Raw genomic sequence first — 60948 nt, forward strand, 5'->3', positions numbered from 1 at the left:
CGGATATCTCTATACACAGTATTTGGGAAATGATAATATTTTGTGAATGTTTTAAAGTGATTGAATAATGAATATTTGACTAACAATATTTTATAAATATTTTCTTCTTATAATAACAACATATTGATTTCATATTTAAAATATTGACTTAATATTTTTATAAAGTTTCCGTAAAATTGTTTTTTAAAAATATATTATTAAAATAATTTCTTAATGCTTTTTATAAAATATTTTAAAAATATGAAATTCTTGGCCAAAGAATACAACTAAAATATTTCCTAATTTTTTACAACTATATTATTTTCTTGAAAATATTTTTACCATAGTTAGGAAATATTTTTATATAGTGTGTATTTATATAACATATTCCAAAGCCAAATACCACTCACTCACTCATAATATTACCTATATAAGAGAAAAATGCAATAGAGCTACCTATATTTTATTATCTATCGTTTGTACAATTATTATATTATATACAACCGATAGAACTGTAGCGATGACCACAATATTATCGTGTCGATGTCGCGGGTGTACTCACTTTGCTCAATGATCTTTTGGGCGTTTCCTGAATATCGTTGTTCCTACGACCGATCCTGGGCACCGACTTCGACGCCTTCAAGAAAAATTCCTCTCCCGCGAACCCACGGCGGGTAATCTTCGGGTACACACTTGCGTCCTTCATTAGGACGTCACTGGCCGTCTCAAACTGATCACTGCGTTCGATCCTGGACGCGATTTGCTTGTCGTCCATGTCCGCCAACCAAATATTTTGTACTTTCTTCTCCGGGAATTCGTTAATCGACATTACGCGCAGTATTTGCAAGGACACCAAAACTACAAAAGTGCAGGTAGTTTATGGGTTGTGTTAGGTTTATAAATATTATAATATGTATATAGTGCAATATTGTGACATTAAACAGTATTCGTTCGGTGGATTCGTGATGGAAAAATATTAAATCCGTAACACCTTTTGGTAACGATGTAGGTAGGTGGTACCTAATGAATTACGTTTCGAACATATTTTATTGAACGAGGTCACTGTAGAAATAATTTTATAAAATGCGATCGGAAAAATGTTCGGAAATCAGTTTTGTTTGGGACTTTTGATTAAATGAAACATCAGGAATGTATGTCGCAAAATACTAAAAGAATGTAGAATCGCGTTTCTTTTTTGGTTTGCGGGGCAATTATATTAAAACGGTTCAAGTCTAATCATTTTAATGTGACTTAAAAACCGTTTTACTAGAATTCTTGACCCGTAAACTAGCTAACCATTATAATAAATACCTGCATGTTAAGATTACCTATCAATAAATATAAAATTTAATTATTTATATAACTTTTTTATTCGTATTATTATGATTTATATGGACACGTCCTCATTAACTTTTAATAGTGTATAAATATAATCACACAAGCACACACGTGTGTGTTTATATTTATAAATTTATATGATATATTTATATTTTATTTTATTTTATTTATCTATATATCTGACTAGATCTTGTTTGATTACAGGTGATTTATTTTCTTTTAATGTGTGATGAAAAATAAAGTATGATTATTTTTATGTTATTAATTGACTTCAATTATTAGGTACCTACTTTAATATTTAAGCGGATTGCGTAATCTAATAATAATAAATGTGTATTTTCTTAGTTTGTTTATTAAAAAATAATTAGGATGAACACTTTTTCCAATAACTATATTATGAGGTTTAAAATTAGGCATATTAGTATAGGTAATGTTAAGAAAACATGTAACACAGCATTGTATGTAAATTACGAAAAGAATTTAGATGATATATTTTAGTTAATTGCCGATTTTCCCGGTAAACTATTATTATAAAAAGTTTTTGTTGTGTTTGCCTTTAAAACAACAGTTATAAATTTATCGATATCACTATACCTATAATGATGAACACGCGTATGATTTTTTTTATGCAACTCTTTATCGAGTTATTATTTAATATATTTTAATATATATTTTGTAATAACAACTTATTTCGTGTCTCATTATAATGTGCATCGCAACTTGTACTAGACTCTGGGTTATTATAAAATACATAAAAACTCAAAAAGTAACTTATGTGTGCATGCCTATGAATATTATAATCTACATTTTAAGAGCAATTATCAAATGTTTATTATTAAATATTAACGAACTACCGAATGCCCACTAAATTAAATTGAATATAAGTTTCAGGAATGAAAATAAACAAATCTTCTAATTTTTTCACAATATTTTACTAAAAAATATAATTTATAACCAATAATAAATTGACTTTATTAAATACTAAAAATCCTATTCTAAATCAAGTTAAATAAATCGCAAAAATAACAATAAAATCAATAAATCATAATATTACCTATACCAGACAATATTTTATGGAATTAATTTTAAGTCTATAATAATATTATGAGTACCTACAATAATAATAATAATATGATCGCGTTGAAAGCGAACTAAATGTGAAATAATAACATAATTTGTCGGTGAAAAACATATTCTATATTTATCTATAACCTAAGTATAAGATGTTCGTGATAATTTACTAGGCGATATTATGACGTACGGGTATTGGGTATTTGATATTTTATTTATTGCACTTGCGTAGTTAAATGTAAGTTTAGTAAAATTGCTTTATAGTTTATAATATTATGAATACTAGGTAAATATGTTAATAGTTAATTGTAATAGAATTGATGTATTTAAATTTTCGTAATTATATTATTGTCTGTGTGCACTGTGCCTATCTACTTAACGCGTTTTGTGTACATATTATAATTATGCGTAGCCTTAGGCCTTAAGTATAGTCCTCGCTCTACACCCAAACCCGATTATATCATGATCATAACACGATATATTTTAATTAAAATTAAAATTTAATGAAATAATATAATAAACTATGATTAAAATGTTAGTTTTAAGAATTAATATACAATTATTATAGTGTTTAAAGATCTGCCTAAAAATATTATTTTATCACTATTCTTCCCTTATTATTTTTTAAGTTGACATTTTAAATGATTTATTCTTTAAATAAACACGTAAAGAAACACCAAATGAAAAAAAAAACAGCTACAAAAAAAAATATATATTTAAGCAAATTCATATAATATAATATTTTGAATTATTTTTTGCCATATCAGGGTTTTTAGTTTACATTATACCCGTGTGAATATTCTTTATTTGTATTATATATAATCAAGATTATAATATAATAATCATCAAATCAATATTAAAAGATACTTTCAGCATTAATGAAATTTAAAATGCATGCTATTTAAAACGTAATTACTAATATTAAAAATTCTTTAGTCAACATAATAGTTGTTAAAAATAAATATGTTTATTACTCTCTTTACAAATCTGCGATTAGTAATAAAACGAATTTAATTATTGTAGTGTACAATAATGGGTACATTTTAATGTACATTTTTCATCGCTTCTGATACTTAACATTAGATGTTAAATTAAAATCATAAAATATTCAAAATTAACTTAATTATTTACTGATTAACATTAATAGGGTTTACTGTAGAAAATTAGGTTAAAATTAACCAAAAGTAATTCTAATACTGTATAATGGGCCTAACAATTAAAAGGCAATGTGTTTATAATATCATTTATTATTATTTATTATTTAGTTTTACACATATTTATTTTATCACATTTATTTAATCGTAGAAATTATCCAAGATAATAATTATATATTATAAAATTAACAATCGTACCAAATCATAAAGCTATGTAGGAAAAAAAATGTAAAGACAAAAATTAATTTTGCAAGTAATAGATATTATGTATTTTAACACTTTTACTTTAAAACTATATGTACCTACCATGCCAAAATATATCGGCTAGGTACATAGTAAGTTGAAACCATTTTATAACTATATAATATTTCATTATAATTTTATCGTTTATTAAATAACATAAAATATGTTAAGTACCTACTTGTGTTGTAACTAACATAAATATATATTGATTATATTGTACGTTAGGTATTTATTTAACATGTAGGTACATAAAATAGTTACCGATAATTGCCAAATATCCACTCATAATTATTCTGTATATCGACTTCCGGTTCCGGTTCAATGCAGAAATTCTCTGAAACAAAAACAATAATAATAATAATGTAACCGTTGCCTAATCAAGAGCGTACTATATAATATTATAATATATTTTACGTAATTTTCTCAAATGTTTTATTATGTGCATATATATATATGTAATGATAGTATACCTAACAGCATTATATTACAGTCAGAGTTTCGAGCTGATATTATTGCGGCTGACGAAATGATTAATTATTAAAATAAACTAATTTTGTCTATACCTATAATATACTTTTAATCGCGCGTTTATGTTTTACATAATATTGTACTGTATGACTTGTATAAGGTATAGTTCTACCCGAAATCGTCATAATTACTATGTTCTTTCCTTCTAGGTCGCGTCTATCCGCGGATATTGATTACTCGAAGAATATAACAATATTGTTATCAAGAAAAAAAAACGTGTCTACAGTAAAAGCCAATATAGTTTTTGATGAATCTTGTTTCCGGTATTCCGTTTTGTTAGGTGCATGTACAAAACACTATTATACTGCTGCAGTTGTGCTGACGTGCGCCAATAGTTTATGTTTTAATCAATGAAATATTGACCATGAACTATCGTGTGTTGACTATTTTGTTTTTACCCCCTCCCCCGAACGAGTCTTTAAAATATTTTGATATTATACATAATAAATATAAATATCAATATTGTAAAAAATTACCCTGTCAATAACAAGTGCTTTATAGCACCTATATAGTTTTGTTTAACTGCACACATAATATATTATTATTATAACTGCAGTCCGAGTGATTTATTCACAAAGAATTATTGTACATATTATTATTTGATATTTTGAACATTTTTTTTTTTTTTTTGGAACACGTTATGTTAGGTTCAACACACATTGATATTCATTAGCAGTTTGTTAATCGGAATCGTTCCAACAGGATTTCACGTCTCAAATATTTACATATAAAAACAAAATAATAATAATAAAAATAATAATCAGCTCCTTTTATTTAATAACGCTGGGCAAGCAATTTTTTTCTATTCAACGAAATACGTTTCAATTGTTAAGGTTTTTGACGTCTACCGTTGTAATACTATATAGTATATTATTTGCTTATATGTCGATGTTCTAAATGTTACGGTTTTTGCCCCCTTATTGTTATGATTTTTTGTTTTTTTTTTTCAAATACACAACACGTAATATCTATAACGACCGACCTACAATAGCGATTTCCTAATTATTAGTCGAGATAGCGTGTCGTATAAAATATTCCTGCGACGGAAATATAAAAAAACTATCCGAACTATATTATTATACATAATAATTGACACTATCGTGCAATTTTTTTAAGTATTAAAGTCGAATAACTCGTAACTCGAATCTCGTGGAAAATAAAAAAGTAAACTCGACTTGTGTATTTTTCGAGGCATATACCTCGAACACGTATTAAAAAAGGGCGAAAAAAAAATTTGACTTATTGAGGTTTCCGAGTTGTATCGCGAGGTCCGAGTTGTCGTTACTCGATTATTATAAGTATGTATAGGTAACTTACAGCGCCTGTCGCAAATACAACAATAATTATATTATGTTATATATTTACCGAAAAATGTCGACTCGTGATGATGCGTAGACTCCACAACTGTTGCCGTCCAACAACTTCCTGAGTAAACATCCTGACCTGCGTTCGTATTTAAAGAGCGAAATTTCAGCGGGCGGCGTGTACGCTTGTCGTGAATGAAAAAAAAATATGTATAAATGTGTGTATATAAGTTATACAATTTTCGAACAAAACAATATACCGTGTACATCATAGGGGTACCCCCGAGTGAATAACCTTGTCGGACCTCGATGTATCTTATTAAGTGGGTACACATATGATGGAAAACATCGATGTTCAAGTTGTAACTGCACTGCAGTCGCGTGGTATTATAGTGTACATTATTATTGTAATAGCAATACAACAATTATTTGGACAAAAAAAAAAAAAGAAATAGAACGACACAACACCGTTCGATATTTTTTCCATTTAATATTATTTTGTTGGTTTTTTTTATTCTGTTTTATTGTTATAGGAAGGTAGATGTACGTGTATCTATTACAGCTGGCGTATGGCAAACAGCGACGTATTATATCTGCGCAGGAGATGCGTTACCTACCTATAATATCCAACAGATGCATATTACATGTAGGCACACGCCCAATTTTGTACCTATTATTATTCGTCTGGATATAGATTTAATTTTTATAATTTGAAAATTCTCCTTATATACCCTCTCATAGGATCGCAAATATATAATAGGTACTTTTGCTTATTTATGGCCGTTTCATAAATCTAAAAATTTTAGTCGATAAATAATTTTGAATTTATTAGTTTTTGGATCACTTTCCCACATCATAACCGGTACAATAATTGTTACGTACAAATATTACTACTATATATCAATGTAAATTTCACATAGTCTGTTCCGTATTTGTACGAGAAAAGTTATGTGGGCATGTGGCGTATAAAGACCTGTCCTGACAGTAGACACGGAGTATCAAGACACAAAAAAGAATTATAAATTTAACTGTGATCAATATAAATAATGAGGAAGTCACTGTGATACTTATATTTTTTGGTTGTATCGAAAAACCGCACACTTCTATTTCTATTCAAAAAATATTAATACACAAAACCACACATCGACTCATTGACCATTGTATAGCAAAATACCATACACTATTTTTAATCTACAGACAAGATGTATCCTGAACAAAGTTTACAAAAATGTTTGGTAGAAGCACTGAATTTTGTTGTAAATGGTGATATTCTAACCACCCAAAAATAAAAAATGAATTATTTTTACAAATGGGATGAAACTCGTGTTGTTATAACTTATATTATGTAATAATATTCTTAATATTGTTCTAATGTAATTATTGTATAAACAATATATTATTCTGCTTTTAAAAATATATAGAATTTTATGTAATTGTAAGAATTTCGATTTTTGGATACAACGATATTTTTACTAATACTTAAGCTGCAACATCCTCATTATTATCTGTGATGATTGTTTATTACTCATTAGTTACAAAAGATAATGGTATAAGCTTCGGTAACGACAAAACGTTTTCATTGAATACTTTTAAACATTTAGTTATTTTATTAATATTGAAACTGATAAGATAGGCACTGCAATACTAGGGCCAATATCTTTCGTTATCATGAAAATGATTACCTATATTTGATTTTTTACACGTCATATCTACGATGATAGATTAAGTTTTCCACTGTCGAGTTGATTGATAGTAATCTTAATAATTATAATAATAATAACTCTAAATTTGATTTCAACCCATTTGTGATCGAATAGTGTAGAGACGGATACCTATAGGTGCTGTACACAGACGTTGGTTTATCGTCCTCTTATACGGTACATTACGATAACCATATTTGAGGAGGCTAAACTATAATATAATATGTTACATTGCTTATATTATGTTTACGTTTAAGTACTACGCGATTATATATAATTTGTAGTTTTTTTTATTAAATAGCGTTTACTGAAGTATAACATTATAACCCATTTGTTTACACGTGCACATAGATGATTAAATTTCAAACTTAAACTATAATCATATCAGAAATTCATTTGAGATTTGTACAATTTGTATTATTATTTCTGACTTTAATAAGTACCAGCTGATCCCGTGAATTTCGTTGCCCGTTAAAAATATCGACTCTATATGATTCAAAATTGTTGTGCAATTCGTCATTTAATACCCGGGGTAGTGATGTTTAAAACTTCCTACAAAAAATATTGATGGTTTCGAGCAAATATAAACTACAAGTCTAAAATTATATTCAATCATAAAAACTTTTTTTTTTTAACCGATATATCAAGTATCAGCCCTATAATAAACAAAAATATATTATTATTATTATTATGTTAATACCTGTTTATAACTTTATTGAACCTATAGTGATCCCGTAGAAATATTACAATTTACAATACTATACCTATGCTAGACAGTGTCTAGTAACGTATGAATAATAGGTATATTTCATTTTGTAAAGGTCGATGTTTTTCATAACATTTCTATTATTTTGCAAATATCTACAAGTATAGTTTTGTACTTAGAAACCCAGAGACAATTAAATCCATGTTGCGTTTACAGAAAATGTATAATACAATAATATAATAATGACGAACAAATAAAAAAAAAACAATTTCATATAATAATATATTTATTACTATTTATAATGTATGTAATACAAATTATTACTTAATGCTTAAGCTAATAAAACAATAGTTCTAACTAGATCACTTCTATAATATATCAAAAAAAAAACAGTAAACCAATACAGAACATATTTTAGTATTTATATTGTATTATTATTATTTTTTAATATTTTATCTTATTTATTATCTTGTAATAAGGATTTGAAATACTTAAATTTAAAAACAAAATAATTTTGATCTTGCGTATTTAAAATCATACTCTCTGCAACCGTAACATTTAAAAACTTATTAGTATAAGAAATACGCGATACGTTACTTTTTTGATTTTTTGATAAGAATTAAAAATATTTTTAATTTTATTATTCTTAACTCTAAAGGTCTTGGTTTGGTAGACACTACTAATTTCTTGAAGTCTAATATGATTTTAATATTATGTATTATTTATTATGTCATAACAATAATACTTGACATTTTTTAAGAAATTAACTCTTCTATCGTTCCAAATTTTACGAACAAAAAGTAACTATATAATTTAAGTTTTAATATTTGTAAAAATAGTGTTTAACTTCATATTTGTGATATAAGTTTTTAATTACTAACAATTATAAAATGTCATAATAATAACTAAAATCTTGAATTTATTATTTGTTACAAAATTCATGGAAGTCTATCAACAAAGTCAATCAAAATTAAAAATCAAACGTATTTTTGCATTTAAAATTTTAATATGCAAAATATATTATGATTAGGTTAGTGTTAATATTTCAATGTAATTACTTATTTTTTTTTTTTTTTTTTTTATTAGGGTTAAGGCTTTGACTGCTCAGGTCATTAGCCTGTGGTACTGTAGGGGGGGGGGGGGGGGGGGGGTACTGTAGATTTTTACACAATTACTTATTATTGGAAACATTATGGCTTAAATTGAAACGTAGAATAAAGCAAACTTATCATGGTATATTATTGTTTTAAGAGCAAAATTAATTATGTACATGTATAATGTATATATCTAAATTAATATTTAACTTAAATATACATGACATAATATATTGACTTTTGAGTAACTTAAAATGAGTAGATACATTCATTACTGCGAATCGATTTATCTAAAATAAATATTATCTTGAATATCATCTTATGCGTACTATCTTATATCGACCTGTTCTAAACTACATTATTCAGGTGCGCAGTAAATAAACTTGTAAGTTTAATAATATCAACACCTTAATAATTACATTATTAACTACAATCGTTAAAACTTAAGATACCTTACGATACAATATAATAAGTATATTATAATTGAACATGTTTTTATTGGCTGGCTGCAATGATCTGTAAAGATTTAAATCAAATGTGTTTTTGGTTTTTTTCAATCGTTCAAATTTGTATATATATTATCTCTAAATATTGCCATATTTTTTTAATTATATACGATAAATAATTGGGACTTTTAATTTCACATTCTGAAGCAGACTATTTTTTTGTAATGGAGTAGTTTCCTAAGACCTAACATATTTACAAATTTACAATTGTTAGTAGTCTACTAATCCAAAGGTAAAGCTTATAAATAGGTAAACATCATCGTTTAGAAATAATAATTTTCCGTTAAACATTCTGTTTCCTAATGAAAACATTTTAAAAGTGCACGTAATATAATAAACTAAAGGTATCATAACAATTACTGGCTAATTTTTAAATGATAATTTTGTTGATGGGTAAAATTCAGGGCTTGCAAAAGTTATAATAACGTTATTTTTGACAAAAAAACCATTGGAATTTGTAAACGTAATTATAACGAAAAGCGATAATCAAAAATAATTAAATACCGCAAAACAAAACATAACGCGATTAACAAATTATATTATAATATATCATTAAACAAAACATAACGCAAAACGTAATTTATAGAATATCATTGAACAAAACGCAAAACGAAATAATTTAAAAATCCATTTATTTATAAGTTATATTGGTTTCGTAGAAATATTTATTTCGTGCACGGACATTAGAATTGATTATATTATATTCCGTAGCCGGGCCATAACCTCCCGGAATCAGTTTAAAGCAAGTCCTGATAAATGTTGATTAACAAATTAATACGATATTGGATATTATGTTGTATTGTAAGTAAATATACAGATTATAATATTAAGTATTATGCTGTCATCGAAAACAAATACTAATATAGGTATAATTCTATTAATATTTATAGTCATATTTATTTTTTGAATTACTAATATTCGTTCTTTTTCCAAATAATGAATGGCCACAATTTATAATTTAAAAATAAACACATTTGAACTAATTTGAATGGTTTCTTTTAGTCCACGTAACAATATTATGTTATCATATTATGTTGGTACACTTTTGTCATTAGGTAGTTTAGTAAAAAAAAATATTTTTTATGAAATTGAATGCATTAATCTTAACAGATTTTACTATAAAAAAAAACCTTTTCTTGTCTACATGCCATATTATGTAGATTATCTTACACACTATTCTAGGCACCGACCATCTATATTATATTACACGAAAACGATATAAATCAAATAAAACAAACATATCAACTAAAACCAGCAAGTCATTTTGACTACGCCTGATGAGTCTAATGGAGTTTCCATGGTGCTCTGTTGTCTGGTGAATTTAGACCTGCCACCACCACTTCCTGTTGCAAATGCCGTCGTTTCTGTCGTAGGAGACATTTCCAGTTTTTCAGTTAGGTCTTCGTACGAATTCGAATGCTCCGACGGCCTGTAAATAAACATCATATTTTATTTTCAACGACAATACATATAATATACGCTATATACGCTCACACCACTGAAAAATAAGTGGGAAATTGGAATGGTTTACAATATTATGATCATATTTTTTCTGTATTACCTAATTATCAACTATTATAGTCGTTGATACATGTTCATTGGATTCATGGTTTTAGTAAAAATATTAATGTTGAATTAACTAATTTATAAAGCTATTAATAGGTACATATTTTTTATTCGATTAAAACTACCAACAATTAATATAAATACATTTTTACCATATATGTAAACCGTTATTAATTTGATTTTAAAACATTATTACCTAATACCGACTAAAGATATAATTTTTAAAATAGGAAATACGAGACAGTAGAGATAGTATTATGTGACCAAAGAAGAACGTCAAGCATGACCAATCTGTGCTACTCAACTTATATTATATTAAAACATAATATTATATTAACGACTAACCAAATGTCACCAATATAATATACAAAGAAATCAAAATAAATGTACTCCGTCAACTAGATCTCAGGACCACAAATAGAAACAACAAACAAAATAATATTTTTTTGAAAACAAACAGATGTATATAAAATAATTTAGAAATTAAAAACTAGAAATTGTATATAAATGTAAATGTAAATAATAAATAGTAATATGTAGATTCGTCGTATTACTAATAACCTTTGTTGTTGAATCGTTTATAATATTATTATTTATGCAGGTATACCTCTGTTACCAAATATTTTGTTTCAAACGTAGTATGATGATCAAAATAAAACACCGTTTTTGTGTCCAATACTTATTCGGAGTAGGTTGTATGGCAACTCTTTAGCGAGTTACTTATTTCGTTTATACGAATATTCAAACTTTATACCTGCCGTTTTCCTGAAGTGATGAATGACGATTTGTAATAAACAATTTAAAAGAATAGGATATGGGTCACGGCTGTAACGTAAAATTGTAGCCGATAAAAATTTACCTTTTGGGAACACAGGTTATACAATCAGCCATAGTCCAGTTCTTCCCGAATTCTTCTCCCTCTTCAACTGACTGCGGTAACTTATAATGCAATGTCTCGGGAAGACGGAGACCGGTGATTCCACCAATCACTGATAGTATGCCCATTATCAACAGCGGCAAAACTAAATTTTCACGTCCCTGCAGTTGAACAATATACGAATTAATTACATATAATTATATTTAAATTTTATTGTTTGAAAAAAACGAAATGTTTCCAAATCCATATTTTGAGACGATAGGAATTCATATAATATATATTTATTTTTTATTAAAAGTAAATACAATAATGTTACAATCTGTATTATCGATGAAAAAGTTCGTAGTAACCGAAAAACAAGACATATATACTATATAGTTACGTAAAACTTCGAAGGACACTAATTTCAGATAGGACAATTTACTGTAAATGTCTATTATAACGAACCAGGTAAACATAACCGAAATCTGGTTGTTCTGAAATAAAAATCGCGGTGTAAGTCATCATTTAGTTCAAATTTTTGGCTGGAACAAAAAACCAGTTTTAAAACTTTCTTTGATTACCAGTCAAGAAAATAATATATCGTATTCACATAACTCCCCATAATTCCATAAAAATGTCCCATAAGTGCAGTGTAAATCCTCCTCTATATACCTAAAATAATAATAATTTGACTTGTTTCGTACATATTTGTATACATTTTATATATTAAGTATATATCATCTATTTTTTAGTTATGACTGTATAAAAGATTTTTTTTTTAAATTTGTTCATACGTTTCACTTGATGGAATGTAACTCACAAACTTCAATTATTTTCCTACCTCTTAAACTAATTGGAAATTATATTAAAGTACAAAAAATGGACGGTGATAACTGATAGTATATTTACAGAGAATACATTTTGAAATATTTAAATGGTAAACCAAATATTATTAAAAAAAAATTATACTTTTGTTGGTTGAAAAAGTTGTTAAAAATCGTTTATTTAGAGGTTCACTTATATTTTGTTTTTCTGTTACGTTGTTGTCCTTATTTATTCTATGAGTTAAATAATCCAAATTGACAATACTACTATTGTTTATTTTTTACGAGCCATGTCGCGTTTCAATATAGGTTTTTGACCTCTCTTCATTATTGCTATAGTTGTTTATTATTGTTCTTTAAATCAATGAAGCCAATTAAAAAAAAATAATAATAATCAACTAACATTTCATTAATGTTTATCAAATACCATATTTATATACAACTCGAATGTTTATTTGTAGTGTCGAAATTTTATTTTGAAAATTGACGCTTGTCGTTATGGCACACATATTAAAGTTAGACAGTGTGCGTCGTATAGTTGAAGAAATATAAATCGTCGTGTTGTGATTTATATTATTTAAAACATCTAAACGCACGTATATCGTATAACATGATATGTAGTTAATTCGATTCAAACCGGATACAAATTGTCGATTCATTATATCATATTAAATTTAATACCTTCCCTTGCAAATATTCGGTCAATGACAATACAATAAATTGCTCAACATATTTTGTATTTTATAAAATTAAAACAATATTAATTTAAGTAAGTATAATTCTTGCGTATATATATTTATACCATATCCAGTGCTTGAATTGAAGGGGGTGAGAGGAGAGGCGGAGTATCCCTTATAATTATGTCTTAATCAATAAAATATTTAAATCTTTGAGTGCGAAAATTGTTTATCATTTTGCATCCCCCTTCTGTTATTTTGTCCAATTTAAGCACTGATGACTACATTAGATCTTTAAAAGTGGTACCAAAATTTGAAATGTTTATACTTAAATCATAAACGAAATTGAAGAAAAATATATGTAATAAATTAATAATATATAGGACAATAAATATTTTTGTTATTATTTTAAAGGTTTTAAAATATAATATACTCGTGCATTACAAAATAAGTAAATTAAATTGCAACTAAATTATCAACTTAATAATTAAACATATATTATGTAGTTTGTACCTACTTTGTTATTCCCATATAGAGGAATGAGATAGTTATATAGTAAGAATTATGTTTTCCCTCATAATTTATATTCTAAATATTATGGAAAACGAATTATTCAAGAATTAAATTATTGTAAAATGTAAACTTAGAAATTATTTATCACTGTACCTCTTTTGATCTATATTTGAGTTTTATCATCAGTAAATGTTTTACATAATCTAATCAAAATTTTACCTTTAAATTTCATTACTGTTATAACTTCAAATACTGTTTGTACAACTGATACTTATTACGTAGAGTAAGATTATGTGTCTGCATATTATATATTAAATCGTATTGTATTACCTTACTCTAGTCTCTAGTAACATAAAATAATACCTGAACTTTTAATTATCTTACAATAATTAGATCTTTAAGTTGATCCAAAAAAAATATGAAAATTAAATTGATTCTTAATTCTACCAAAATAATTAGCAATAATCAAACAAATAAGACACATTTATGTACAATTTTGTACAATTTTCGAATATCTGATTTTTAAAATAGAGTTCTGAGTTGTTTTTATCGAGTACAACCATTGAATCGTTATAGTCCACTAGTACACCTTGTAATAGTGTATACATATTATATTGGTAAATAAAGGTAGATATACTTACCAAATAGTTAATAAATGGTATTAATACCAAACCAAGACCAGCGATGTACGCAGAGGTTCCAATTCCAATGCCACGCAATTGTGTCGGATAGAGTTCACCGGCAAATGGATAGATTATTAAAAACGAAGCCGATATCGTGAACTTGGAAAACAAAAACAGAACCAGGGTAGTGATCACAGCATCTGAAATGAAATCAAGTTCAGCAAGAAGCCATAGACGATAGGTGAGAAGTGCATATAGGTTAAACACGTCTTTGGAGTCTGCATGCAGCAGTATACATAATTACACAAAACAAAATTATAATATTTCATTGCATAATATATACACGCGTAATTTATAAATTGCAGTCATAACTTCTTAAATGTCTATAGTTCATAAGATTCCCTTAAAGGGGCTTTTGTCATGTAACATTACGTTTATCGACGACTTACAGTAATGTACAACCGGAGCATTAATATGGGGGAGGTTTCAGATATGCAGTGCACTCTAGTTAACAAACAAGTTGGCAACCGTAATAGCAATTCTCGATACTGTGTCGCATTGTTTTAACGTTTCGACGCCAAAAACTGTAGATAACGATTTTATTTTAATTTTAAGAATATTAGACATTACGACGACCGTTGCAATAAGCGCATACTCGCATAAACATAATCAGAAGAATAAAAAATAATAAGTAAAATTTATTTTATTTTATTGACGCTTTATATTTTAATAACGATTAATAATACATTAATATACATATACAGTCACCGTTCATAGCAATGGTCAATTTGTTTACAAAAAACTTAATAAAAAAAAAATTTAATAACGGCAGTCATCTTACAAATGGATATGTTATAGATCGTAACTGATCCAGATCGAAGAACTTAACGTGAAAAAAGTTATACAATTTAAGAATTTTTCGTTACATTATTGGTATTTAAAACAAGGTCGTCATTTAAGTTGTTTGAAAGGTCTGCCGAATTAATAAAAGGCAAAATTAAAATATTAATTGGTCCAATATGTTCATATTGCAAAACCATTAAAAACCTATAAAAAAAATTTCTCGCTTCACTTGCATCGCAACATATACTAATATTTATAAATTATAACAAACAAATTGAATCGAAAAAGGTGTGTTTTAAATTTTAGATTCTAAGCGGAGCGATAAATGTATTGATTTTACAACGATGTATGTTTTTTTTTATTTTTAAGTATTTCATAACTTTTTGGAGCAGTAAAAATGCTTAGATTTTCGACTTTAAGAGTGGTTTTTGGTAGCAAATTGGATCTAGGGATTATAGTTTATTCTTTAGCGCAGAGTTTCTTAATGTTTTTTTTTATCAGTGGAACCTTTATAAATGTCCACTTTTATTGTGGAACCCCCAGTTACTTTGTTTCAATATTTTTTATGCAACCAATTCTAATATTCTTTATGAAGGTTACTTTTAACAATTATTTCTCATACTTATAATAATATCAATTCAACTTAACAAATTGTTCTTAAAACAATAGACAAACCGGACTTTTAAATTTAAATTTTGATGAGATGAATGGAATTGCTTTTTATTATTACAGTCATTTACAGATATACTTAATAGTAGGCTTATTGGATGAAAGTTGAATTCTCGTGTTAGGTTTGGCATCAAGTCTGTCGCGGTATTTCATTATTTCCAATACATAACCTGAGAACCTCATTTCAAGATTACGATTAGGTACGCCGTAATTAATCGTATGTTATCGACCACAAACGTTATCATGCTAGAGTTCAAAAGTCAATTAAGTCGATAAAATATTAAAACTGACTATTTATGTGAGAGGTGAGTGAGTCGACACTCGACATACAATTAAAAATGATTAAAATGTAAATATTATAGCTTTAGATTTAGATTTTAGATCCTGAGCAGAGCGATGAATGTATTGATTTTACAATGATGTGTGTTTTTTTTCTTTGTGTCTGATGTTTACACGATAAATAGTCGAAATAATGCTATTATCAAATTATGCTCGTTTTTTAACTTCAGTAGGTATCTTATCCGATGAGATAGTGAACCTAGTTGGTGCTTCGGAAGAACAAAACTTTAAAATTCCCTGTAGTTTTCAAAAGCGACGAAAAAAATAAAAAAATTAAGGAAAAACAGGAATTTTTACGCTAAATAGGTTATCGACAAAATATACAATTTTCAAAATATTTTTACTTGTTATAATTCATTGGGTCAAAAAGTTTTAAAAATAAATACAAGGCTTCTAATATATATATATATATATTTATTGTTACAATGGCAGTTGAAAAATATTAAAATATATAGTCACAATTGATTATTTTACTTTCTTGATTTTTATTTTTATAAACATTTAAAGTTCAAATTTTGACAAAATACATAAAAACCACGAAAATGTAAAAATTATTTTGAGTCAGAAATGCATAAAAGTGGATTGAAAATGTAAAACAAAGTTCCGCGGAAGTAGATTATTCTATAACCAAAAAATCCAAAACATAACAGTTTTTTCTTATAGTTATTTTATGTTCATATGCAGACAAAATTAAATATTTAATAACCAAGAATAACGATTTTATTTGTTTTGTTGTAATTTAAAAATATTATTCGTGGGTAGGTACTTGGAACTTTTCAAGTAGATTATTTTATACAAATAATATAAATTCAACTTACCAGCTACCGTATTAATAACAATGATACCAAAATAATATAAAATATCCTTGGCAGACAAACCGTCTCAGCTCAACATCGTTTTATCTTATACAATGATATATATCATTGAATTCAAATTTAACATCATCTATTACAGCCACTTACCCACTATGCAGCACAGCAGCGTGACATCCACTTACTCGCTTCTTTTACAGTAATTTCCTTGAATGTTTTAAAATTGCCACTTAAGTATTATGGACCCTTATATGATCTTCACAGGCCCCCCCCCTCCAATGACCCCCTTCACTGCTGAATTAATTATTTTCCTGTATAATGCAATGTGTGGAGATACATTTTTTTTTTGTATTGCAATGATTATAGTTTAAGTATTAATAATTAACTATTTTTTTATTTTAAATGATAGGATGAATGTTACTCCTTGAGGTGGTTAAAAGTAAAAAAATCCTAATATATAATCAGTAAAAATGGGAAAATTTATGAAAACCCAGATTTTTATAAAATCAATGATGTATTTTGATGTAGGTAATTCAAAAAGTATAAATAAAAGAAACTTGAAATATTCCACTGTTACTTAAAGTATTATTTCTGATCTCAATCCAAATTTCAAAATATTTATACTCAATTTAAACCATTTATATGCAATTTTCGAATTTTAGTTGTTTTTTATTTAAAGTTTCGACAGACTTGTTTAAACTTGATCAAGAGTCTTCAAAATGATATACACGATCTCACATAAGTTGTTCTTTAAGAAATGTGCAAAATGTTTAATGTTTATATATTATAAGACTTGAAAATCTAATATAAGGTACCTCGTAAGTAGTTCAATAATTTAAAGCATTTAATGCTGAAATCTAAAAAATCTAAAAAGATATACATACGCACAATTTTTTTATAGACAATTTAAGTTCACATTTGGATATAATTAGAAATCAAAACAAAGAATAATGATTTTAGTTATTTTTTTGGGAATAAAAAGAATATTATTGGTTACTGCACTTACTGGAATGGATATGGGATTGGTATGGATACTTGAAATATTTCATAAATACAATGGTGTCCTCAAAACATTTAGATTAATTTTAAGGTATTTCCTATTTATACCATGCACCATTGAAATGGCACCTGTCAATGTAATTTTTTGTGACTTAACTGACTTAAAGTCAATATTAATAATATTATTGTATATATAAATATATATGTAATATTATAATAATTGACAGTAAAATAAATGCCATGTTTTTGAGAAAAATAAATTCAACCCATGATGGTATTACTATTTACTAATAATAAAATAAATTATTTTAGTTGTAATATAAATGTATCGTAAAATGATAACTGTCTTCGGTCAGAATCGTGTTTTGTATGTAATGATATATATTTTATTCAAATTGAACACATACATTACAGTAATTTAGTTAAGGAAAAAGTACACTCGACGTCTCGACATCTACTCTACAGCAGAGTGGTTGCCTACTTCCCCCCCCCCCAGTTTTTTAAATTAAATTTCATAAGGTTATATTACTTTATTACAATACATTTTACCAATTCTGGTATGTAAAGAGAACTAGAATAGTCACGAAAACTTATTTTGTTATTTGAAATGCTAAATGTTAAAATATGTACTCGCGTTTCCTCTCACAGTTCCAAAGTCATGAACATAATATTCTCGACATTTATAAATACTATAATAGTTACACTACCTAATTGCAATTTTGTATCGAGGGTCGAAACTCTCCAAATTACCACAAAAACAATTTATGGAAAAATAAACACGTAAGTCATAATATCACCACATTTTCATATCCGTGCAGTTTACCTGGGGGCAAGGTGACGGTGACAATGCAACTGATGCCGCTCAACGTCATGGCCAGACACAGAGGCCACCGGCGACCCCACCGGTCCATGAGCAGCCAACATACCAGGCAGCTAGGCACTTCCACGACGGACGACAGCAGAAAGCTCAAGTATTGATTTTGTCCCAACGATGGACCGTAATAACTCAGTCCAATATACACCATGTCGTTGGCAAACCTGAAACGAAATAGAAAAAACTGTGTCCAGACGTATAATTTCACTCCAACGGACCAATTTTATTGCACGCACCAGTTGAACGTTATCAGAATGGTCTTTAACCGCATGTTCGGCGTCCTACACAGGGCCAACACCCCAGGCCCTTCTTTCAAACGTTTTTCTTCGCTCAGTGTGCGTTGCATCATCATTTTTTGCTTAAGACAAAGAATATTCATTCAATTGGTTTTTTATAATAACATAACAATAACTATATTATATGACAGTAAATCAAACCCTATATATCGAAGAGAAAGCGTTATTTTATCGCATATTAAAACACACGGTAAAAAGTAAAACCGTTTAGTTTGGAAATCAGTGTTTTGAGTTTATTTTACATTCACTGTAATCTGATTTATAACAATGTTATCAATGTTAATTTATAACTAACAAAAGGAGGTTCACTCAAATTTTAAGACTTGAGGGCTGAGCAAAGTATTTCAGCCATTGGGGTGTGCTAACTATTAGGTACCTACAATATTTATTGGATATTCATAGGTCCATAATGAAATATTTACTAATATTTAACTACTATATCTGTTGTAAGCAGTTTTATTTCATTTTTTTAGAAAACATTGTTGTATAATACATGTGTGGAACATTACCGGTAGTCGGTACCCAGGTAACTGATTTTAAATCTCTTTGTTCCAGATATTGTTCTGCTTTTTTATTTGAACTTTGAATTTTTTCTTAAAAATGTTCATATTATTGTACGTACGACTTTTACTGTCAAATAATGAATTTTAAATTTTGTTTTATTATTTTATTTATCAGGACCCTGCGAAGTTTGGAAATTAAATTGATTATTTTTAAGGTAACCTAACGGATACAGGTAAAAAGTGCTTTAAAAATCATTCAGTTAACAAACAAAAAAGACGGTCAAGAAGGTACCACTTTGCAGTACAGTAGGTGTCGGTGCGTAATCGTGTAATGTAACACATTTTATATATTTTTTTGATTTTACGTTTATACGTTATTGTCCTCCAACGCAGTTATGTACCTCTATTGCCTATACGTTACGCCGTGTGATATTTTTTACACAGATATAATATTATTGATAGGACTTGTCGATTACAGCAGGGTATTACAATAATTTGTTCTAATTTGTCAACACCAATACTGGACTAAGGTGAATAATAATTGAAAATTTTGAAAGCAACGGTAATAATTTGTTGATTTTTAAAATAATTCTGACATGTTGGTTCAAAAAATTATTTGTTTGTCGGTTTTCAATCGAATCATGAAATTATTTTAAAGTATTCAAAAGGTAGATATATCCAGTATACTGCTCTGCTCTTTATGATCTTTATTTTAACTGTTATTATAACAACTTATTAGGAATTTTCAAGCTTTTTTACACAACAATAACAATCGTATTGACATTTATAAATAAAAATAAAAAAAAAATGAAAACAGTAAATGTCTATAAATAGCTCAAAACGAGTCAAAATATTTTAAAAACTATATTATGTAAGTATAAAAATGATAAAATAATCATTAAGTGAAAATGTATAGTATCTAAAGACTATAGTTATACGTTTATAAATTACAACAAGATAAGTAAATCGTTCGATAAAAATTCATTGATTTACGTATGAAAATCCAATGTGAAAAAAGTTTCGACTTCAAATGCTCATAAAAAATTTGTCCGACATTCCAGTGAACCTTTTTTTTTTACGAAAGCTAGGTAAACTTGAGAAGAATGTTGTATTACATTTTAAAAACCTTGGATACAAATAGAACATTTTTAACGAATTTCTAACTCAAAATAATTTGCAAAATTTCGTGATTTTGAAGAATTTTATCAAAAGAAGCTCATAAAAAATGACTGTGGATTTTTACTCTACTAATTTTACAACAACTTATGAGAAATCATGTATTGAATTTTCCAGTATTTTTACCGAGCAAAAATGTGTATCGACAATAATATTAAAAAACTAATAGAAATCAATATTCTTATGCATATAAATAGCTCAAAAATCGTCAAAATATTGTGGACATTTAATTGTAAATATAAAATGGTAATATAAACATCCGAACAAAAATTTACGGTTATTAGTTTTTATTTACACAAAAAAAAAACTAAACTAATTAATAATCATGTCGAAAACTAGTTTTACGTAAAATATCCCGTTTTTATTAAAGTTTTTCCCGTCCCTTTTTAAAAACTACTGTAAATTCCCATCAAAAAAGATGCTGAAATTGAAAATCTCATCATTATTTCTGCTAAAAAAAATTTTTACAGACAGAAAAAAAGTACACACGCGTCATTGTAAAATCAATACATTCAATGCTCCGCTCAGAATCTAAAGTGAAAATTATTTTTATTTTTATCTCTAAAATAGTTCTCAAATTGAAGTAATTTAGACAAACTTTCTCAAAATTTAACCTTCGAACGCTTATATAATAAAAATGTGATTATACGTATGTTTTCAATAATTTTTAACTGTTGAGAAGAACTTTTGAAGAACCTTTTATTACATTTAACCAAGAAACAAAATTGTTATCTACATAAATAAAAAAACTAAGGACTGTCGAAAATATCAAATATTTAGAGTTAACCCAAAAGAACTAAAATATTTTTTTAAATTGAAAACTCTTGAAATTGCTAATACTTGCATAAACATTTGGTGAAATTAAAAATCTCTGTGGTTAATATTTTTTTAAATTACCAATTAAAACAATATCGACAGTCCTATAAGACACTGTTTTCACTTCATTTCCCCCGATTATAAAGACCAGTACTGAGATGTCCTATTTTTGTATACTTGAAAATACCAACTAGATTAATCTTTCTACCAGAAATCAAACTCAGATTTCAAGGTGACTTGATTTACAGCAGTCGAAAGTGCACAGTAGCTAAACTGACGCTCGTTCCTATAAACCACTACTTCAAGATACAAACACTGCGACTCTGTTAACTTTTCCACTTTACTTAATCTCGGGATAGGTAAGACAAGCCAGTTAAACGGACTGGTGACAAAGACAACGACTTGCCTTGGTTCTACGAGATAAGCCAGATCCATGATAGCAACCCGACCATTTCGAGTGAGACAGAGTGTATTTCATATTAATATTTACTTCTAATAAAATCTAAATAAATGTCCATTGTACGTTTAATTTCGTATTTGGTGTCTGTGTTTTCCTGTTCTCACTTCTCACACTATGCCAATATTTACCGGACAACAATAAGTGTCCAGTGACCACCAACGACTAAAGTCACCTCAGTCCAAGTCAAAGATTGAATTCTGAACATTTTTTCTAATCCAAATAAAGTTGTTAGATTACAGTAAGATTGTTTAAGAACTAAAGTAATACATTCATCACTTCGCTCAGAATTTAAAAGATACTTATTGTGCTATAAGTATTACACGTAGGTAATTAAAATATCATGGTGGTGTGTAGTGCGTTTGAATAAACAAGAATAATAGAAGTTACTTATTTAATAACTATTTTTTACATCATCATTTTTCTAAAATCAAAATAGCCCAATAGTTTTACTAAACATAATATTGTTATTAAATTATTGCTTTCTATGCTAATACTCTATCTACTGCTTTGATTAGATAACAATTAGACAACCGAATATGATAAATTCATGAAACATACATATTATTATAGTAACTTATTAGATTGAATTTACTATTATCATTACATAAGTATCGATATCATACAGTAAAATTACGTTAAATAAAAATGTAATTAAAATGTTTAACCTATCGAATATTTTGCATTAACTGACTCGTATCAAACAAAAAACATTTAAGTTTTGGAAAAAAAAAATGTTAATGTTTTTTATTTGTTATTGCATATATTATAATATGGTAGTGTGCTACTATTTTTTTGTTTACACTAACATAGTAGGTACCATGTGTATATTATCTCTATAATGTCTAGGCAACTATAACAAAATGTGCAAGTGATTTACAAAATATAATCAAAGATCACAAATATTTTGTAGTATATAAATCACCAATCGGAATAAAAAAACCGACTGTATCAACGTACCTTCAGCTTCTGTTTGAACGACTCTGGGAGCACGGTCCCGTTGATCCTGGCCAGGGTTTCGAGTATTTTCAGCGCCTCTTCAATCCGGCCTTTGGCCAGTAACCATCTTGGCGATTCCGGTAGGAACCTGTAACGCGAAATCATATTTGATGTGTGTTTGTGTGCAACATCGAGACGGGTCGTGCAACAGACGCACACGGGACACGCTAAAATAAAACCACAGTGTCCGTGTTCGTCCACGATAGTGAATATATTTTTAACTTGCCACCAGTATATAAAGTACAGTGTGAACGGGGTGGACGTCGCCAACGCCAAGTACACCCAATTTCGCACGTAGTAAGTAACGCCGGACAACAACACCAGGCCGAGTGTGTAGAACATACACGTCATCACGGTAATGAACGACCTGTAGTTAGGTCCGACGAGTTCCAGAGCTAAGAAGAAAACATCTGACTGTCAAAATTTTATATTATGATATGATGTGGCTATCGAAAATTTCGATTTCTCCTCGTCATGTTTATTGTTCCTATGCCTGTTAGGTATGTCAATTATTGTCGGTAGATAAATAATTGTATTAAGGTGCTATAATAATAAAAATTATGTATTATGTAAGTAGGTACTCTATATTGCGACTATTCAAATAATCTACAGGACATCTTTGATCATTGATTGTGGACTTTGGTTGGGAGGGGAGGAGGACATTTAACCTTTGAAAATATTATGTACATTAAAATACACGTTAGGGTCGAATGGCACTATTGTTTATGTCGAGTTACGTTCGGGACAATAGAATGTACCTACCAAATGGTAGAATTTCACTCAGGCTTAATAAATATGTAATGTTTTTATCATCATTCATCATTCATCAAAAACTACACACGGGGGTATACGGCACCTCATTTACATGTTTTTCGTTATAAAATGTATAATTTATTTTCTCATATAGAATCAAATGAAATCACGTCAAAATTAAATTAAATTAAATATTAAAAAATATAAAGTAATTAAATTACTTTTAATGATTAGTAAATTATTTAATCAGTGATCTCAAACATTCGACCCTAAACCTTTTCAGTGTGGCTAGCAAGAAACGTTTCAAACATTTTTACTATAAAAATAAATAATTATTTAACAAAAAATCAATATGTACCTCTTTGTAGTAGGTACCTAGTGTTAAATTCAGTTACCTATATTATAATAATTATTATAACCAATAGAATAAATAAATGTTATCTCAATTTATTATATGTTTATTTTTGATTTAGTATTAATTAGGTAAGTAAAATAAGTAAAAGGTATTTTTCTCGCGAACGTTTAACGTATAAATATATAGCGCGTTGGTAATATAAGTTTGAGACCACTGAGTTAACGGTACTTACCTAAGTAAAATAATCACACAAAGACGGAAGAAAATGTACTTACGTACTTACTAAAATGTATAACTCAATTTTAAACAAGATTTATGTACTTTCATCATATCACACATAAATATATCGTTGGAAAAAATTGTCGACAAAAATACAAGATTTAATGTTGGTCGTTAAAAATTGCAGATCTGCACACACTTTTACGTTTATTTCTATATTATATTAGTTACGTCGTACTAAATCGTTCGACACACAAAAATGAATGCAAAATTATTGTCAACTAAATACCTATGCTACTATTTATAAGTTCTATGAAATTATCGGATCAAGTGCAATTCCATTGTTGCCTTTTTTGAACCTGATTCCAATTATTAGAAAATTTTGGCTTAAAAAATATATACTTACTCAAACATAATGTTCGAAATTCGCAACAACTGCAAAATTATTGCAAACCTTCAATGTATTATTATTTTTTAATTTGATTTAACTGTGGATTATTTTATTGTTAACATTGTTAGATGATTTATAACACATTACTTGTTTAACTAGGTACCATACACTTAATTAGCCATCAGCCATGATTAAATAATTATACTGAAAAATAGTGAAAAAACTAGTTCAAATAAAGTAGGTTATACCTATTATAAATACTTCTTATTTCACACAAACTCGAGATCAAACAATTTGCATTTCTGTAGCTAAAAAATCTAATATTTTAATGAATTGACTAGTTTGTAGTTGAATTATTAATTTGTATTGAAAAGGTAAGTATTCACTATTTATAAAAAATATATATTTATATAAAATGGGTGGGTAGAAGAAAATATAGACTCGGGTGGTCGTATCTTACATTGAGGACATTGACACACCATGACGTATTCGTGTGTATGATTTTATAACGTATAGAATAAATGATTATAATAAATGTGATTGTTTGTATTAAAATCAATTTCATTAACATAAAAAATATAATAACAAATCATTATTGTAAAAAAAACAAATGCGATCGAAATAAATATTATAATAGAATTGGCTCGACAACAATCTTTCGTGGAATGCGTTTTGTCCTTCCTGCAGCAGCGTCGGTATAAGTACAAACAGTTTATTTATTTTTTTAATATCCGACCCTGACGGCTGACAATATTCAATGACTCAAATCTTCAGTAAATTTCATTATAAATTATGAGTTACGGCTTACTAAAAACACTTTCATATCATTCAATCATCGCAGTGACACAACAATGTAGTGTTCAGTTATATTGTAACGTGAAATTATTTCTTTGGTTTGTATTAAAATTGATAATATAGGTTTTTAAGGACAACGACGTCATAAAAATTAGAAATATAAAATAAACTGATTATCAACTGATATTATTTTAGATACGATATACGTAATGACTAATGGCTAATATACAGAGTTTTCTAAATCGCACTTTAATAATATTTAGTTCATTTATTATTTACCACATCCAAACAATAATTTATACATTTCAAAAATGCAACGTACATACGTAATAATACATAATTTATGTAACTAAAAATATATATAAAACTTTAAATGCCTTCTGTTTTTGCGGGGAGTAATTTTAAAGCACTTTTGGGTAATTAACAAAGTCGACTTCTCAAAATTACTACAACGTTTGTTTTTTAATTATTTATTTTGTACTTACATATAATAAATGGTATTTGATAAACAGCCGGTATAGTCAGACCTACGATTACTCTGGACATGGCCCACCACCAGAAATTCATTGCGCAAGCCGTTAACAAGCTACCGACAATTAATGTAGCCAGACACAAAAAATACGATTTCCTCCTTCCGATTCTATAAAAAATTAAAATAATACAAATCGATTGTTATAATAAAAATATAATGATAAGACTTATAGAATTTTTGGATTTTTACTCACCTGTCATTCAACACACCGAAAAAATACACTCCAATAGGTCCTCCTAAGTTTAGAGCTGCTAATCCAACCGTCGGGTATATGTCATGTTCGCAGACCAAATCAAACTGATAAATAATACGCCATAATAATGAAAAATAATTATTTAATGCTTAAAAATACCCTTAAAAAGAAACAAGTAGTTTTCATAAAGTGCACCAAAACAAAGTAAATTGCCTGCTTTGTACGCCTTGTATATCTAATTTTGTATTACATACTACGTTCTTCAGCGGTATAATAATATTAAATTGACTATAATTTATGATATTAAATTCTGATTTTAATATATATTATTATTTGTTTTAATACAGAGTACTATAATTCTTCATGCGCCAGTGGAAATATTTTCCTTATCTACCCGCTATGTGTATATTTCAACAAATTATAATATATGAGGTATATATAAATAAATTTAATATAAATTTATTTTACTTTTCAGACCAAAACATTAATTTCACATTTTCACGTTGTACTAGTAAGTAGTATTATGAATATCATGTCTATGTTTATTATAATCAATCATGGTATAATTATGACAATTAAGTAGCTACCACAAGGTTGTGTTTATTAAATGTTTAATCAATATTATTCTCTCAGCTTCATTATTAAACAGTGTTTGATTTGGATATTGAAATGTTTGAAAGTTTAAGTGGTTTTTTTTCGTTTTTCAAACGACCAACTATACTTTAATTATTGTAAATTTGAATTATTCTGTGTACCAGCTACCTATAATCTAAAACCAGCTCAGTGCAATTTCAAATAATTGATGTTTCTACTTTATGGCCTGTTATGTGCGATTCATTATATTATGTAGTTAAAACAAATTAAATTTGCATTTCAAAAGTGTTTTTACAAAACCGCAAAACCACTAACAAAATAAAATTCCAAGAATCGCGTTTAACCCTGTAACGATTATCGTCATCGACATCGTACATTACTCCCTACGTTAAGCACGGCTAATATACGGCTATAATGTGTATATACGTAAGAAATATATATTATGCTGACGCGATGTTTAGCTCACATCGTGTAAATGGGCATAGCTGTTTTCGACCAAAAACGTACCCTTCCCTTTTCGGCCGATTCACTTTTCGACCAAAACAAAGAGTTTTGTAATATGATATGTAAAATAAATAAAATAATTGGTATATAATTTTTGTAAAAATTTTGGCAATTATAATTTCAAAAAAATTATTTAAAGTATAAGTTACATAAAATGTTGTAAAATAAAATATTGTAAAAAAAAATATAAAAAAAAATTTAAATATAAGAATACCTATATATTATTAACATTAGTTTTGTGTTAATATGTCACACTGTGCATAATATTTTATAAAAAGAATAACATAATAATATACAATTTTTGTCAATAATTATTAAGTCTAATAGTAATGTGTATAATGTAATATTAAGAAATAAACTAATAGGTATTTAATTGTTGTAAAATAATGGCAAATATTATTAAAAATATAAGATATATTATGTAAAAAAAATGATATAAGGTCAATATAATTGTGTTCTGTCGTCGTCTGAGTTTTGTTAGCGCTTTTCATTACATTTGTTTGAAATAATTGTTTGAAACCAACTTAACAAAATCATACCTTAAAATATTTTAGTGATATATTTACTATTAAGTAATAAAAACGCCTAGCTATTTTAATAAATTATTTACTGTAGGTACCTGTCTAGTTGTCCGTTTTGATAATCTGATATATATTTTTCATTTTTGGATTTTCTCTCTCGGATTGATCGATCTTGAGTACGGTTTGGCAAGTGAACACTTCTAAGTTTTATATAAATTTCAGTTTGTACCTCATCAATTAAAACCGCAAGCAAATTAAATATGGATGGACATTCTTTATAAAAGCTTCGATTGAAATTTGCATGGAAGGATTCACAGTTATTAGTCGTGCGTTGTAAAGTAAACTAGAGCTTGCTGATGCCCATATTTCTGGAGGGTAGTCACAATCGTCTGTTAAATAGTTGTCAATAAGATAGTCTGCATATTTGATAACTTTATCATCTATAGGACGATCAGCCATAAAGTTTTGAAGAAAACAATCTAAAACATTATTTGGTTCTAGAAAAAGCAATCCAAAAGTGTGGCGCAACCATATTCCAATTTCTGAAGATCGGTCTTGATATTCAGTAGCCAGTCCTACTTTTTGGATTTGGCGATACCAAGCTTGGGTTAAGTGAAACCTACACCCAATAATTTGAGTTTGTGGCCTAATTTCATAGACTAATTATAACTTTTTCAAAGTCTGTCGTTACATACTGTGGCAATAATGTTACACCTAAAGAAGTGCATTTTTGTAATATCAAGTGAAATGCATGAATGTAAGTTTCGGTAGTCTTGTTTGGAAGTAAACAAAATATTAATGGAATATAGTTTCCGTTTTTAAGACCATGGATAGTGAACATTTGTGTAAAAAAACGAGCTGAATATTTAAATGTCCCGTCCATATATAATGTCTCGATTTCTTTTAAGAATAAAATGTTCGAGGTACATGAAAATATAATTATGTTTTTCTCTTTGTCATTCACTAATAAAAAAGGCTCACCTTGTTTAGTTTTTATGTGCATTTTTTCCAACGATGAATGAACTTCTTTTAAACTTGTGGGACACGATGGCAATACTTTGCGCCGAGCGTCGTATACATTTTTCCTTATTCTTTTAATGTCCGTTGTAGTAAATTGTAAGGACTCAATATTTTCACCAACTTCTTTCAAGATAATTGTTTTCGGTCTAACTGAGGGTGCATCGACTGCTTTCCGTTTGCACGCTGAGCTAACAATTTGCCTCGATATTGTATTCCGATCATATTGCTTATGTCTGTGTGATAAATTTTCACGATGGTTTTGTACGACATTTTTATTTACTGTAAACACTTTAGCATCACAATCTCTTCGAATACATCGCCAACGTGTTGAATTAGTTTTTTGTTCACTGATCCGATACTAAATTTATAACAATCTAAAACTAATAACGGTTTTCCACGATTACTTTCGATAAATTCAGCCATATTAAGTAAAATATAATAATTCTGAACGCTGAAAACAATAAAACCAATGCAACGAATATGATACACGCACAGACACTAAAGTATTGCACGAGCATCGGTTTTACAAAAATTAGACAAGCAACGAGAGAATTTAATCAGTTATTGATGTTTTATCTTGGCTATAAAAGATAGTGACTCTCTACAATACGTATATAACGATCAGTCTTGCAGGTACATACTACATATTATACTGATATAACTATATATTATGGTAGTAACCATCACAGTCGACGATCACCGGTCGTATATAATAAATCGTAATAATCGTAATAAAAAAAAAAAATGTTAATATATGGGTATTCATTTTACAAAAATTATATATCAATTATTTATTCTACATATCATATTACAAAACTTTTTGTTTTGGTCGAAAAGTGAATCGGCCGAAAAGGGAAAGGTACGTTTTTGGTCGAAAACGGTCTCGCCCGTGTAAATAACCGACCGGGACTTCTGGTGGTAGATAGTTATGATAGAGTCTACAGTTAGGTAGTCGATATAGTCTATAGTCGGCAGTCAATAGTTGGATGGGTGAGATTGAAGAATCCTAGAGGATGGTCGATAGTGGAAGTCGAGGGCTGACAACGACCTCGAGAGGACCTGCAAACGACCAGCTCAACCCACATTTGGACATCGGCACCCACGACACACCATGGCCCGATTGGTAACCCAAAGTTATAATTTATAAGTATTACCTAATAATATAATAATACATTCATGTTTAATAACAGATATATATATATATATATACGTTGTGTACTTCGCTTCACATAAGGTAATCCTGATCCCTAGTAATAATATCACACACCGAGGTTAGAAGAACGACACCAAAACTGGTGGTAAAAGCAATAGGTGAAGAGGAGACGTTACAACCCTAACCAACTACGTAATGATTTTAACCCTAAGCTCTCATTTGTACTTGGTTTTTGAAAACATTTATATATTATAATTAAGACCTGTATATACGGTAGTATATATATTTTTATGATCAAACGCCGTACAGAAGATGTTATTTACCACCACAGTCGCAGACGTCATTTTGAACGTGTTATAATCACTTTAATTAAATTTGTGTTTTTGATAAAATATTCCATAATATTGTATGACTAAAAACCATTCAAAAGTGTAATGATACGGTACTGCGGTAGTACCTAATTAAGTTAGTTTTTAGTATTTGTCGTATATTGGATGTAAAACGTAAAATAGAATTTCAAAGTAAACGTTTTTATTTTGTATTATCGCTTAAAAAAAGTATTAATATAATATTATAATATAGTCGTAGCCCGCGGGCATCGAATTTTCCCTACTTCTCCATGGTAGGGAGGGGGTTGGGTAACTATTGGCCGTTTTTTTACGTACCCGTTTTTAAGTGTAGTTCCCATATATATCTTTGGCGTATATAATATAAAATATATCTTAAGTCAAAAACGACTAGTTTTCAAGAAGATTAAACAAAACATTGAAAAATCATTCGAAATCGTAGACAATAGTGTATGGGCTGATAATTGATTTAATTTAATATTCATTGTACCAATTTTTTTTTTTTTTTTGATCTTGAGCCCGGCAACTAAGGCCATTAGCTATTTTTTGTTTGCAGGTTTTTATGTTGGTAGGGGGGAGAACACGTGTGTGGTACCAACTTTTATGTTAACTATTAAGTAGAACTTTAAAATCAATTCTTTATTATTTTTAAGTGACTTAAGATAATTGGATTTTTATTTTATATGACTTACGCTAATAGGGCATGCATTTAAAATTATTACTAAACTTGACTTAAGCTTAAAATTATTTCTGTCTAGACATACGTGTTTTGTACCCAATATAATGTGATTTAAAATGTTTAGACCAAATCACTGATAGTGAGTTATAGTTTTGATTTACGTGATCTGTACCAACAAAATATAAAAATATAAAAATGTTTGATTTCAATAACACTATAAGACAAAAATGCCAATTTTTGACTTCAGTCATTTACACCATACGTCAAAGATATGTTCCTAGAAAATATCCACAACCCCCCACCTTTGAAATTTCCCGAGAACGGGGTTCATGACCTTTAAATGTCGAAAATATATTATTATACCTATGTTGAAACATTTAAATTTTTTAATTCAAGTTGATATCATTTTATAATTAATATTCCATATAATATAAAAGGTAGATACACTGCATCACACCATCCGAATTTTATGTCGACCGACCCCTCTAAAAAAGTTCTAGATATACGCCATCGAAAAGTTGTATGATATGTATTGTAAATAATTATATGTCATATGTGTACTCTATACATTATAATATTATGGGTACATCGGATAAGCTAATAATAATCGTATGTGCATTAACCGTAATGTTACGTGTCCAGTTGATGTACCTACTCATCGTCGACGGCGTACACTTCGGCAATGGGTATAGGTATAGGGTACTCGAAAATCGAGAAAGCGTAATAGTGCGGCCGGTCGACGGCGGTATTTTTTTCCTCCACATATTATAATATTAAATTTTACACCGGCACGTACCTACCGTAACTCGCTAGCTATAATACACTATGTAATAATATTATTATACTATATTATAATATACTATTATACGGCTGTATACTTACGTCGAGTTTGCCTGTACCTACGGCAAATGTGAATACAAATTGTACACACGCATGACATTAAAATAATATGTTATTACGCGCTCCATCGGATGACAAATTACAGCGTGCGGCCGTCGATATTATAATATTATTATAGGCTTCACTTCGTTAACCTTCCGGATTACGTATTTATTATAATATTATATACCATCAATGAACCCCAGACCGACGCTGCTATGTTGTTACACGCCTCTCACTCACATATGTATAATATTGTTGTTGTATACCTATAGTGCCCACTGCCCACCCATATATTATTATGTATAGTACTATAATAACGCTCGTGCGTCATTACCATTTCATACCGCACCTCGGCGCTGCGGTTTTCCGCGAGTTTTCGACTGGCGTCGGTGACGTAAAACGAATGCGCTGCAGCAGTGTAAAGGTGTGATGTACGATATCATGTGCAGGCCTTAACCGGATTGCCAGTCCGGAACCCAAATCGGACGACAGTGTGCGCAGGTGTATAAAATAAGATAGTAATAAATCAGTTATAAACACCTTTAATACATTCTCGTTTCGATTTGTACACAGCGGCAATAATTAGTAATAGTTATTTGACGATCTTATAATAAAATAATATATGACCACTGCTAGCCACCTGTTTCTTCTCGTGACCAGCAGGGCATACATCTTCGGGCAATATATTAGGGGGAAATCAAGCCTAGTGCGATATATGCCGCGCTAAAATTCTACAGGTCTAATACATTTTGACTTCCGGATCATGCGCGTTCGGTTTATATTCCGCACGATTAAACCGTTAAAGAATATTACGGGTTATTTTATTACAAAAAAAAAGTCTAAACAAAATTGATTTTCAACCGATCCTATTCATTTATCTCCTGCGCGTGCGAATTAAATTCTCTGGCCGCCAATTCGGAGAACGAAAAATAAACGTTTTTAAGTTCTTTCTTTTCCGTTGCATTGTATTTCCTGCACGTAATATTTTTTTTTTCAATTTTCAGTACAATAAATTTACTTTAGTTGCATAAAAGAATACATTCGAATTGACTGATTTACATTCAAGATTTTCTCATGTTCTTCGATTGAATTGACGATGTGCGTTTTCACTTTACGGGGCCGGTAGAATGGACTGAAATCTTTCATACAATACACCTAATGAGTATTAATTAAACGCAAATGATCCTTTAAAAAAAACATCGGGAAAAATTCTATAAAAATATTGATTAAGTAAAACCAATCATTCATATTTAATGAATATTTCGTGCATTATATTATTTAAAACAATAGAGTGAACTTATCACATGTTTAAAATTGTATGTGTTAAGCATTTTACATTAATGTAATAATACGCAACTATTCATATTAAGCTTTTTTACCAAAATAATCTCTAAGAAACCAATGTCCGTGCTACATCTGCATTAATATAAAATAATAGTCTATGGATTAAAACCATACATTTCGTGTGTCACTTAATTAATAAATAATAATTGACGGACTGAAATATTTTTGAGGATTAGGTATTTAATAAAAAAAAAAAACAAAATTTAGAGGATTTTGTTGATTAGTTTTAGTAAAGCGTTAACGACGTTTAAAAATATTGAAGTCACTAAATCTTAAAGCATTTTATTATAGAGTATGGACGAATCACAATAATTATTTCGGTTGAAAATCTCCAATCAACCAAAAAAAATATTGTGAACTTTAACGTCCGCTTTACATAATTATTATTATTTCTGAACCTCGACGATTAATCGCATTTCTATGAAATCCCTACAGCCGTACATCCGACTACAGTACTTATATAATATAATTTATACATCGATTTGGATGATTACACAGGTACATTATCGATAGTATGTTCTCCATAATTAAATATTCAAGACTCATTAACTGTTACGGGTGTAATATGATATACAATTTACGCGCACATACTATAATAGAATAATACTCGTCCATTGTTCAATGAATTTTTTTAGAGTTTTTTTTTATCGTAATAGTATGGTTTGACGTACATCGTAATATCATATTATTATTATTATTATTATACATATATCCGCTCTCCCCATAGTTATATATGTAGTGGTAATAACGCGTATTGGTACGATTGGCACAGCCGCATCGTGCCGACTAATTTCACGGTGCACTTTGTCACCGTAATCGTTTCTGAGCGAGAAAGCCAATTAACTCTTACTACTTCCATTCACATGGCACCGACAATAATAACAATAATAATAATAATATAATACGATATTGTATATTACTATATACGGGTAATTATTTCATCGGACGGAATTAGCTAATAAACCGCCGCGATGTTTTCAATTGACTAATTGAACTTCTTTGATAATCGGTAAAAGGGCTACTGTATAATGCTATTATGTAACGATGTATCGAGAACACAAAAAAAAAATGTATAATAATGGTAATACCTATAGCACTGCGGTCTTATACAATCGAATCTATACGTGCGTGAGTACACTGCGGTGCATAATATTGTGTTTCGAGTTAATTAATAATTGCATTTTTTAACCACGATTTCCGAGATATTATTCGAATAACAAATATTATGGTTTTACGATGGACATATTTTTTTTATGACCACACATAATCTCTTAGTACTAGCTGATTTTATTAATATTTATCATACAAATTTTAAATATTACTCTGAATAAAAATGACACCATCAAAAATTCTTATAGCTATAATATTATGTGTTCGGTTCTGTATTACGTTGAAACGACTGTTAAATTACATACAATTAACATAAAAGGCCCATTTTTTATCCATTGATTTAATGTATATTGTTGTTAAAATTGTTTCAGTTTACCAGGGGTGAACCTAGTGGGGGGGGGGGGGGGGGATAATAATTTGTTTTATTAATTTTTAAGTTGGCCATTTATAAAAACTGAATAACCGTACATAATGGTCAATTTATTTGAAAAAAATTGTGATAGTGATGTCGGTTAAAAGTTGAGGGTGTGAGAAGTTAAAATTCCAATGTTAGTAGGTATTAGCCAATTAAAAAATATCGGAAATACTTTGGTACGATTTTTTATAAGCATTTTAAGTTGAAATGTTGACAAAATGTATTAAAATCATTATAATTCAACACATTAATTACATAATCAGGGGTCGCCAACCTTTTCCAACAAGTGGGTTACATTAAAAATTTTAATACTTGGTGATCGACCACTATTTGCTTAGATATATTATTTATTTTATTACATGCAACATAATAATATTCTTTTATTATTTCTCCATAGGAAAATTGGATTTTTCTTCGCTAATAAATAATTTACTTTGTATATAAAGCGTAAAAATGTACTTAAGTCTTAAATGTTATGATTGCGCACGTGGTTTAATTAATTTTTAATACGATAGCCCAATATTCCTATAAAGAATGACCAGTCGATAGCAACCCCTGCATTATAGTGACCCACTAGTCTATCCTTTCTTATACCTAAATAATGATAGGTAAAGACCGCTAGTATTTTTTTCATAATTAATGTTACAATTTATAACTTGACTTTGTTTTTAATTTATACCTATAATAACAACATTTTAACAGCCTAATGATGAAATGGCTCCAATACAAGATAACAAAAACAATTTGTCCTGGATAAATTTTAATAATTGGTCAAACTAGGTACTAACATTGCCCCTCCCCCCTCCAATAAAATCATCTCCAGTACGCCACTGCAGCAGTATCCACTGCACGTATCTACCTAAATTATGACCCAACTTTAAAAAATACTAAGTGCATGTTTCGGTTACTCACATCGATTACAATTGAAGACTGTACGAAACTCGTATCGTATTCCCAACTGTTACATTTCTCCAACGGCCAACTTTCGTTCACCAACTGTTCCAAATTTCCGTGGACTTCGGAAGACACCAAGACTTCTGTCCAATTAACTGCATACCGCATGCATCCATTTTTTACTTGAGTGACGTTACTCTGTAACGATGATAGTGCGTGCAAGTTTACAATGAGATAAACAAAACCATTGCTGTACATCTATTGTTCCTCAGAACACGAAAAATACTACACAGTACACAATACATTGCACTCATCTCCTCCAGGCGCACGAGTTTGCCCAATCGACTTATTATTAGATTATCGTTAAACTAAAAATTAATAATTAAAGAACTACTCAATCAATTTGCGTCATTGTGATCGTCATATAATGCGACGGACTTCGAATACACAAAAATGATTACCGGACAAATATTAAGAAACCCAAAGAAATTATACTTCTTTCTAAAATCAGACAATAGATTTGGTTAGCAATTAAAATATTAAAAAAAGCATAGTCGTTTTGTAGTCATTCGCGTTGACACGTTCGAGGCTCAAGCTGTGATCAAACGATGTGCTTATGTGTTTTCACTGAATGATAACGTAATATAGGTAATTGTGATCACGTTATTTTGAATCATTATATCTACGTTTAATAATACAAATATTAAATCACAATAAACAAATTGAATAAAAATAATAATATGATGATAGTGTTAATTATAAAAAAAAACTAATGTCATATGAAGCCAAAGTTGTATTTCGATCAATAAAAAAAAAACATTCAGTTTAATCGTATAAGAATTAATTTTATAATTCTTTGCTATGTTATTGTTCGTGTCACTGGACACTTCCATCGCGTCATCCAGTTTTTATTATAATCCCACACCAAATGGTTCCCATTATTATTGTATTTAATTTTAGAAATTGTGAATTTTTTTATATATTTATTTATTTTAATAGAAAAAAATTTTTAAAAAAGTTACACAAAATGTACCGTATACAAAACGACTACAAAAATGAACATAATATGTTGTACAGTGTATACGTATTTTGCATAATATTACGGTTTTAAAAGTTAAATATTCATTGATAATCTAAAATATAAAATCCTTCGACCACCTATATTCGTTTTATACTATCCATTCGTATTATCGAATCCACAATATCCATAGTCATTCATTTTTGAATATTGATAACTTGATAATATGTATGTACCTAAATAACCTAATAAGGAATTCTATAAGAAAATAATAATTAATAGCCATATTTAATTGAACATTTTAACAATAATGATTATAATAATGTTGTGTCCACGCATATTCGGTGCCTAATTTAAACTATTGGATTTACTTGTTCATAAATTCGTTTTCTCTGTTCCGCAGTGAAATTATACAGCTGTGGTTCCGAACACCAATGTGGGGGAACGTCGGACATGAACAGTTGGTTGAACGCTCCGAAACCGCACGGTATACATGCGGGCAGACAGACGAGCCACAACAATAACTTTTGATATCGTCCAAACTCCCCGATGATTGGCAAGACTTCGTCCAAGTCCACTTCATTCTACACAAATTACGATTACATGATATTACACATTTCTGTGGAAATAGTCTGAAAATCAATTTCATAGAACATTATGTAATAATAATATCATAAACTATTAAGTCGCATTTCTTTTCGGCTAGTAAAAATACTTAAAGCCAAAAATGTAGGTGTATCGAGGCATATATGTATGATACTCGTGTGAGCATGTCACGTCACTGGCGAGTGCGTCATAATATCGTATTCAATTTAAATGGCTATATATATCACATTCTACAAAAAAACTATGTCATTTTTCAACAAATCAAAACTTTCATAGTAAAAAAATATCGGTGAATAATGATTCTTACAGAAAAAAAACTTTATAGCCATATTATTATCATTATCATAAGTCAGTACATAAAATATTATATTATTGTGAAATGCATTAATTTTACCATAAATCTATCTTTAAATTTGATACAAATAAAATTGTAATAAAAATATCAAGACTTTTAATTGCCATTAGTATTAAAATTCTGGGCAAACTTAAAATTTAAAACTATATAAAAAACTGGATATAGTTTATAAATTAATCTTCTAAAATTCTAAATTAAATATCAAGTCTTATCAAGTCTTATTTGTAATTATCTTTGATTATTGTTTATTAATTATTACTATCGGACTTCGAAAAATGATTTGGTTCCTATAGTTTTTCGCAAAAGACATTTATAAAAACGATAGGTATATAGTTTAAAATATTTTATTCAATTTTTGTAATAATAAATGCTATAAGGAACTATTAAATATTGTTCCTATAATATAGGTACCCAAACATTTTTTCCTAAAACAAATACCTATGTTTAATTGAACACTGATAACTTTATTGTGGTTGCGGTTAATTCCAAATCATAAAAAATACTATAAATCGATAATAACCATGTTAATTAAAACATTAATGTCTTCATTAATAATAATTTTACAGATTCGACTTAAATGGAAGGGAGAATGGGCTATTCACATGTAGTTTTTTGGCACGCAACACCAAATTCAATGGAATTTAGGCCAAAAACAAGTCGCTAAACAAATTTAAATGTTTAAAAAAAACATGTTTTTTTAACATCATTAACAATATTGTGTGTATATTGCAATATAAGATGTATACCTATTATTTGTTTAAAACAAAATCGATTCTCAATTTACCATAAATAAATCCTAAATGAAATATCGTTTACTTTTTTTTTCAAGAGTTATTTTAATTAGTAAACAACATAAACATAATATTTCATAAAATACTAAGATTTTTTTATGAAGAATGAAAAAGACTACCATACGATTTATAGTACATATAGCGTAAATATTACATAAACAACAATAGATTCATAATTAACATTAACCAATAAATTGATTTATACCTAAACAAATTTATGACTAGGTACATCTATTATAGGAATAAACTATATAAAATTTACTTACTCTATTTACATAATACAATTTAAAAAAAAAAATAAAAACAAAAAGGTAGCTTTTGGTATAAACATAAAAGAACATAATAGCAAACTATTATAGTTGTATATATAACATACTATATGATTTACAACTTTACAACGAGCTATAAAAAAAACCAACTCAAACCGCAATGTTTATGTAAGTCAAAACAATTTTGATTAATTGTCAGCATATGTGTATGGAGTTTACAAGATATATTAACAGAATTACATTTTCGGAATATGTAGAAAATTGAAACTAATGTGTATATAAATTTGCCTATAGCATTCGCCGTTCGTAATTCCTAACCGCACGTCTATCAAAAATGTTATTATTTATGTAAAATGTAATGAATGATTCTATGATATGGGAAAATTTGAGCGCAATAATTGTTATTTCAGTTTTACTCACAATTTTCTTTTTTTTTTCCGAATCACTGTTATCCATGACGAACACCACAACGGACTACAACTTCGAACGACACATCATAATTAAATTAATACTATTTAGCTTACATTGATTTTTTTATTTTTTTTTTAATTTTATCCGAAGACCTTCAACTATCACCAGTGCCTTATATACATGCGTAAATACATACATACATATATACATATATACATGCATACATACATACATACATACATACATACATATATACATGCATACATACATACATACATATATACATGCATACATACATACATACATACATACATACATACATACATACATGCATACATTATCATTATACATACATATAAAACTAAACGAGTAAATGAAATGACCGTAAATAGGAAATCTACCGGACAAAAAAACGGAATATATCGATCGTAGGTATATGTATAACCATTTTATCAATATAATGGAACACTAAGCACACCAATATCTTTGAAAAGGTCATCAACGGTTCTGAGTTTCAACTCTATAGTGGTTATATATAAAAATTATATTATATGGTAAACATTTCAATGTTTTTACATTTTTTAAATTATACTATAATCTTCTGGAAACAGTTCGTATGTATAATACTCCAACAATCGACTAAATACTGAGTATCACTCAAAAAACCCTCGAAGGTTTAATAGTTTCACATGTTCTGGTAAAAATTAAAATTCATAACACATACTAGTTAATGGTAAGTGTATAAATATACTGTTTTAATATTGTAGAGTGTAGACTAAAGGCATTAGAGTTCATTTAAATATCTTACTTTTACGGTGTACACCCTATAATGTATATATAATATATATAAGTAGTAGGTACTCTAGGTATATATAGATTAAATGCTGTAGTAAGATTTTATTACAGCGCAGCTGTAACAAAACTATAATAATGAGTCGTAAGAAATCAACATGTTGTTCCAATACCTAATAAATGCAAATTATAATATCAATGAAGGCTCAAGTGGACTTGGTTATCTTCCTACAAAAATTATATAGGTACCGTTTTCCTCAGCTGTCCATTTTCTCCATAAAAAAAGGTTAGTTTTTATTTTCCTCTAAACATTTTTTTGCTAAAATTTGAACTAAAATTATGTCCATTTTCCTCCGAATAGATTAAAATATTATTTAGCCGATATTTTAACCGGCACCAGTGTATTAGTGTTGTGTAGGTACCGTAATATAAAGGGAAGTAAGGCCAGGATGACACTATACGTTTTTTCGGTTGCCGATTCAATTCTGATCGTGGATCTACGATGCGTATATTAGTTATAGGTTTTTTGGTTATTATAACAAGACTTAAAAATATATTTATTATATTCGTAACTTCTTAGTGAAGAAAAATGGCCAAGTTTTTTTTAAACTTTTTTTTTAATGGAAAATGGTTACGACCGGATATTCGAGTTCTTATTGTAAATACACCTTAATTACCGCCAAAAATAACGTTAACTCTTGTTTTTTGCATCTGTGTGCTGTTATCGTCATATAGACAATAGACATTCCACTGCCTACTGTACCTACGCGTACAGTCAGTGTGCATGTAGGACGTAGGTATATATTGTTTTATTCATTATATTATACATAATACACTTAATAATATATTATGTTTACAGCAATTTTAGCATGGTCTATGGTTTACAACACCACGTGGAAAACCGTTCTACAGTCAACACGATAATAGCTATACAATTAGTGACAATAATACAGTAACTGTTTAAAAAAAAAACCTCCCAAACAATACGCGATGTGGTTTGCGGATTTCGTTTTTCGGAAAAAATAAGAAAACGGCTGCAACCCGCAAGTACCTACACGACTACTATACACCAAACATGTGGCACGCACGCCTCGTACGACGACGACGACAACGACGACGACGACGATGATGATAATAATAATAATAATAATAACGTCATGTACTATAATGTATAGCTGGTAACTAGCGTATTATAGTAATCCTCCGAGAAAGGCGCACCGCTGGGCGTACCTATACACAATATACACGACGTTCGGTCGCGGTGACAATATATTATAATATACGCACCTAACTATGTATAATATTATTATGCTTACGAGCAGAGGAGAGAAAAAAAATATGAAAAAAAAAAAATCAAAACTCACGCGAACGCTTTCACTTCTGTCGGGGCACTGGCGATCAGATACGCCACCGCTTCAGCGGTATTGGTAGGTGGTACAGGTTGGCGCGGCGGTGAGGAAATCGTAATAACAATAATAGTGATAGTGACTGTTATAATGCCAATACCGAAAACGTTATTATTTAATAATAATAATATAATGTGCATTATATTATGCGTTTCATAACGGCGACGGGTGCGGGACGTGTGCCCGTCGAGGCCGCTGCCGACCGGACTTCGGGATAGTGTGTGCTCCGACAACGCGTACGACCGGTCCGCGAGAGCCGAACAAAATGTCATATCATAATAATACACCAATTGGCCAGCCGCGAGGTGTCATTATGGTGCTGAACTTCATACTCGTGTACTTTGTCATCGCCACCGTCTCGTCTGATCGTCTGTTGGACCTGACCGCGTCCAAGATCGAGATGACACCAAACAACACGATCCAAGTGAGCCTGCGGAAGACGATTCATTCGGTCTGCCGGTTGTCCGGTTGACTTTATAATGTTATTATAAGCAAGGGGTTTTTTTGCCTTTAGTTCTATACGATTTTTCTTATTCATTTTTTTTTTTTTATTTACTTTAAATTCTCAAACAGTATACACGGTTATTTTATAACGCTCAAAAGGTCTTAAAATATTATTATAAGTACTTTTTGACAAATATAATAATAATATAATATAGGTAATATAGTTAATATAGATTCTCTTACGCCACAACAAATTATTGCATTATAATATCGTAATCATATTATTATTACATCATTTAAAATAGTTACTTTTTCCTCAACTATACGGAGTAGATTCAACACATTGAAAATGAACTCATATTTACGGTTATTTATACCTGTTATCAGTTTTTAAATTCCTTATACGGCAGATTCTTACTTGACAAAGTCTATATATTATTTAGAAAATTAAACGAAAGCTTTCGAGACAAATTGGAAATCACAAAAAAATTAAACCCAGGAAAATATATTAGGTACCTTTAACTTGGGTTATTTGTATAAGTGTTGTGCATTTGTACATTTTTTTTGTATAATATTGAAGAGTAACATATGTTTTGTATATTATATTTATTGTTTACGTCCCAAGACCTAGTGTATAACTTGGCGAGAAATCAAACATTTCAAAAATATATAATGATGGCCTTTATTTACTGAATATTTTGATAACACAAATGTATCGGCTTGAAAGTAAATTCAAGTAAATTGATTTAAAACGTACAAATAGATTAAATAAAAACAATATAATTTGAATAAAGATAAAAATAAAAAAAATTCAACACATTTTGTTTTTAGGTGAAATATTATATTTGTTAAAAATACAATGAATTAATCACACTGTTTTTGGATGGTATAATTAACACATGGAACACCTCCATGCCACCCAGTTATGCTAACATAATAATTATTTAAGTTTATGGCATTTTGTTTTCTTGTATAATTATTGTCGACTTTGAAATTCTAAATTATTTTGTAGCTTGGCGCTCAATCAGCAAGTGCAATTGCAGCTCTTTGCATATCGTTCCATGTGAAATTTTTATACGAATTTTTATTACGCTCTAAATCACCGTAACCTCAAATTATGGGCTCGGATTCAAATCTTTACAAAAGCCCCTCTTTTCTTGGCCAAGAAAAGTCGTATTATTAAATTCATACGATATTTACATTCTGTAGAAATCATTGTATATTCGAAAGAGGAGTATTAATTATAGTTAATATAAAATATATTAAACTGATAATTTAATTATTTGTGAATTGTCAGAAACATAACTTATAAAGTACAAACAATATTTATGATAAGATTTTCTGGTATACAAAGTTGTATAGTAATGTATAACATATATTATAGGTATACGATGGATATATCAAATGATAAAAAAATGTTTAAAATGCATTATTATTATAATTATAATTATTGCTAGTTAAGGCAAAAAAAAATTATAATAATTTATAATTAGGTAATGTTATGACTATTGTAACATAAAAAGCATTTTAGATAAAATATCGGAAGGCATTGGAAATGTTTAGGCAGATGGTGAGCGAAACGAGTTGCAGGGTGCGAAGCCACCTAGTTTATAATAAAAATGTTTAAATATCTGTAGTACATAATTTTTTAGTTTTTTTTTATATAAACCGACCTATATTTATAAACAAAATATATTTACAAACATTTATTTATAACGTCAAACGTCTTTTAGTACAATATTATATGTCAAGTGTTAGTATTATAATGTTTACTGAATCGTCTAAATCCACATGCGAGTTATTTTTACCATCGGTAAATTAATATTAAAAAACAAAACGATTTTCACACGCTAATACATCCGAGTATTAAAGGCTTTTAACGTATAAAAATAACTATCAATTATTATTAAAAAAATCATGTCGAAGTTACATGATTAAATATTATTAAATCTGAGTTATAATTTATTTATATTATAATATCACCTTACGTAGTTTTATATATTTCGATGGTATAATATTATGTTATTAATATTCCGAATTTTGACCTTCAATCTAATGCATGAACAATGAACACCCTTTATTATGCTCTACATTTTTTATACCTTCTAACTAGGTAGTTAATTTTTACACTACTCTAGTAGTTGTGATTTTGAAGTCTTATGTTTTATTGTAACGTTCAATTTGATATGGGGCAAAATATAGATACGCCAAGGAATTTTCATTTTACAAACAACACGACTATTACCACAACGAAACCAAGTAAAGAGTGAACACATACGTAACTGAAACATAAATCCAGAAAAATGAATCGATTCGTTAAGTATAACTAAATGGGTGCCTATAGATAAGATTGTGCAATATAGTACTATTATTTATTATATACATTTGTCATATTATAATAGACTGGACATTGTGCTAGATGATTGTCGCGAGAAGTGTTTGGAACAATAAAATATTTTTATTAACTATTTAGGTATATCATTCGTTTAAAATGCATTTATTTACATCTACATGTGCAATATTGTGCATAATAAGTAATAACGTATAATACATGTATAATTATTATATTCGTGTTATCTTATAATACATGAACATTTCCAATGAAAACAATCGACGTAAATGTATACATTAATATTTGTGATATTATTATTTCAGTACTTGCAATTTGAAGATTTATCATTCAATCTTACGGAGTTTACGATCTGCACGTGGATAAAAATGTTGAATTTCACACACACGCAAACCATAATCCGTCTAACAGGTAAATCATACACATACCAAATATATCCTTTATAAGTCCTAAACCCAAACGCAATCAAATTTAGTATCCCAACACCTAAAATACTCCTATAAGATTGATTTCGATATTTTCGAATTTGATTCTGGATGTGGTCAATATCGTCAAGCGTGTAATTAATACCTACCTACGTCTAATTTTCTACCTTCAGGAAACAAAAAAGAGTCGTTGGTGTTGTGGCGGATGCACGTTCATCCTAAAGAAACTATGAGAGTGACGATCAAAAACCGTCTGGTGGCCTCGGAGAGTATGCAACTGACCAGAGGACAGTGGCACCACGTGTGCTTCCAGTGGAAGGGTTCGACTGGTGTCTGGGCGACGTTCGTCAACGCCAAAATACATTCGGTCGGACAAATGCCTGAGGTCGGCAATAACGTGAGTGATAATAAGCATTTACTTGAAGATCAGATTTAAATATTTTATGCACTATAAATCCCAGCTGAAAATCAGAATATATTGTTCGCGCATGAATATAATATGAAATGCTTATAATATGTTCGATAAATGCAATCAAATAGTCTATATTAAACAAGTATAGGATAAAGTCAATGTATGTGCCCGTAGACCATAAGTATAATTAATAACATTAGCTAAACCTATTGTAGTAATGCACTTATGCACGGGTCTATACACGCATTAATTATGCTTCGAAATTACTTGGAAAATATTTATCATAATGTAACCCTTAAAAATTGAAATATGCAGTGAATTACAAAATGCTTCGAAACTAAAAATATCAAAATAAGAATGCATTATTGTAATGTCAATACCTACCTAATAATATGGCATGTAATATTATACATTTATATAATTGCAATTTTGCTTTAAACTGTGAACACTGAATCATCTGAATCTGTCACATTTTACAGTTTATGATATTATATATGGATATAATATGACATTGTTATTTAATTCAATACTGAAATAAGTAAATATTTAAGTTTGTAGTTAAATGGATAATCTCTAATATTCGACTATTTAAATTATTGTATTAAAATTAAATGTTAAATAAATATATACATATTAAAAAAAAAACAAAACTAAAAACAACCCACAAAAAAACACCAATACTTGGCTGTAGAAGTATTGGTGTTTTTTTTTATAAAATATAATGAACGTTATAAAAACTTGTATATTATATTATTTGTATTATGGTAAAACTGTAAAATGACGACAACAAACTTTGTAAAATTATATTATCAAGACAATAACTTGATTGATTGCACTAAACATTTTCGAATATTGCAAATTAACCTAATTAATTAATTAGGGAGTGATATTTTAAAAAAATTGCAAATTCAACAACATCCAAGCTCTTTGTAAAAAAAATTTATATAAAAAATTAATTATATACGTATACTCGCGGCCCGTTATAGCCTGTTAAGCACGATATTTTAAAAACCATTTGTCAGATTAAAATATATAATTAGGCTCACACGAGAGAGTTCCATTCGGTTTTTTTCTGTTTTTATTTTTTTCAACCTTCGTGACGCAAACTTCTAGTGTGCCGGGGCTATACCGGAATGCTTGACGCCGTGCCAAGACAACGAATCGGATTAGATAAAAGAAGTATTTTCACCCAATGAAGCCAACATTTTACGGCCGACGACGCCCACGTGATCCTCTTTTTGCTTCTTCCCCGTTTTTAACATTAAATTAATGGCACCGATTTAAATTCCCAATAGCCTAAATTGTAAAACATAATACCTATCTAATATCAAATTATGAAGAACTCAAAAAAAAAAAATAAACATAACTTATAAGTTTACGGCTCGGATTTTTGGATTTATATGAACTAAGAAATCACGAAATATGTTCATGCGTTTATGCACCGAAAATGACCAATATAATATATAGATATGTGGTAAAATTATGCTCGTCAAAACCAGGCAAAACCACGTTTAAAAAATATAGTAAAATTCATAAAATAAATAATATGTTAAAAAATAATATAATTGTGTAGGCAGACTTTATATTCATCTTATTTGCTTCTACAAAATTGGCATCTTCATTAAAATTGTATTATTTTATCATGTCTATATTATTATTTTCTTGAAATTGCACATACAGTTTTTACTTGCAAAACAGACCAAACATGATCTTAAAATTATAAAATATGCTTTAAAAACTTTGAGGTGTTGAAAACAAATGTGCTCTAAACAAATTTTTATTTTTAATGACAAATTCATGAAACATATTTTGTGCTTACTTATCATACAGTATGATTGACGAAAAAATATACGAATCCGAGCTCCACTAATAAAAGCTGAATCGTATATTTATAGTCAGGTGATTAAACGTGAACAACATTTAATGATTACTATACACATTATAGGCATTATATAGGCACATAGCCTATATAGGTACGTGAATGCCCCTGCTTATTACCTACGTTACTATACGCTAACCTCGCTAAAATCAATATCACATAAAATCATATATCATTTAGTTGACAGCTCCGTTCTGATACGCACTGATGAATTTCGAATGAATGCCATTTTCAATTTTTTGATCATATTCCATGTTTGGCCAAAAATCTTGACAATTCAATGCAATATCCTTATAAGTTTTTATTACTGTAATTCAAAAACAAAGTTGATCGTATAATCCACATTAATTTTCATGAGCGTTTGGAGTTTTCAAAATTACGGTGCATATCGGTATTTACTTATTAGTTGATAACAGCTATAGTAATATTATATGAATTTATATTATATACAATATAGTATATACTATATACATAATAGGTACCTATGTGATTAGTTATTGGAAAAAAAAATATAGTTCAATCTACTGAATTAAAAATATTAAAAAACACGGCAGACCATCTCCGCTTGGAATCATTTTTTGCTAGCAATGATTGAATTCAAATCATAGCTACTCATTGACCACCCAGGTTTTTTTTTGTTTTCCAATTTTAAGCACTTCAAAATATTTTTAAAACTCTTTTGTGTAATAGAGATATGTGTACTATCGAGATTTTACAGATTAATTGTAAACATATTGTACAAAACATCATCGTACAATATCGAAAATGTGTTGTTGTTAATATTATTACCATATTGCTTTCATGCTTAGGGACATGATAATAATAATTTGACAAGCGTAAAGCGTTCACCGACTTCATCGCACAAATCGATTTAAATGTGTCAAAACGAATACACGTCATTCATAAAGAACGACATTTAAAGTGGCATTTGAAAAATCATTAATTTATTCAATATCCACTAGGTAACACAAAAATTATAAAGTCCTGTGTTTTTCATTAAAATAACCACATTTGTATTCATTTTTTGAAATGTTGCTTAGGTCAATGATTTTTAGGATGAGCCACGTTATTGGGAATCCTTTTTTACTTGTCCATTGATCATTATTATGACTAGTATTTTGATGGAATGACATTTTTTTCTGATTGCTAGGTAGGTACTAGCTGATTTTAGTGTATTTTTATTTTTAATTCTATAATTTGTTATTATACATTTGTATTCAAAATTTTAAGTTTCTATAATATGCTCATGTCAATATACCTACGTATAAGAAATGTAAAGAACGCATTATCAACATTTAGGTGGCAATAATAGTGTCAAATTACTATTAAGTATAAAATTATAACACTCAAAAATTCACAATAAGTAATTTTCCAAATATTAACAACAATTAATTGTGAATAAACCTACACACAATAAATATACACATGCATATAGAAATCTGTAGTTAGTTAACTTTTACAGAAATTGCTGAACAACTAAATGTTATTTGCTTTGGGCAATTAAGATAACACTAGTGTGTAGCTGAATTAACTTAATAAATCAACAATACATATAACAGACAGTTAAAATGGTAAAAAAAAAATAGCCCAAGAGTTAAATTGGCTTAGTAGACGATTTTGAAAGTGATGATGTTGGTTTATTAGTTTATAATTGTACCTATAGTTGAAACAACATATTTTATTTACTGTCAAATTGCAATCAGTCAATTATCTGCTAACCGTATTTTGGTTTTTGGATATTATATCTCCTATAGGCATATAAAATATTTATAGGAGACTAACCTGCAGTGACCAGGGTCATGACTTGATGTCATTCGCCATTCACTTGGTACCAAGTCAATGTGTAGAGTCTTATCAGCAACTATTATTTTTTGATAATAATGATATAGGTACTATTCAAAATATAATAATTATTACTCTATGTTTCGTATAGTTTTATTATGATAATTTATTCACAAATGCCTCATTAAATTAACGATCCGTTATCGAAGTCTATAATGTACATCAACTTCAGCTAAGTTTCAATCATTATATTAAAAATAGAAAAAACTAATATATTACAACATTATTACTGTATTAAATATAGACAATTATAAATACAATCCAACTTAGAAATTATATTTGTTGATTTGTACCTATATAATATTACAGCAAACTTTATAGTTGGTATTAAATTTACATTTAATGTGTGTTCACCGTATCAACAAATAGAAATCAATCCACTTCATGAATATTAAATAGTAGGTAATCAATATTGAGTACAAAATGAGTACATTACTGTGGACATCCGCTTCATGAAAATAACGATTTCATTAAGTCGATGCGAATACCCCATACATATAATAATATTATAATTGAATTAAAAAGTATATACCAAATATTAGTTGAAACATACAAAAGTTAAAACTTGAAAACAATATTCGTATATCTATATATCTACCTACCGGTAAAATATAATTTGATAGCCAGTTTTAATTGGTATAAATTATTGTACCGATCAATAACACTGAATAATGTACAGTAAAATGTTCTGCACAAGTATCACAATACATATTATATTTTAGTCGCAGCACACAGATATTGTATTATTGTGTATTTTATCAATGCATTTTTACGTCTTCTAATATCTACACATTATTGGACACAAACAAACAAAAACGATGAATAGAATATAAAATAATCTTTAAACCACACTTTTCATCAACAAAAATACTCAACGTAGGTACCTACCCATAATCGAGAGCAACGCTTAGGAATATTTGGCATGTACCCATGTGTCACCTACGTCGTTGTCATTTGTAAATTATAAATGACTATTACCCGCTTTTAGTTAATGGACTTTTATTTTGTTTTAATGATTAGGTACATGTATGTTGATCTTAAATGTATTACAATAATTAGTACCATCTCGTAACAACACTATAACATGCTCACAATGTTTTGTGTTAGTATTTACGAAAAACAATTTTTTTTTTATTTAACATAATTAATGTTTTTGTATTCATTAATTATTATTTTAATAGCAAACAGATACAAATATTCGGAATTCGACTTTTTACCTATATGTATTCATAAACTGTTTTATACCAATGCATAAAATATAATATTGCAGGACTTTAAATAATTTAAATAATATATGCGCAATAAAAAATATGAAAATAATTTCTATAGGTACCTATTACACATAATTTTTACCATAGTATAGGTATCTAAAATAAAAGTATAACAGTACCTATATTAATGAGTAATGAATAAGACACTAAAATTCTTAATTTAAAAACGACTATTAAAGATATAGAAGGTATCTATAGGTGTCAAATTAATTTTTAAAAAAGGTCGATTTAAATTTAAAATTAAATATATTATGTAATATTTATTACTGATAATTTCTTTATATTCCAACGAGTATATTGTATATTTGTATACTTTTCGCATGTTAAATAGCAGGTAAGCAAGGTTAATTTACACACAATCAATATTTTTTATTAATAAATAACCAATCCGCTAATGGCAACATTTTAACAACTTAAAAAATGTAATAGGTACTTAAAAATTATAATAGCTATTATATTTTATGCTTTACCATTTATTTTGCATCATCATACATTTTCTATACTATTCTATGGCTCTATGATACCTAAATAAATAATTATTATACTTGAGGGGTATATTAAAAATTAATTCCTTAATACAGACACCTTAAGTCTGGTGAACATATAAAAATATTTATATAATGTACCAGCTACGTTTTCTTTAAAAAAAATTGTTTTTCAGTGAACGCTGATTTAAATAAAGCCTAATTAATGCATAGTTTGAAATGTAATTTTTGTATTTCTTAGTTTCTTCGATTCTCAGTTTTTTTTGTGTAAGCACATATTACTATATGAAAACTCTATAATGAGAATGGCTGAAAAAATTCAAACACGATTTTTAACGATGCTCTTATCAGAAACGTTTTTTGAGTGATGTAATAGTTTATCATTATACATAACTTCCAAATTCAATAACACAGCATAAATTTAACATACCCACTCCACTACTCCAGGAACCCACACACTCGACCTGCAGCTACGCTAACTCTTTTAAATAATTTGTTTATTTTGTCGACTTAAATACAGCATACTAACAACATAATCGTGTCACATATGGCTGTTCGATTTAAATATTTAAATTTATGATTTTCAAATATTACATTACGTTACTATCTATACACATTTATAATAATGCAATACAATTATACGCCATTAGTTATATAATACGTAATCATACTTTTTAATCAATACATAATATTATTTAAACGTCAATAACTTTTACTACCTAGCAATTCAAATAATTCAGAGAATACATTGTTTTCCAAAGATTTAAAAACAATTGTTTAGGAACAAATCGAATGGTTTATCTACCTATAGATTATAATATATTATAAGTATACATTACCTATATAGATATATGTAAACGAGTGTTTTTCCTATTTCGAATTTACATTGTCCGTTAATAAAATTAATCAAAACGTATACACAATGAATTTTGCGTAGTTTTACTATACGGTGATGAATGAAATATTATGGCGATAAATAATAGAATTTCATATACAACAACAAAGGAGAACTAATAAACTCGCGAATACGTACTTGAGAGTTATACACTCATTTGACAGGTGTACGGAACGACACGTTCCAACGTGTGTTTATCTCGTAACTTCATCATTCACACTCCTATAGGTACATACCATTAGGTATATGGTATACTACGACAGGTACAACGTGGTGCACATTTTTGTGACCCATTTGTTCCGGTACGGTTTTGCTTTTATCGTCTTTTCTGTGTTTCTCTCTCTCTCTCTCTCTCTCTCTCTCTCTCTCTCTCTTTTGAAGTAAAAGTAGCATAAGACGTTTTGAGAAAAAAAAGTATTCCTCAAACTTAGCTAGAATTATTATCATAAGTTTATACAGTGAGGGCTATCCTCAAAATAGTACCTATGTGTTGCTGAGGATATTTCCGAAGAACCACTATACAAACAAACGATGACTGTATTTAGTTGAAAATATAAAAAACTGGACAATTGTATGATTGATAATTATTTATCATATAATATGGTTCATTAAAATGGAATATTTTTTTTTAATTATGTTATTCTATATAATGACACATTGTATATAATAAATAATTATTAATCACCCATAAACCAAATGTTATATCTATGTGTTGCTGAAGCAATACATGGATCATAGGATATAAGGCGCCACCGAGTTCATAATATGATATAATTCATACCTGACGTATATTATTTACAATAATTTGATCAATCTATTATTTACAATATATTAGGTATATAATATTTATATTTTTTCGATGAATTTTGAATGATATATTATATCTTATACTCCATGCAAGCCCGGATTAAGGAGAGGGGGCAAGGGGGCACGATCCCGGGGGCCATTGATTGTGGGGGCCCATATTTATCCCCAAAATATATTCTTATAACGAGTCCAATATTTGAAAAAAAAACTATGTAAGTAGGTAAATTATTATTAATAATTATAATTATAAAATAAAATTGTTCTCAATTTTATATCATGAAAATTTACTATAGATAATGAACTATGTTTGCCAACAATTTTGTTTGTTTATTTTTTTTTTTTTTTAGCATTTTAGATTATCGATTTAATTATTAAACATATAAAAAGGTAATTATAAGAAAATAATAATATTTAGCTCTTGTAAATTTGGTGTTTCAGTTAAAAGTATTAATGCATATTATACTAAAATTTAGAGGACCATAGTTAATAACCTAGTGAACCAAAATTGATCATTTTACTGTCAAAATGTTCAGAAAAAAACCTGCGTGTTTAAAAATTTTGAAAATGTTATAAAAAAATTTCCTGTTGAAAATAGAGAAACACATCTTTTTTGTTCTAACGAAATTCCATATCATCGAGTCATAATTGTTAAAAAAAAAAAAAAGCCGCGTACAATAATATAAGATTCTTACTGTTTATTTGTTGTATAGTAAAAAATTAAACAACAATATAAAGTCGTCAATATGTAATGATACAATAATTTTGAAGTTAAAGTTGAAAATTAAGTGTATGGTGTCCCGGGGCCCAATTGATCCTTAATCCGGGCTTGACTCCATGTTATATACAAACAATATACTCTGAAAATCATTAATAGTTATTGTAATTTAACGCTATTATGCGTAAAAAGATACTAGCTGGGAATAACGAAAAATCCCAGGTGACTTGTAACATTTTATCTGTCTAATAAGTAATAACGTTTAAACAAAAAAAAAATTATTGACATAAATACATAATAGGGAACGAAAAAAATACTTTTATTTTATTATTAAAAAAAAGAACAATGAAAACTACAAGCAATAAAACGTCGATAAAATTATATTATTATCCTTTCTTTGCGTGCCTAATAGATGTTAGTTAATTCAATGTGATAATGTCATATTTTTAATATACTTTTAATGACCTGCAACAAACTTGGACAAAGTGACAGGTTTATCGTAAAATATAATATATATAGTACCTATAATATATCGTAATGTATAGGTAGAGCCTTCATAGTATTGGAATTTAAAACTATGGGAGAATACTATACTTTGATCCCAAAAGTATATCTTTTGGGAATAATTTGCATACCCAAAAACAGTTTAATAAATGATAATTACTTCCAGTTTAATTGAAAGTAAACTATTTCAAAGAATGCACTTAAGTTGGGACTCAAAAAATAACAAAATTAAAATAATTTGGCAACTTTTATAAATTATCCTATTATTAAATAAAAATGATTCATCTAATGTTTTAGGTAAATTAAATTAAATATTATATTTTTGTAATTGAAACATTTGATTGACGTTTCCTGAAAATTCTTTTAAAAGTTCAATATTCGAAGGTTCTTTTCACTTTAAAATCGTATTATCTATTAATAACAATTAGCTTTAATGTCTCACAATATATTATACATAGGTTACAATGAATTTTTGTAATAAATAATAATACAAATTTGATGTGGCCTGGTGAGGCGCGGTGTTTGGCTTCAGTCACAAACGAGTTCTGAAACCAAGTATAAGCCGGTGCCCCTAGTTCCCGGATGGGTGACCACCCGGGTTTCAGTAACAAATCCTCGACACACATACACGTGAGTCAACTGTACCCTCTACAAATGCAAATGGCCATAGTTGCCATTGATCAAAAAAAAAAGTATTATCCTTGTTAAAAATTTAAAAATTGCACCAAGGTGAATTTATAAATAAATCCACCTTGCACTGCACATTGCAGTACATATAATTCAATGACAATACAATTTGTCCGCTCTCTTATCACATATGCTCTCTCTGCATCGGTGCCTGTTGACACTGAAGCGGGGCTGTGGTAATGGTGGGGGTGGTGGTTGTGGTGGTGTGTTATGGGCCGCTAAATAACCAAAAAAATTTTTTACACAAATTTTGGATGGTTTTCAGACGATGTCATCAAAAGCGTGGAATCTACAGGGAAGTGGCACCGGAATAGTGGGCGACGACAGCGTGCCCTGCCGGAACGGTTGGCAAGCGTATGGACTGTACTTGAGTGGGCCGATGGCGACAACTGTGGACGCGGCCAATGCAGTCGGCAAGCCGTCGACGAACGCGTCCACCACTTCAGGAAGGACAAAGAATAACAGCAAACGGCAAGCGGTGTTCGACTCGGACTTGGACGAACCGGCGTCTGGCGGCGCCGGGCAGTCCAAATCGTTTCAGTGGCTCACCAAGTCATTCGCATTCATGAAACGCATGTTCACGTTCGTCATCATACCGTTCTTCAAGTTCGTCCGGAACACGTTCTTCCAGACCCGTTCGTTGGACGATACAGTGGTGGACGTGAGCGAGACGCACCTGACGGTCAGCGACGTCAAGTTTGAGCCACCGTCGTCAGTGGCCACGGCCACGGTTGCGGCCAACGAGTCGAACTCAGATGACGACAGTGACAATAAAGTCAACCGGCGATCGTCGTCGTCGTCCAAGCGGGAAACGGACGATGACAGCCGTTGTGGTCGCACGCGGACCAACGACGATCGTGTGACGGCGGCCGACCTAGTAGCCGCAGGGTCGGCACCGACGGTGGCCGTTGACGACGCGCTTTCGCCAAACGCCAAGAGGTATTTGCGGATGGTCAGCGACGGCCTAAACGACGTGGGCGTAAACGCGGCGTTCGTCAAGCGGGCGTTCGCTTGTTGTAGCCGTGGGCCATTTGATCCACGGGCCGACGTCGCGGTCATCGACTGGGACCGAACCCGGGCCCACACGCACGACGTGACCGCGTCGCCACACGTCTGCGGGCGGTATTGACCGCCTGCAGCTCGCGCCTCTTCGTTTTCCCACCCCACCCGTATTTTTTCACCCCTTTTTATCGTCCCAATGACGCGCCACGTTTGGTTATTATTATTATTTTTATTATTATTGGATATACGTCCCAGACTCTTTGATCGTATACGTATATAACGAGTCCTAAAATGTGATCGTTTTAAACAAACATCCCCCCCCCACACAAAATCATGTTAGGGTAGGAAGGTTGGTTTATGGCTAATCGATAGGATTTGCGAAGGTATTTTATTATTATAGCAAAAATAAACTACAGATTTCCCCACTCAGAAGTCCACAAGATATTCCACATATTAACGTTTCGTACAAGGGTTATTCGATATGTTTACCATTCATATATGGTATAATATGAACATGCAAGCTATATTCTAAGGTCGAGTTACTTTTCTTTTTAATTGATACTCTCTATTTTTTATATACCTATATAGTATATACATAAAAATACGTTCTTTTGGAAGGATAAGCGACAATATGTATAGATAATGTATTCTTATACTCAATTCCATAACCAGACTTTCGATCCAACGTTACGTCGTACGTCTATCAAGAAGAGTTAGTGAACGTACAATGTATCATCTCGTGTAGGACGTAGGTACTAGTACGACTTATATAATGCATATGTTATAATAAAAAAATATTTTATTAGAAAGTATTTATAAATATTATTATTTTAAATTTGTAATCGTTTTTTAATATAAGCACTTATTATTTATATAAATTTAATTTTGAATACTTTTAAAAAAGTTTATATTATATTACAAGACTGTCGGATCTAGGATAAACCAATGAATAGTACTTAACGAAAAACATAATAATAACGTGTTTATCTATACTCACAAATAAACACGTATACATAATATAGTCTTATAATAGTATAATAATATAGTCCTATGGCTACCTCTAAATCTCAATATTATCACATTTTTACTATACCATATTTTATAGTATTTAGTATAATATTATAGCTTAAAAACAAAACAGAACCTACTAATTAAAACTGCGATATTATATTATAAAAAAGTGCACAAAAATTAATAAAAAAAAAATGTTCAAAACTTTAAACTCCTCCCTATCGATCGGTACCCATCATGATGATATTGTCGCCGTCGTGCGTAAAATAGGATCAACACGTTATTGTATGTATTTGTGAACCTTAAAATAATTGTAAACGAGAAGATATACATACCTATATAATATAAGTATATACATGTATAATATACCTATAACGTACCCGCGGTCTTCGGCTTTTAAACACAATTTTATTCATTTACTAGCAAACAGGTTTACGATCAAGTAAAATGTTAACACTAAATCAAATATAAAATATATACCAAAATTGTATAAACGATGTCATAAACTTATCGTAAACATTTCGTCGGTTTATCGTGCGTTATAACTTCAGTATATGTGCGTGCAAAAAACCTAACAAATAGATATATAACACTATAACTGTATCATCGGATCTTGCGAAATACGCCCGCCATAATATGTTTGATAATACAATTCATTTTAAGTATTATGCTATTTTCGTACCCCACAAAATTCAGTATAAATATTATAGCATTTGAAACAGTGGAAAAAAATATATTTTTTAGGTACCTACATTATATAATTTTACTGAAACACCGTACTGAACACATACCACGTATTTATTATTTTATTCATGAGTTGAGGCGGTAAAAATAATAATTTGTTTGGACAATTATTTGTTATTCAAGTTCACGCGCTATCACAGCAATAATAATAATAATAATAATATAATATGCGTTTGTGAGTTGTTATCGTTATATGATTATATTTTACATTTTCACCGTTAAACTTCGTCATTGTTCGCAGATGTTTATATTATGTTATTATGTTAATCGCGTTATTTGTCGATATCACTACTCGGCCGTCCACCGATGTTTTGTTTGTACGTTTTTTTATTTTTTAGATACGATCACTCGTAGACTATTTTATTACATATATATGCCTTTTGTAACAAACGATTTGTTTAGTATATAATATAACTATATAAGTATGTACAGTAATATAATATACATATATGATAATAAATTGTACAGCTCCGTTATCGAAATACTCTGCTCTTTTATGTTGTACTTAATTTCAAATGTTCTCATACACGTCAAAACATACATATTATAAATAATATACATTATGTACCTGCATGTATATAATACCAGCTGTAAAAATATGTCTGCAGTGTTTGCTCTCTGGGCGAGGGGAATCGTCCGGCCGGGTGCGGGGCTTCCGTGAGTATAAGGTGTACTTTGGAGCTCCACTTTTTTCTCGTCTACGTATTATTGTATGTATGTCAATATTGGCGTGGCACAATTATCGTTTTTGCGCTGGCAAACATTAACGATAAGACGTTTTTTTTTTAAAACATACACCTGTAGAACGTCTGAAACGCAATAATATAGCCAAGGTACCTGTGCAATATTATACACCGCGGTGGATAACGAATGACCAACGCCCTCAGTCCGTATTGCACAGCTAAATGTTAAATATTTATGAAAACGCACTAGGTAATATTCAAACTCAATTTTGGCAATTTGCATTGAAAAACTAAAACGACATCATTGACCCTCGCCAATGCACTGTGCACTATACAATAATTCTTAACCCTTTCAGTCAGACCCTATATCTCCTCCACAGTCCACGTTTGAACAATTATTGAATTATTATTTACTTGGTTTAATAATTATTTTGCTTTGTATAAAACAAAATAATATTATCAAATAATAACAAAGGTAAGACATTTTTGAAAAAAACAAAGCCATAGCCAGCATATTGCATATCTATAAATAGTAAAGATTGTTGATAATTATTACTATATCAAATTATATTATGTTACGCGGTTGATATGCGCTAGGTTATGTCCTTCTTCTAAATACTAATTTCTTCTATTGTATGGTGTGCTGTATTGTATTTTGCCAAAAAGCACACACAAGGGAAGTGTGTGCCCCAGCGTTTTAAAAAGCCCTAGGTTTCAAATAACCTCCATGAGCCATTTTGTTACAAATTGCTTGAAAATTGTAGTCTAGATGATTTTGAATTTTTATAATTTCTCACTTTAAAAGTTGTCTTATATTTTATGTAGATATAACAAATTTGAGTTAACAAATCAAAAAATTTATCTTATATAAATTATTATGATTTATTGTTAAAAATGTTTACCTATATGGGAATCTGTTTTATTAAAAAAATATAATTTTTTTTTTGAAAATAATTAACCATGAAGAAGCCCACCTACATTTACATGGTATGTGAAAAATCCCACAACAAACCTAAAGGATTGAATAATTGAAACATTAATCATTTTAAATCTAATGTAGGTGCTCATAGGGTAACTTTCAGGGGGGAGGGGACAAAATGAAACTAGATTAAAAAACCTATTTATAGCATATAGATTCTAGGTTGGTATTTCTTGAAAGTCATTGGAATACGCAGGATTTGAGGGGAGGGGGGTCGAAAATTAATTACAATTTTATTTTGACCAGTTTAATAATTTCAGACGTTTAGGTAAGGTATTTTAAAATTATTGTACAACTTAAACTTCTCAATTTTTCTAGTAGAAAAAATGCTCATAAACTTTCATTGAGGTTTTTGGGAGCAACTTGGATCTAGTTAGTACCTTTTGGGAGGCCAAAATTGAAAATTCTGAGCACTTTTAAAAATATTCGGGAAAAACAAAAAATGAATGAAAATTTGTTAAAATTGTTTGGAAACGTTGGTTTTTGGATCGTCTTTGCTTGGATTGTATTTGATTAATTTTAGTTTTTTAAAAGAGTTATTCGTTCATTCAAAAAGCTTAAAAATATAATAAAAGGTTCCTCGTAAGTTATTTTTGCTACCCTATATTTAAAATTATTAAGGATACGTGGGCTGATGGGCATGATTATTTTTTATAAGAATTTAAAGTTCAAATTTTGACAAAATCACAATTAATTCATAGTTAAAAATGTATAAAATATCGAATTTTAACTAAGGCTTGATCATTTAGTACAAGACCTTTCATACAAGTAGTCATACTTTTACCAAAAAATTACTGATCATTTGGAAAAATAGGTATGCAAATGCAATGTTTTTGCAAAAATGAATTAAACCTATCTATAGGTTATATAGGTCATAGTTCAAGCAATTATTGGAATTTTAAATCCAAGTTCCCTGTGAATAATATAGGATTGATGTGCCGCCCTACCTTTACGAGCAGCTCGGCGCGTAATTCTCGGAAAACGGGTGGCACGTTAAGTTGGACAGGAAGTGACATGGAGGATCGTCAAGAAGAGTCTCGCCGCACTTCACGTCACTCGTCAGAACAGTGCATGTCATCACTATTATAATATAACCACTCGCTGACGGCACGCTAAAACGGATGAATATAAATCGAAATTTGGGCGTTCTAATTTTGTCTCACTGCACACCGAAATATATAAGGAAAATGAAAACGTAAACTGTTGCGAAAATGGACCAAACAGACGGCGACAGCCGCTGTCGTATAAGTCATAATAGTAGTGCACTGATCATTGTGCACTAAAAAGTATCACAATGTGATATAATATGCAAGAAAAATCGTGAAAATATGCAAAATAAAATCTAAAGAATAGGTAAAAAAAAAATGTAACTAAAAATGTTTGATCATTTATTTGATAATTATTATTTTATTAAGTATGAAAATAATTAATCATGTATTTATTTACTTTATTAGGTACCTATAGAGGTTACCACGTTTACCAACGTACAGATAACCGTGCGTTTATAGAACCTCACTATATATTTATATTATATAATATAATGTACATGTTGATCGCAGACGGACGAGTTAGAAATAAAGTATAGTTGGCGAAACACAAATCTGGTGAGGAGAGCCCGTGAGATATTTATAATAATTGTGTTAACAAAGCTGATATTAAAGTTCGTTAACCTGGCGCCTGTATTTTCAAAATCATACATTTAAACCGTGCTTTTTTTTACGCACATTGTTTTGTAAAATTTCTTATAACCCTTGAAATTCAATTTAATCTTACAGGTGCTGCCGTATACCAGCAAATATTTGTATACAATTGTACATAATACTGCACGGTTGAGATTTGAAATTTACTAAGAGCTATGAACCGGGTCCTGGAGTAAAAACGTAGTCACCGTAGGCGTAGTGGGATACTAGGATGAAATTTAATTTTGATGGTTGTGCAAAATTGTAGGCACATATACCCAAGGCTGGGCATTAACGAGTTAAAAAGTTAAAGTTAA

The 60948-nt window shown here is 29.2% G+C and overlaps 3 protein-coding genes across 3 annotated transcripts in view; 1 reads left to right on the forward strand and 2 right to left on the reverse strand.

The window, feature by feature from the left end:
- LOC132934995 (uncharacterized) overlaps positions 1–5765 on the reverse strand; it is a 6866-nt gene extending 1101 nt beyond the window's left edge. The window contains exons 1-3 of the mRNA XM_061001429.1: positions 5679–5765; positions 4047–4119; positions 542–837 (exon numbers count right to left, since the gene is read on the reverse strand). Coding sequence (XP_060857412.1) covers positions 542–837; positions 4047–4119; positions 5679–5750 — 441 coding nt within the window. The 5' untranslated portion in view covers positions 5751–5765. The remainder of the gene's footprint in view (positions 1–541; positions 838–4046; positions 4120–5678) is intronic.
- Positions 5766–8358: 2593 nt separating this feature from the next.
- LOC132936863 (carcinine transporter) lies at positions 8359–39696 on the reverse strand. The gene is made up of 12 exons (XM_061003646.1): positions 39629–39696; positions 37559–37771; positions 36188–36367; positions 26707–26810; positions 26467–26621; positions 23695–23863; positions 23430–23556; positions 19458–19579; positions 19171–19385; positions 14704–14885; positions 12049–12227; positions 8359–11052 (listed from the first exon to the last, which is right to left on the reverse strand). The coding sequence occupies exons 1-12, from the start codon at positions 39662–39664 to the stop codon at positions 10869–10871; spliced, it is 1866 nt and encodes a 621-aa protein (XP_060859629.1). The 5' UTR covers positions 39665–39696; the 3' UTR covers positions 8359–10868.
- A 2268-nt stretch (positions 39697–41964) lies between these two features.
- Positions 41965–57791, forward strand: LOC132936535 (uncharacterized). Its single transcript, XM_061003274.1, has 4 exons — positions 41965–42241; positions 44917–45022; positions 45210–45433; positions 54799–57791. Exons 1-4 carry the CDS (start codon positions 42083–42085, stop codon positions 55660–55662), a joined length of 1353 nt encoding a protein of 450 aa, XP_060859257.1. The 5' UTR covers positions 41965–42082; the 3' UTR covers positions 55663–57791.
- Positions 57792–60948: the final 3157 nt, after the last annotated feature.

This window comes from Metopolophium dirhodum, chromosome 1 (assembly GCF_019925205.1).
Source record: "Metopolophium dirhodum isolate CAU chromosome 1, ASM1992520v1, whole genome shotgun sequence".
NCBI classification, from domain to species: Eukaryota; Metazoa; Arthropoda; class Insecta; order Hemiptera; family Aphididae; genus Metopolophium; species Metopolophium dirhodum.

Bases quoted from the DNA above. Each gene is read 5' to 3' on its own strand.
- LOC132936863 (XM_061003646.1), bottom strand. From the start codon at position 39,664: ATGGATAACAGTGATTCGGAAAAAAAAAAGAAAATT. The intron at 36,368-37,558 runs GTAAATCCAATA...TCATCGTTACAG, and splicing joins GAAAACGAATTTATGAACAA to AGTAACGTCACTCAAGTAAA. The intron at 12,228-14,703 runs GTAAGTATATCT...GTTCAACTGCAG, and splicing joins TACCATTTATTAACTATTTG to GGACGTGAAAATTTAGTTTT.
- LOC132936535 (XM_061003274.1), top strand. From the start codon at position 42,083: ATGTCATATCATAATAATACACCAATTGGCCAGCCGCGAGGTGTCATT. The intron at 42,242-44,916 runs GTGAGCCTGCGG...TTATTATTTCAG, and splicing joins CACCAAACAACACGATCCAA to TACTTGCAATTTGAAGATTT. The intron at 45,434-54,798 runs GTGAGTGATAAT...GATGGTTTTCAG, and splicing joins TGCCTGAGGTCGGCAATAAC to ACGATGTCATCAAAAGCGTG.